The sequence below is a fragment of the Cibotium barometz genome, chromosome 6, assembly GCF_041138505.1.
Source record: "Cibotium barometz isolate CiBa-2024 chromosome 6, ASM4113850v1, whole genome shotgun sequence".
Classification (NCBI taxonomy): domain Eukaryota; kingdom Viridiplantae; phylum Streptophyta; class Polypodiopsida; order Cyatheales; family Cibotiaceae; genus Cibotium; species Cibotium barometz.
The window spans coordinates 1,095,375-1,167,463 of record NC_141051.1 but is presented as its reverse complement, the minus strand read 5'-3'; the positions used below and the strand labels follow the sequence as shown (position 1 = coordinate 1,167,463).

General features: G+C 42.6%; 1 protein-coding gene across 1 annotated transcript; it reads right to left on the bottom strand.

Annotated features, from left to right (window-relative positions):
• Positions 1 to 21,154: 21,154 nt before the first annotated feature.
• LOC147637325 (extra-large guanine nucleotide-binding protein 3-like) lies at positions 21,155 to 53,163 on the bottom strand. Its single transcript, XM_086799098.1, has 8 exons — positions 51,506 to 53,163; positions 51,273 to 51,410; positions 51,033 to 51,137; positions 37,585 to 37,752; positions 37,022 to 37,211; positions 22,896 to 23,143; positions 22,087 to 22,253; positions 21,155 to 21,865 (listed from the first exon to the last, which is right to left on the bottom strand). Exons 1-8 carry the CDS (start codon positions 52,592 to 52,594, stop codon positions 21,268 to 21,270), a joined length of 2,703 nt encoding a protein of 900 aa, XP_086655224.1. The 5' UTR covers positions 52,595 to 53,163; the 3' UTR covers positions 21,155 to 21,267.
• Between the last annotated feature and the right edge of the window lie 18,926 nt (positions 53,164 to 72,089).

Genomic DNA, 72,089 nt, shown 5'->3' with positions numbered 1-72,089 from the left:
CCATCATATCTAGGCCTCAAGCAAGTCAGGGATTCCATATAATTGCAGTACTTCCATTTGAAGACCCAATTATCAATTTAGGAATTTTATTCTGAATATCAATTTGTATGAGTTTCATTACACAATTCCAACCTTTTACTGCTACTTCTTAAATTTATGACATTCTTGGCTTCTCGGTTGAACCACTTTAGCCAAATTGCTCTGATACCAGCTGTAAGATCCCTGTCCCCACCGCGCAACGAATTCAGGGGTGCTAGCAGCGGAAGTAGCACTTCTTACGCGGGGCAGGGTCCCACACTCAGGGCCTCGCCCACGAATATCCAGACAAGAGACTAATCAATCGGTTCTTCCAAAACCAAACTCGGAAAAACTTCCCTTACCCTTACGAACATCAACACATGGACTTGTCCCATTCATCCTCATTGTGGTTTTTGCTCAGTTTATCGCTTTTCAACCAAAAATTCAGGAATCATCATTTTTCAATGAGAATCCAATTCAACTCATCAGTTCTCAATCAGAATTTTAAAATCATATCAACCACATTCGAATTCATCATCTCGATAGCATTTTAGCTTATAATTTCAAGATCTTAGATTTACTTATATATACTGCCAGTAAAGAGCTGCAGTTATACCCTCTGTATATACAAGTAGTCACGGTCCTTGGAACTATAAGGTAAATACCATCATATCTAGGCCTCATGCAAGTCAGGGATTCCATATAATTGCAGTACTTCCATCTGAAGACCCAATTATCAATTTAGGAATTTTATTCTGAATATCAATTTGTATGAGTTTCATTACACAATTCCAACCTTTTACTGCTACTTCTTAAATTTATGACATTCTTGGCTTCTCGGTTGAACCACTTTAGCCAAATTGCTCTGATACCAGCTGTAAGATCCCTGTCCCCACCGCGCAACGAATTCAGGGGTGCTAGTAGCGGAAGTAGCACTTCTTACGCGGAAGTAGCACTTCTTACGCGGGCTGATACCAACTGTAAGATCCCTGTCCCCACTGCGCAACGAATTCAGGGGTGCTAGTAACGGAAGTAGCACTTCTTATGCGGGGCAGGGTCCCACACTCAGGGCCCCGCCCACGAATATCCGGACAAGAGACTAATCCATCGGTTCTTCCGAAACCAAACTCGGAAAAACTTCCCTTACCTGGAAAGCACGGGCGATTCGTCCAACATAACTTTTCTCTAATATAGTCAAAAGCCTTATCTAACAGAACTGATCTGACCGAACCCGTAAGTCCCATAGTCAGATCAGGAAAAAGATTGCACTTGGATCATAGAGCCCAATGCTTTTTTCCTCATTGAGAGGCACAGCCGTTGATTCTTTTCCATAGAACAATTTTTGTCCGAGATTTACTTCATCTATCGTACCATAACAAAATTGAGTCTCAATTTAGGGACCCATCAGTCCAGCCTAACCCCATCCAGTCCCATGGATTAGCCAACCGCCCAACCATTGTAGTGATGGGATCCAATTAGGAATTTGGTTAGGTTTTGTCCTTGGTACCAGGGAAAAGAGTTCCTAGGCCCCCTAGCCGGATATTCATGCAAACTTAAACTAGTCACACCACTTACACACACCCAATATGAAATTGCCTTTTTCACATAATTAGTTATCTTTAAAAACAATCATTTAATGAAACCATGGTGTCACTGATCATAATCCTCAAAATCTCTGGTTAAATCCTTATTTCCAGTCATTCCTTCATCGGTGTACCTATGGCATCATTGGCAACCAGAACGCTCACCACCTGTCCACTCAAGGGCCTTTTTGATAGTTCCTAGCTCATAGTAGTAACCGGCAATATATTCATATATCGAAATGGAATCTCCGTTGAAGATCAGCAAGATCAACCAACGGATCCATATAAAAGAGCCATGGACTCATCCGTTTTGAGGACCAGCAAGGTCAACCAACCATGCCCGAATTCAGAAAACAACTCTTACTCCTTATTCAATATCTTCCCCGATGTACTTGTCGGTATCTTTGGCGACCCAGAGCCCGAGCACCGTATGGTCAGCACCCTCTAGGATCCTTCTTGCAGGTCACCTAGCGCTTCACTCATAGGCCGCTTCCTTGGTCCCTCATCCACTGTACCGGAAGCTCACCATTTAAATTGAACCAAGGGTGGTCAAGACCTCGGCCGACCTTGCTATGCGAGACGTCCTCCGTTGACTCTCCGTCAGCTATTGCAATTTTATCAGCTAGGTCTCCACAACCTCATTCACAAGACGGTCAAAATGCTTCCCTAGCATTCTTGACATAAAACGGTCATTTAAAAACAGTTCATAAATACAATTTCTATAACAAACTCTCATCTTTCCACATTAATCAACATTACTTAATCCACATTCATTTCATGTAAATTCCCATTCTCATCCAATCACATCATTTTTCATCTCATCACTTCTTTCCTCAAATATCCTCATCAGATCTCATCCACTCGCATTTACCCATATCCACATCTTATCACATCACATTCATTCACATCTCATCCATTCAGACCACATCACATTCACTCACATCACATCTCATCCATTCAGACCACATCACATTCATTCACATCACATCACATTCAGACCACATCACATTCACTCATGTCACATGTCACATTCAGACCACATCACATTCACTCATGTCACATGTCATTCAGACCACATCACATTCACTCACATCACATCTTATTCAGACCACATCACATTCACTCACATCACATCTCATTCAAACCACATCACATTCATTCACAACACATCTCATTCATACCACATCACATTCATTCATATCTATCCCAATTCACATCCATTCACATCCCATATCATTCATTCACATCCCGATTCACATGACATCCCATACCATTAATTCACATCCCGAATCACAGGCTATCACATTCATTCACATCCCTTATCATTCATTCACATCCTGATTCACACGCTATCACATTCATTCATATCCCTTATCATTTATTCACATCCTGACTCACATGCCATCACATTCATTCACATCCCATATCATTCATTCACATCCCTTATCATTCATATCTATCCAATTTACATCACATCCCATATCATTCACTCACATCCCATATCATTCATTCACATCCCTTATCATTCATATCATTCATATCTATCCAATTTACATCACATCTCATTGCCTCTATTCCGTTCATACTCATCACATTCACATGTACATATATTCTTCCACATACATCCACATCCATACTTATCACATACACATCCACATCTATCCTTTTACCTACATCTCCATCCATCCTTTCACATACATACATCCACATCCATTCTTTCACATACATCCACTTCCATTCTTCACATACATCCACATCCATCCTTTCACATACATCCACATTTACATCTTTCTATGCATAGAAATTAATTCTAATGAAAATAATGCTTTTATAATAAAAATATTTCCAATATGCATCTTTCTATGCATAGAATGAAAAAAAAACTTATTTCCACAAAATTTAAGAAAATTTTGCCATAACCTCCTTTGTATGGCTGACCATTTTTTAATTTTTACACTCTAAATCTACTTAGAATTTACCCCAAGATGAATTTAGCATTCTAATTTAATCAATTCCCTTTTTTTAAGAGAAACAATATGGAAAGTTTAACTCTATTTATTTAATTACACATCTTGGATAAAGAAGGGCTGAATTCAATGAAGAGAAAGGGGAAGCCTTTCCATCAAGGCATACCATCCTATTTCAATTTAAAAAAGAAGCAAGAAATCATAAAACCATAGAATAGAATTAGAAAAAAGTAGAATTTCTAACTTACATGGGTTTTGTGAGCTATCCTTTGGCTTGAGGGATTGAGGGTTCTACTCTTGCTTGGATCAAGAGTGACCACCAATTCTTTGTAGAGGAAATAGTCAAAAACAAGTGAATTATCAATGAATTCAATGTTTTTGGCTCTGGGAGGAGTAGAGTAATAGTGCATAAAACACTATTAACCTTTACAAAGGGGGAGGCTTCTATTTATAGAAAAAAGTGAGCCTCTAACCAAGCAAACTGATTCTAGAATTTTCCAGATTATTTTGGTCACTTTTTGACCATTTTTAGGTCAGTTTAGCTTACTTTTTGGATCTAGTTAAAACAAGAGAGAGGAGAGATGAAAATATTTCATTATTTGTGAGTTTAAAACTCGTCCACACCCAGACATGGAATGATCTCAAAATTTACCTAAGGACGAGGTTCTGTCCTCCTGGCTTTTTGGAAACAAAGATGAACGAATTCTTAGAGTTAACCCAGGGGAGCAGAACTATTGAAGTATATTAGCAAGCATTCGCTCTCCTGCTCAAATACTCGCCACCACTAAATGAAGAACAGCTGATGGCCAGGTTCATTCGAGGATTGAACGAACCTTTGAATATTTTGGTGAAGAACGCCAAGCCAGTTTCCATGGCCGAAGCAGTGCGGATGGTGAAGGATTTCTCCGAGGCCTTTGATGTCAAGGTCCCACCAAAGCCAGCACCATCACCTTTCAAAAGGTTTTTAGTTCCACAAGTTTATTCCAACCTACCTAAGAGATATCAGGGTCAAGCCCAGGATATGGGAAGTTCCAGAATGGAAGAAATGTCCTTTTCTCGAAACTCAATCCCTTGGAATTCAACTACAGAAGTTCCACCCTTGAACAAGGGAGTGAAATGCTATAACTGTCAAAGAATTGGACATCGCAGTATGGATTGTCCAACTCCTTTTGGATCAAGGTTTTCAAGGCAGGGAAATCAGGGATAGGGATTCCAGACTCCAACTCCTTCCTTCCAGAGTAATCAGGTTTCTATCGCCAAAATTAGGGAAATCCCAGAGAGGTAGACTCTCTAACCAACCCGTAGTTTCAAAACAAAGTAATGCAAGACCTCTTCCTCAGAATAGGGGAAGTCAACGAGAGTTGTTCCCAAATTGACCGTCCACTTACAAGGCAGTAACACTGGAAGTGATTAAAGAAGAAGAAGAAAATGAAAGAGATCATACTCCATCTGCGAGATGAGAATATCTCGCATTTTTTAAGTGGGGTAGGATGTAAGATTCCTTCCCTAGCCCCTCAAGATGTCCAATTTCTCCCGCTCTAATCAATCCCCTTTTCAGAATATAACAGATCTTATTTCTATCTGTTTTGGCCTAGAGAGAGAAAATATTCTAGAGAGAGATAATTCAGTTTCTAGATATCTTTGGATGGAAAAATATCCCTTCTTATTAAAATGATTTCCCTTGAAATAGAATTTCAAAAAAAACTTTCCAGTATACAATTGGAATAAATTGAAAATAGGTAAAAAGGACCTTAGCCTGAGGGTCCGGATGTTCTAAAAATTTTGGATTAAGGTTCCTATGGACCAATAAGATTAATCCAAATGTAGGGAGGAGATAAATTGAAGAATAAAAGAAAAATCTCCCAAAAATGAGTAAATACTCACATAAGATGAAGAGTTAACTAAGGACAAGGTTATTAGTTAAAAAAGAAGAGATATTTAGAGGAAATGATGCATTTTTGACACCTCATCAGTGTGGGGAATTCCCCTCATAAAGGAGGCTCCTTTATGCATCTTTCTATGCATAAAATCAAAATTAATGAGAATAACACTTTTGAAATAAAAATAAATTCCTTTATGCATCTTTCTATGCATGAAATCAAAATTAATGAGAATAACTCTTTTAAAATAAAAATAAATTCCTTTATGCATCTTTCTATGCATAAAATCAAAATTAAATGAAAACAACACTTTTATAATAAAAAGAATTTTCAATATGCATCTTTCTATGCATAGAAATTAATTCTAATGAAAATAACGCTTTTACAATAAAAATATTTCCAATATGCATCTTTCTATGCATAGAAATTAATTCTAATGAAAATAACGATTTTACAATAAAAATATTTCCAATAAACATCTTTCTATGCATAGAAATTAATTCTAATAAAAATAACACTTTTACAATAAAAATATTTCCAATATGCATCTTTCTATGAATAGAAATTAATTCTAATGAAAATAATGCTTTTACAATAAAAATATTTCCAATATGCATCTTTCTATGCATAGAATGAAAATAACACTTTTAGAATACTCAAACGGAGGGGATTACTCTTTTTGAATAACATAAAGATAAAACTTATTTCCATAAAATTTAAGAAAACTTTGCCATAACCTCCTTTGTATGGCTGACCATTTTTCAATTTTTACACTCTAAATCTACTTAGAATTTACCCCAAGATGAATTTAGCATTCTAATTTAATCAGCAAACTAATTCTAGAATTTTCCAGATTAGTTTGGTCACTTTTTTATCATTTTTAGGTCAGTTTAGCTTACTTTTTTAATAGTACTCCATGGGGGATTTCAATTTTATAGATTTTTAATTTGCCATCCCTTAACTTGATCCACTGGGTCAAGAGTTAACAGTAGCAATCTGTCAGCACAATCCACTAATCTCATAGTGATTTGCTGAAGTCATTATCATCATTCCAGTTTTACGAACATCAATACAGGGACTCATCCCATTCATCCTCATTGTGGTTTTTGCTCAGTTTATCGCTTTTCAACCGAAAATTCAAGAATTATCATTTTTCAATCAGAATCCAATTCAACTCATCAGTTCTCAATCAGAATTTTAAAATCATATCAACCACATTCGAATTCATCATCTGGATAGCATTTTAGCTTATAATTTCAAGATCTTAGATTTACTCGTATATATTGCCAATAAAGAGCTGCAGTTATACCCTCGGTATATACAAGTAGTCACGGTCCTTGGAACTATAAGGTAAATACCATCATCTAGGCCTCAAGCAAGTCAGGGATTCCATATAATTGCAGTACTTCCATCTGAAGACCCAATTATCAATTTAAAAATTTCATTCTGAATATCAATTTGTATGAGTTTCATTACACAATTCCAAACTTTTACTGCTATAGGGAGGAGATAAATTGAAGAAATAAAGAAAAACCCCCCAAAAAATGAGTAAATACTCACATAAGATGAAGAGTGGACTAAGGACTAAAGAAAATAGTTTAAAAACTAATTATTGATACCCCAGAGAGTGGGGATTCTCCCTCATGAAGGAGGTGCCTTTTTTCTCATCATTGCTTCCCATTTTAAATCAATAAAATATGATATTTTATCTCTCCTCTCTCCTATTTCAAGTCTAGTTCCAAAAAGTAAGCTAAACTGACCCAAAAATAGTCAAAAATTGACCAAACTGATCTAGAAAATTCTAGAATCAGTTTGCTTGGTTTGAGGCTCACTTTTTCCTATAAATAGAAGCCTCCCCCTTTGTAAAAGCTTAATAGTGTTTATGAACTATTACTCTACTCCTTCCTTGAGCCAAATACATTGAATTTACTTGATAATTCAATTGTTTTTTACTAAATCCTCTCCAAAAGAATTGGTGGCCACTCTTGATCCAAACAAGAGTAGAACCCTCAATCCCTCAAGCCAAAGGAAATCTCACAAAACTCCATGTAAGCTAAAAATTCTACTTTTTAATTTCTAATCTATGGTTTTCTGATTTCTTTGCTTTTTTAGTTGATTAAAGTGAATCTTGATGTTATGCCTTGATGAAAAGGCCAGCCCCTTCTCTTCCTTAAGAATTCAGCCTTTCTTTATCCTAAAATGAGTAACAAATAAATTTATTTAAACTTATCTTATTGTTTACTCTTTAGAAAGTGAAAATTAAGTAGATTAGAGTACTTTACTTCAAATTTCGATGCCCAATAGAGATAGTGAGCGACCAAGGGAGCCACTTCCTCAATAATGAAGTTATTAAGATGCTAACAGAGCAACATATGATTATACATAAGAAGTCAACATTCTACTACATGCAAGAAAATGGGCAGGCAGAATCCACCAACAAAAGCTTGAAGGGAATTCTGGTCAAGACGGTGAATGAAAACAGGACCGACTAGGACATGAAGGTGCACTCAGCATTGTGGGCTTTCAGAATAGCTTACAAGAATGCAACAGGACTTATGCCTTTCAACATGGTGTATGGAATGGAAGCAGTAGTGTCCATGGAGTTTCTCACACCAAGCCCCAGGATAGCCGTGGCAGAAAGACTCTCTCTAAAAGAGTCTTTCTCACACCAAGCCCCAGGATAGCCGTGGCAGAAAGACTCTCTCTAAAAGAGTCCGAAGTGCACAGAATTGAGCAACTCCTTTGGATGAAAGGAGACTGCATAGTGCATGGACTGCCAAAATTGTATAGAAGAGGAGAAAGCTCTAGGTGGACAAAAACAAAAAGTTTAATATCTTCGAAGAAAAAGATACAGGCCTGATTTTCTCGTAAGAATGGGACCTCACCCAAGGAAACCCAGGGAAGATGAAAATGAGATGGACAGGCCCATTTAGAATTGTCAAAAAAATGGGGAGAGGAACCTTTGAGCTAGCTTGAGCTAGCAAGTCTGGAGATGGTGAAAGGCTAAATAAACTGGTTAACGGATATAGGCTAAAGCCTTATCATGGACGGATGTAAGAACAGGAAGGAACCCTGACAGGAAAAGCATGTCCAAATCTAGAGAAAGTCTGACAAGCAGAATCCGAGTCCAATCGAGATTGGGAATCAGAAGTGGGATAGGATTCTAGAGAGAATAAAAATAGAAAAAATAAAATAAAAACCATGTACTACCTGCCTATGTAAATATGATTGCAGTGTGCTCAGCTAATGAGGAGTCATCTAGCAATAGCATGGAGGTTTGCGGGAAAATTCATGTTGCCACTTGAAAAAGGATACATGGATTGAAAGGGAGACGTGTCACATCACTTGCACCCCTCCTTAATCTGGACATTAATGATCTTGCAACTCGTGTAGTGGGAACTCATGGATAGATTTTGAAAAGAATTAGGGAGAATCATGAAGATATCAGGCAGTTATGGTTGTACCAAGGGGAGGCATGTGCCATGAGAACAGCTGGAAATCATATCACTTTCTCTATCAAAGGCCTAATTTGCATGTCTCTACTGTGTAAAAATTATCTACTACACTACGCTTCCAATACGCTCTATACTAAGCTTTGATGTCACCCCTACTTTCTATCTCTCAAACCTAACTCTCTCACATCTTACAGGATGGAGGAATTCGAGTATCTCTCATCCACCCTATGTACAAGGAGACAAATAAGCATGCTGAATGGTTGGATAGGGTGGGACTAAAGCAATTCACAGAGCTACCCTAGGAGAAACTCCAACACAACTTCAGAGCTACGAAGTAGTTGCTATAGAAAGTTGAATGTGATCACACTACCATCAGGTGAGAAGAAATATAAGTTGCCGAAGTGTTCAATTCGCCAGTTGAGGGAGGTCAAGATCAAGCCAGTTGAAGATGATGACTTGATCAAGGAATTCATCTTGTTGGAGGGTAGGGACAAGGAATTCAAAATTACAGGCACAATAGATGAGGACAAGTAGAAGCATATGCGCTTTGTGGTGGAGATGATCAATCTCATCCATAAACCGTACTGCATGTCCAAAAAGACCTTTGGGAAGGTAAAGTCCACTGAAGCTGGAACGAGAGTGGCCTGGGGGGCAGAAGTCCTATATCACAATTTGAAGGAACAGATAGGGAAGCTCACCCGGCCCAATACAAAAACGAAGATAGGCCCATATCTGACGGCTTTGTTTAATAGGAAGGCACAAGCATGAGCTAGAAAAGATAAGGTGGAATGCCTCAGGACCAGGCAACTTCAGACAGGGCAAGAAGCCTCAAGACCACGTATCATTAGGACTGGGGAAGAAGAGAACATTTGAATTTGGTGAGAAAAAGATGGGCAGCAAGAAGGGGAGAATTGCCAAAGAGAGGGCCAACGAGGCAATGGAGGTGGCAACAGAGCTGAAAGAGAACTTGGTTGATTTTGGCAAGTCACTATTATCCCAAAGGCTGGAGTAGCAATAAGAGGAGGCTACCACCACCTCAAGCTTGCAGCTAGAAACACAACCTACACAGTCAGATCTCTCTGCAACTAGGTCAGCAGGCCTTCGAGATTCCATTGACACAAAGTGGGTATAGGGAGCCCTTAATTATCTTTAACGTTGAATTATTGATGAGCTAAAGAAGATGAAAAAGCTACAATGAGTCATCAAGAAGGATGCTGCCCTTCAAGTGGTGATGAGGAGCCATCAAGAGCCCCTACAACAGGAGTTGTGCATGAGAAGAATGGAAGCAGGCCAGTTGGATGAGATGCAAAAAGAAATCCAGGAGCTCCAGTAGGCCAACAAAGAGATGAAGGTGGAAATGGAGAAAATGAAGGGGTTAATGACCAAGAAAGGACAAGTGACTACACAAATGTAGGAAGAATTGGACAAGGTAAGAGAAAACCAAGCGATAACTAAGGGACAAGTTTCCCTGATTCATGAAAATCACCTCAAAATTATAAAAGAGGTCCAGGATGTGTTGGATGCAAAAGAATTCCCTAAGGTGTACGGGCTTGCAGAAGATGGAACAGTGGGAGGGTCATGCAATAGATGACCTTAAGGAGGTATGGGGAGAGTATCTGGGAAAGTCAATAGCGGTAATGTAATCCCCCACACCTTCCTGCAAACAGTTGGCTCCCCACCAGTCAAGAGGTGGAGATTTGGATAGGGGGTCCAAAAATCCAAATCTGGCCCCAATAGCAATAGGCACCGAGCCAACAAAGGCCTTGGAAGCAGACAGCAACTGGCCAAGTGGGCAAAGAAACTGACAGCAGTGGAGGTGCACATAGAAGAAGAGCTGCAAAAGGAAAACGAGCACTTGTGACAAGAGATAGAGATCTAGAAAAAGAGATTCACAATCTTGAGCAACAGACACAGAGCCAACAAAGGCCTTGGAAGTAGACAACAACTGGCCAAGTGGGCAAAGAAGCTGACAGCAGTGGAGGCGCACATAAAAGAGCTGCAAAAGGAAAATGAGCACTTGTGACAAGAGATATAGATCTAGAAAAAGAGATTCACAATCTTGAAGGGAGATGGAAAGAAGCCAGTCATGCAATCAGAATGGAAAGAGAAAGAGATCGTGTTACAAAAAGGATTAATAATGGATCTCATCCTTGACAATGAATTAAAAGAGCATGCGTGTGCAGCTAAAAAGAAGTTAGAGGAAAAAGAGAACGATGAGGCTACACTCAGAGTCCAGATTGAAGAGCTGGAGGCACTCATCTAAGAATTCAAAGAACATTAGAAACAGGATGGTAAGACAATAAAGGCCCTAAAAATGGAAATGGAGGTAGCTACACCTATAAGGGTAATAAGAGGCAAAGGTGGGAGGATGACAATAAATGAGTTGAACATCACTTTGATGATAGCTAATAATGCTAACCTGAAAAAGAAAGTACATCAAATGGAGGCTATGAGCCAAGGTATGCCCAGGAGCACCCAATCAAGTTTGTTTTAGGGGGCATCGTAACAAAAGCCGAAGCAAAAGACGGATGGGATAGGCCATAAGCATCTGGACTGCAGGATCCAGAGTGTAGAATATCTAGATGCAATTTTTTTTTAGAACAATCATTGTGGGCTTCGCCTGCTGTGGCGCAGCCTCCATTGTGATTGCCAGGTGTTGGCAGCCAACTAGATCATTTTCTTATCGCCCAAATTGCCACCCGGACTGACCCGTTGTACAACAAACTATTATGGGTTGAGCCTTCTTGGTTGTAACAAACTTGTAAAGATTTCTTGGAAACGAGTAGTACCCAGATGGATGTAAGCTACAAAGGTGGATTTTTCATATATGTGTGGATTAGAGGATAAGGAATAGAGGGAATAGTTTTGTGTTGGTTCAAGCTAATACTGAAGAATGTTGCTGGGGTTGGTCTCTAACTTATCTCTATTCTCCTTTGCCTAGTTCTATCTAGTTTACATCATTCCATGTTAAGTGCATTCATGTCTAGACGCAAACTCCTATACGAAATCATGACAAGCCTAGGAACGAACCTGCATGCACACGATTAACTCCCCTAGATTAAGCAGACGGGTAGCTCAATGTGCCAGCATTGGCTTATCACATTGGGCACAGTTGCATTAGTTGTTGCTCTTCAAGATCCAACTAGGCGATCTAGAACCACGCAAGTGCTGGGTCTTGACTAGATACCGACAAGATGGGGTGTTCAGAAGGATGTTGCTATCATGTCTTCAAATGTAATGTGCATATATCTTGGTAAAAGCACTAAAGATAATGATAATAGTACGAAATATATTGCTCCTCTTTGGACCCCTGATCATCTCGAAGCACAAGATCTCCTTATCAAATTTTTTAATTGCTTCCTCTTCTAATCAAGTTATACCATGATCAGCTTCATAAAATGGCATGATGATGTAGCAATCATTGAATCTAGTATTTTTTGCTATGCTTTGATCCAGAAAAGGAGACATTATCTTTGACTCTCTAAGCAGGAAAAATCAGTTGGTTCAAACAATGGAAAGTTATAACATGCATGAGAGTCCTTTCTTTGTTGAATTGTGAATTCGGTTGGGGTAAACCTCCTTTTAATCGGTATAAATAGAGGATCCACCCACTATGTTGGTAAAGCCCATATGTAATTCTATCCATATTGTCTCTATTTGCAAATATCCTCCCCTTGTATGCACTAGATTTCTCCATTCTTTTTATCTTGGGGTTTGCCTCATTTGTCTTTATTAATAAATATCCTCCCCAATGTATGCACTAGATCCTCTTTCTTCCACCTCCTATAGCTATATCTACATTCATATATAATTGACCATCCAAATCTTGAGCATATCCTATAATTGTGAATTTGCGAGCTTTATGTTAATTTGCCACATTTTCACGTAGTGTTCCTTCTCCTACCGTTGGCACCATCGTTCCATTCTAGAATTGGTGCCCTTATTGGATATGACATGTAGGGGAGTTTGTAGGGAGCTATATTATATGCCTTTGGATATAACTTAGTTATTGGGTTAAATGGTGTCACCTGCAGTAACACCTTTGAGAATAGCATAGGCTGCAATGATAGCCATTCTTGTCCTCTGTGCCAAGCCAGCAACCATGTTCCCCCCATGGTGAGCTCATTTACATTTCCTTCCAACATTTCATTTTCTTCTTGCCAACGTTGAGTTGACTTTCTTGTACCAAAAGCCTCTCTTGTTTCTCCATGAGCTAATGACAATAATTCTTCTAACATGGATACAAACCCACTTGCATCATTTACAAAATTCACTTTACTACCAAGAACTTGATATTCATGCCAAATAAATGGAACTGTTATCTAAAATGAACCATTTTTTAGATCTTCAATGAGTGTTTCCTGTTCTATACAAAAAACCTTGCCACCACGTTTCACTATCTTTCTTCTCAATATTGAATTGACACTGAAAGTTGTATCCATGAAGTTGCACAAATGAAGAGAAGCTTAAGCGTCTCTTTGTTGCAAAATGTCTAAAATCAGAAGTCTCTTTGATAATTTCTACTTATAGTTGAGGAACATATGCTTCCTTGAGAACATAGCAAATTTGTGGAAGATCAAATGCACTTTTCTTTGCTAGTTTTATTGAAAACCTATTAAGAATAGAGAAAAACTAAAAGAAAAATCTTGAGTCCCATTTTTTGTGTTTTTTGAAAAAATTCATCCCAAAGGATAGGTTGTGGTCTTCTCTTATGTATTCTCAAATACAAGAAGTTATGTTGTGGAAGGAGATGGTCTTTTAGAATACAAAACGCACTTAAAAATCAAAGAAAGAAGGGGGAAATCTAGGTTTAAAAGGATAAGAACATAGAGGAGAAGAAGAGGCACAAGAAGCATGGGAGGAGTAGGAGCACAAGTGAGGTACTCTGAATGCAAGGATGCAGTGCACACACGCAGAGGCAAGGCACATATTCTAGGATGCAATTAGGTAAGTCTCGGTTCCAAAGCGACACACCAAAAGAAAGTACGCTTCTGCCAATCACATAAGAGCTCCTGAGAAAAATGATGGATTAAATAAATTCATTGAAGATATAGCTTGCTTAAAAAAGAGAAGCCCAAAGAAGGACTCTCAGATCTAGCAAAAATGTTCTTCAATCTGGAGGAACAAAGAAGAAAAGATGAAGAAAGATGTGAATAAGCAAGAAGAAAAGTTGAAGAAAAGTATTCTAGGATACAGATATGTAAGTCTCTCTTCCAAAGCAACACACCAAAAGAAAGTACGCTTCCACCAAGAACAGAAGAGCTCTTGAGAACAATGATGGATTAAATAAATTCATTGAAGATATAGCTTTCTTTAAAAAAGAGAAACCCAAAGAAGGCCTCTAAGATCTGGCAAAAATGTTGTTCAATCTAGAGGAACAAAGAAGAAAAGACAAAGAAAGACATGAAGAAGTAAGAAGAAAAGTTGAAGAAGATAAAAATAAATCAAAACAGAGACGTGCAAAGGAACAAACGGATAAGGAAGCTACACTCAAGTATGAAGAAGTCGAGCATCGTCCGACAAGAAGCTACTACTAAGAGTCTCAACAAAGACTCAACTGGGAGGCTATGCAAATCTAGCATCAGTAGCAGCAATGGTTGGAATCCCTCCCCCAGATGACTCAGAATACCTCGTCCTCCACTTCTCCTACCACCACCGTCATATGAACCTCTCCAAACTTTTGTAAGTATGATGGTAAGTGTGATCATGTTGTTGTTACTCAATTCGTTCATCAATTTGAAGCACATTTTCCATTAGCTAAAATTACAAATCCACAAGATACAGTCCATGTGGCAGCACCCCAACTCACTGGGGAAGCTGTTACTTGGTGGCCACATTGGTCACAACTTCACACATAACCCCTTATAGGCCAATTTCAATTTCACTAGGCTACTTTTGTGGGCTAACCTCAAAGACCGTTTCTTCCACCGCAGTATATGGAAAATCTTGAGGGAGAGTTTTACTAACTCACTCAAGGAGGTTCCCCTGTTTTGACCTATTCCAACAAGGTCATTACCATGGCCCAATAGTTGGGTATATGGGAAGAAACAAGCTAAAATAGTTCATTCGAGGTTTAGACACAAACATTAGGTACCCAGTTAGAAATTTTGAGCCTCAGACTTATGCACGGGCACTAATCCTTGCTCAAAATTAGGAATTGAAGCTAAACAGAGGTAGTCTCAAGCAAGTATAGTCTAATCCTAAGCCCCAAAAACAATCATCTACCGAGCAGTCATCTAGCTAGAGTAAGGGGGGTCAGAATAGCAAGAACCAAAAGGACCAAAAGAAAACTTCTCAAGGTCAATCGAGCAATAAGAAAGATTTTATGGCCAAGAAGACTATTGAGGAAAAAGCTAAGTAGGGCATCACTAGAGGTTACCTCCAACCGAATGAATAGACACGGTATAGGGCAAAGAATCGTTGTTTCTTTTGCCACATTATAGCATGGGAAAAAATAATGCACTAAGTTTCAGGCTAAAAAGTTCACCAAGGCATCCACTTTCATAGTGGCAATCGTAGTAGTCCCATCCACACCTCCACCATCAGCCTCTAATGTCGTTTAGCTATTTCTCACTTTGAATTCAATGCCACCAATGGTATTTGATGATAATAAGGAGGGTGAGGGTGAGGGACAGAAGAAGGCTCTTATCCGTGTCTAATGGCACTGCAAGGGGACAACAGTTGATTGTCCTCTTCAACATGGGCAGTTCTAAGGATTCCATCGCTCTGCATAGTTAGCAAGCAACCTTATCTCTTAGATGTGGATGGGTTTACACCTAGTCTATGTACACACATCTCTCATAAAGCTCAGCAGTCTGAGTTTTAGAGGTCAGTCTACTCCTCTTAACCCACTTGGAGAATTCATCAAATAGGGCATGTAAATCCATAGCATAAGTTGCATGTAGTTGCATTGATAGGTCTATGGGCCCGCCAAAGGCCAGGCCATAGCATGGTCAGCCCATAAGGGGAAATATCCAGGCCATAAGAGGCACAAGTAGCCAGGCAGCTTGTTGATGCCCAATCCTACAGTCGGCCAGCACTAGCTGCCTACACCTATGGGCATCAGTTAGCCAACATGGCAAGGGGCAACAGCATGTTAACAGCCAGCCAGAAGCATAAGAGTGGCAAAACATTTAATGGGTAGCATTTGTTTTATGCGCTAGCATTTATGCGAGAATTAGCATTTTTTATCCAAATTATAACTGGAAAGCATGCTCTGGGGCCGACCAGTACCCCAGTATCATATATAAGCAAGCATTGGAGTTCGGTCATAAATCATCCCACAATTCAACAAAGTCTCAAGTAGATTTCAGCAGTAAATCAGTAGATAAATCTCCTTCCTCTCCAGGCTATCATTGAAGCTTCTCTTCCATTCTCAGCCAGCATATGTGCAATCCTACAACAATTTGACTTGCATGAGTGGCCCCGAAGAGTCTTATTCGGAGCCCTTGGATTGGTGGATACTCAGTCACAACGTACGGTCCTCCTCGTCCTTACGTTAGGCAGTCATTGTTCTCATTGTACAACAGTTCTCCAAAAAAGTAATATAAGCGAATTCTCATGCTTGTAGGGGGGGGGGGGCGTTCAGTGGTAATTGGGACCCAATATTGTGCCATCTACTTCTCTTCTATTCCCTTCTCTCTCTCTACTCTGTGAATTGGATGTTAAATATCTCACCACATAAAGGTATAAAGAAGGCCCTGTTGTGTGTTACCACGATCAACCTCAGTGCATGTAACATTGGTATCAGAGCATCAGGTTGTGACCCGACTTGGCTACCTAAAGAAGTGAGAGCATTTGGTGGATGGTAATACTGCAGTCCAGAAAAAACACCCAAGCCTCCACCATGTCAAGAGAGACATTGCATCAAGAAGAAAGCTAGCAAGAAGTTATGGAGGTGCAAAGCTTCCAAAGCGACACACCAAAAGAAAGTTTCTCACATGTTTTATGATTTTTTTGTTTTATTATTATTATTATTATTTCTAGACTCATGTATCTAGGTTCACATGTGTTGACTGGCATCTGTTGACTCACGCATCTAGACTAACGTCTCTAGGCTCACGTGTGTTGACTTACACCTATGATTCACGTATGTAGGCTCACGCCTATTTTATATGAACTAGGCTCACGAATTTGACTTAGGGGGATTTTAGTGAGAGGAAACTCTATTTTTTTCCCGTGAATAGAGTTTTCCACTTTGCTAGATACTCTTAAATTAGCCCTGTATTCCATAGGATCATCTCCTCCCATGGCATGCATTATATTGATGGGTGGGGTTTTCAACATTCTTTATGGCCTTTGTTGAAGAAGTTTGCCAAATACGCTAATTTTTTTGAATGGACGCTAAATCCCATTATGATCTAAATGGGAGATAAATTGGTTATTTTTGTCATACTTTATTCTCTACATTGTTGTACTGCACACAAAAACAAGAGTGGCCCTTGTACAAAGTTATAGTCTCTAGCTACTTGTATTAAATCAATGGTTTTATTTCTCATGAACCAATATTATGTGTGAGAGGTAAGCATTATGGGTACTAAGACTTGTCTATAGATGTATACTTTAATGCCCCAATAATTGCAAAGGACAAGAACTTTCCTTAGAAATTGTAGCTAGTATAAATTGTATGATAATAAAATCTTTAAAGGACATGAGTAGGTATGTCTTTAAGGCAGTATTAATTGGTTGGTACAACCACGCCTCGTTGACTCATGTCTCCAAACTCACAGCTTTTGTGCCCGCACTCACGGATCATGTCTCTAGGCTCATAGCTCATGTCTCAAGCTCGCGGCTCACGTCTCTAGGCCCATAGTTCATGTCATCAGGCTCGCGGCTCGCGTCTCGCAACTTACATCTCCATGCCTACGTGTTTGAATCACGTGTTTTTTCATGGAACTGTGGGGTTGCATCTCTCAACCCGAGAGCTTGTTTGGCCTGGTTTTTGGATTTTTTGAGGTTTTTTGGACTTGATAGGAAGTAATTAAAGTCCTAATTCTAGTAAATGGTAGTTATACTTGTGTTTAAGTATTTTATTTTATTTTATGGCTAAATTTGTATGCTTTTACACTATCAATTCAAATAATTCATGAAAAAATATACAAAAAATAAAATGCATGAATAAAAATTACATCTCTCACTCTAATCCACACCTAATGGAACTTAATGATGATATTTTTCGAGTGGATTACACACCTAATCACAATTGCTAAGCTATTCCTTGGCTCAATGCAATAAGATCAAAGCCTTATGGGCTTCAAAATCATGCAAATCACTAAGGAACCAAGTTTTTCCTTTCCAAGATATGAAATAGAATGCCCTAATGTGAATAAATTTCAAATCAAAATCAAAAGCAACAAAACGAACACATCCAAGTCTCCAAAACTGTATGTTTTCTTGGAGTGTGACCTCCTAATCAAGGCCAAGTAATATTGGGTGATCCTAATAGCTTGGAATGGACCAATGTGAATGGAGCTAAGACCTAGGCTAGTCCGCGATAGCGGCAAATATGTTCAAGTCAAGAGCAAACCTTAGCCTTGTTAAAGCATGTGTCACATGGCCTTGGCTTTTTGCCGCATTTACAACTTCTTTATGTGGGTGCGCTAGCTCATCCTCACTCCATTGTCACACCCGAATACTCCTTGCTAATGGGGTGAAGGGAGAGCTCTTTTCGTCTAGATGGAGGCAAATGTGTTCAAGTGAAGAGCTTACCTTAGCCTTGCTAAAGCATGTGTCATTGGGCCTTGCCTTAGGAGCCGCAACTCCAACTTCCCTATGTGGGTGCACTAGCTCGTCCGCATCCTCACTCCATCTCGCCACACCCGAATGCTCCTTGCCGATGGGGTGAAGGGAGAGCTCCCTTCGCCTAGATGGTGCATCTATAAGTACCATAAGCCCTCAATGAATCCATCCTCTGTGTAAGTCTCAAAAAATGCTCTCTATAAAACTTAGTTTCATGGTGATGAGTCCTAATGGGACACCCTAGTCCAACTCATGTGGAGCCCCAGTAAGTACCAAATGAGATGGTCGATCTCTTATAGTTAAAGGATCCAAATATGAAGAATCCAAGTTCTATTGGAAGGGAGGAAGGCATTCCATCTGGAGGCCGTGCCCATCAAACCCATCAACCACATGAAAAGAGTACCATACAAGTAATGGTCTAAAAGAGGGCATAGATCTATGACCAAAGGGGCGGCTCCAAACTCCACTGCCACAAATGTATGTGGCACAAATGTCTGGCTTCTAATCATAGTGAGAACGTCACTACCACAATGTTATGTGGCACAAATGGCTAGCTTCTGATCATAGTGAGAACATCATCACATGTAATCTCTATGCTCTTCTACGTTACCTCATTAAGACCTAGAAGGGGGTGGCCACATGCATGGGCGTGCGCACCAAGGTATCATTTATCGTGGGGGCCTAGAAAATTGCTTCTCTAGGTGGGCTAGGGATGCATATCCTTTCACCAAACGTGCATCGATAACTAGTCTCATGGAGAAGATTTATCTCGTAAAAGTAACCCCGAGGTACACATAAGATGAAACATTCTCTGTTTAGGCTCCCTTATCTGAGAAAGATAGGCTAGCTGTGACCCCATATGATGTGTTGAAGACCATGACCTTGGTTTTGCCAAGATTGATCATGAGGCCTCTCTCATCACAAAACCTCTGGGGTGTGTATCCAAATGTCTCTACAATCCCTCTACAGAGGATGAGATCAAGACAATGGCGTTTTATATAATAGAATGGGCACCACTGCTTGAGCCAGTCATGAGCTTGCACCTGCAAATCTATCCACAAAGAGAGATCTCATCAATATACAAACAAGATAGTATTAGAGAGAGTGGGCAGCCCTGTTTGACCGCAATTATCCACAAAGAGCCCCCTTGGTGATTATCGTAGTGTGCCACTCACTACCTCGTATAAAGCCACCATGCCCTATATCAGTCTGATCGAAACTAGAGCTCCTATGATCATCCCAACAAGCTAGATCAAGTCATAGAATCAAAGGCTTTTTAAAAAATCCACAAAGAAACAATATGCATGATGTTTTTGTGCCCTCACTCCTCTATGATGGCCCATAGAGTAAAGATGTGATCTAAGTGTGGAGTAATCCTGAAGCCTGCTTGTCCCATAGTTCTGTGTCCCCAAGCCTGTCTACTAGGAAGCTGATCTCCGACTCTAATTCTGCCCCATAAATCTTGGCCCGTGTTCATGCAAGATCAACCCGTGTTCTTCTTTGCATTTCACATGACAAGATCAGCCCGTGTTCTCTTTCCCGCATGAGTTGAAGTCGTGCGTTCATGCATTCGTCATCATACCATCCATTTTTTGGCTGTGATCTTGCAATAGGTTTGGCAGTCGGGCAGTTGAAGTCATGTGTTCCTGCATTGTCATCATATCATCCATTTTGTGCCTGTGATCCTGCGGATGCGAGCATAAACAGAGTCCTGGATGGTGGAGAAGAGTTGTGATTAATTGAGATTATGGGCAATGTAAGATCAAGTGCTGAAGTGCGGCAGAACATGTGACCTTCATAGGTGGAGTCAAGATCATGATGGAAATGGATGCCGGGGAAGTGGAAAATGGGGGGGGTCCGGAGTGTGGGGAGAGAGAGAGAGAGAGAGAGAGAGAGGGGGTGGGGGGGTGTCGCAAAGCCTGCAATGCTGAGAGAACAAAAGGTCAAGAGAGAGACAGAGACAGACCTTCCAATCGTAGAGGTAGAAACTGCCAAAAATTATTTTACCGAGGACCCAGTATAGAAAAGTGAGGGAGATGAGGGTGTTTACAGACCAAATGCTTACACCCATTGTGACATTCCATATCAGCAAATGGGAGCTTGTAGGCTTTCCTTTCAAGCTACTAGCTCTCACCCATCTGAGTGTTTCTTGACTTGGTCACAGTAGGCCTCAACTGATTTTCACCACATAGGCAATGGAACACAATATGGAGGCTGTGTATGCGGATGATAGGTTGGGAGCAGGCCGCCCAATGCAAGGATGGATTAGAGGTGATCTACAGCTACAGGGAGGCCATTTCCCCGGTGAAGGGCGACCAGTGGAGCTCTTGCTTATGCAAAAATGTGAGTTTTCGTGAACCTGCTATCTAGTCTTCAATTTTGTTTATGGCAATTTAACTTCAGCTTCATTCCTTTTAATACAATCAACCCTTCTACAAAAGGAAACTTACATTTAGACCATCCTCAGGAGCATCATGAGAGAGCTCAGCACATTCAATAGGGAGGATACTATGAAAGAACTCCGCATGTTTAATAAGAGAATGTTTACATGATTGTAAAACTCTGCAGGCAGAAAACTTGCAAATACATTACAGCAACTAGCTGATGTGAGCATTTTGACCTCCTCTCAATGTCCATTAGATGGCACAAGTGGTGAGAAAGAGCTCATGTCCGTACTGTACAATAAGTCTTCTTGCATGTTGGACATATTGGCTGTTTTCATCTCTTCCCACTTGAGAATCTCTTTCACATATTGGAAGGCAGCATTGACAGTAGATCGCTCCCGGGCCTTCAACTGAAAAGTGAAAAGCTTGCGGCCAGTTGGATTGATCATTTCAAAATGCTTTTTGAACTTGTGAGCAATATATGTGTAGGCTTGTTGTGCCAACTGTTGAGGAGTATAGTGAGAGGCCCGGACAGGATCGAAATCTGAAAACCATTCACACTTGGTAAGAGGGACTATGTGGACCTTTTCTTCAAAGGAGTCATACTTGTTCAAGAGTAGGACAACAGGTTTGTCTTGAAAGTAGGGATATTTGAGGATGCTCTCAAACAACTCTCGACTCAGTAACATCTTGTTTTGAAGAGGAGCCTTTCCATTGGACCACATTTGGTCGTATGCATCCAAAGCTACACAAAATATGACAGCATGTACGTCCTCGAACATTTCCAACCATTTACACCCATCAGCCATGCCGTCGCCATTTATTCTGATAAGATGATACCTGCATAGAGGCCATTCAGGAAACAACACCAATAACAGTGTCACACACACAGCCCGCATCTTTCGTGTACTTTAAACCGCACCGCAGGTCTCAAGGCTGGGAGAGGATCGAAGGTAGATCTCTAGTCTTTGAGACATGCAAGCACACCATAAATGGGGACTACCAGTAAGAACTTGAGGCAAAACATTCACTGATACAGGAAAGCAATCAATCTGTTTCACCTGACTGCTGCAAAAGGCTGATCAAAGTTTTCAGTGTATGCCGATGTTGCACCATTTTCACCCAAGCAAAACTCAATCTCTGAAAGGCCGGAGCCATGTGTGACTCCTTCAGCGTATAGAATGTCACGATCTGACGGTTCGTAATCATTTGATGATATCTCAACCACCTGTAAGAACATGCAGACTTATTATTCTGTACACTTTTCAGCTAGAATTTCACCAAAAAAGACTAACAAAAACACAAAATCCAAAAGAACTACTGAAAAGAAACCTTCATAGCATGTCATGCTAAGGTATACAACTTAGTAATATCTTCTTATGTAAACCCCATTTCTAGGGTCTAGCTATTAAGATCCTATTTGAGGTTCATCCTTTGGATCCTCAGACACAAATGGTACGGGCTTTTCTCATCACAACCTAGGATGTCCTACACTAGGGCATATGTCCTACACTGGGGCATATAACCTAAGGCACCTGCCTCAAGACACATTTTAACAACAATCAGAAGCATTCAGTAACCAAAGACACCTTAGGCTTGTGTGATACGCTTGTGTGATGTTGTCAACTGAACAAATAGACAATAATACAACATCGTGGACCAGCCAAAGGAAGCCTTCATTCAATTCCTCGGTCTTTTTCCGTGGCTTCTTCTGATAACATCCAGGACTATACACTAGGAGGGTGAAAAAACCAAGCAGAAACTCACGTTTCATATAGCATGCACTACGGATATAGCACACTTTTCTAAAGTCTTCTAGACTTCAAAGATTGTAAATGATCTGTAAAAAACCAGAAGGAAAGAAGCAAACCCTATCAAGAAAATGCTCGGCAATATTAGGTAGCATATGCAATTCAGCCCTTCTTTTATATGTAGCTTGAATTGCAGGATCTTTCCACATTTCTTCAACTAGCGGCGCATACTCCCGAGTGGCTGCAGGAAAATATGCATCAAGGTGTCCATTTGCCATTATATCTAGAAACCAATCAGCTTTATCTTTCAACCTGGCATTGATAGTATAAGTATTCCTTGTGTCTGATTGAACTTCTTGTCCAACACCTGTAATTTGCATCAACAGAAGAATATATATATATATATATATATGAATGACCTGCCTTCATTCTGGGATCATAAAAGAGGGAGGGGCAAGAAGAAAGAGAGAGAGAAAAAAAAGAAAGAAAGAAAGATTTTATTGATGCCTTCAAAAGACCCAAAGGGTCTTTGAGACCAAACAATAGTACAAAAACTCCATGAGAAATACCGAGTCATGTAAAAAAAAAACTGTAAAAGAAACTAGCTACCTATGCTAAAAACATGTACCAATGAATACAATATAGGTAGCCATGTAGCTGATACATTTGTGAAAGGCCAAAATAGCTAAGGACCCTCTCTCTCTCTCTCTCTCTCTCTCTCTCTCTCTCTCTCTCTCTCATGCTGGCTGTTCTGCCGGCAACGCGTCGGGCGTTGAGACTATCGGAAGGAGGGTCACGCTGCCGGATCTGCTGTATGCCAAACTCGCCGAACTAGATCTGCACTGAGAGATGCACAGTCCCCATCTGCTTCCACGTGACAGATCATTGCTGTTGGAAGAAGATGTGGGTGTCGGAAATGTAGCCGCGCAGCATGCTGGGCATCTATGCCGCATATGACATCCCTGCCTGTGTCTGGCCTTGCTTGCCTTAGTCATAGAAGATGCTAGAAAAGCAATGTGCAGCACTAGTGAGTTCTGGCCAAATACTCCTATGGTAAGGCTGCAAGCTTACTCTCTGTAAAAACAAAGGGATTGAGATTACAAAGGCAGTGCGAATAAGCTCACCTTTCAAGGGAGATTAAGTTGGTTTAAGAAAATATAATGGAGGAAACTCATTGTATACTTGAGGAAAGGATCAATTACGTCTCCATAGGCTTCGCCAACTTCTAATGGCACAAGAAGGATAGCTCTATTTGTCTTTGCATTGTAACATGCATTACAGGAAAACGTATAATGAATAATAAGTACTCAATGCCTCAGGTTGATGAGCTCTATGATAAGATGCAGTGGTTGCTCTAAACTAGATTGAAGATCAGGGTATCATCAACCACGTATAAGATCAAGTGAAAGACTCCAAACTGCATTTCAAAATCGCAATGGACACTTCAAATTTGAAGTGATTTACCAACATTCCAACCAGTTTCATGGTAAAGATGAATGGTGTTTTTGAGGCCATTGCTAGAAATTTTTTTATTAATGTTTACAGTTGTCGGGAATATTCACATTCACGGTAGTGAAAATGTGTAATAGATTAAGAAATAAAAAGGTGCTAGGTGGTTGTGTAAACTAGCACTTGTTTGTGTGTAAACTAGGGCTTTAAAAAAGCAGTTCTAGTGTGTGTGAACGAGCACTAGTGTGTAGGTTCATTTATGTGTGGAAACAGCCCCCTAGAAGGATTTTATGTAAGTATAAAGGTGACACCTCCTAGTAGGGACACTTAGCATCATGCCTTGGCATGTGGCATGTGTGGTGGCAACATGTGCAAACACCTTGTAAAGGGGGCTCTCTTATAAAAAGGACCAATATCATAATGACACCTCTTAGGGACACTTGGCATCATGCCTTGACATGTGGCATGTGTGGTGGCAACATGTGCACACACCTTGTAAAGGGGGCTCTCTCCTATAAAAAGGACCAATATCATAATACAAGTATGCTTCCCACGACACTCGTGTCTCCCCCCTAATCCCCTCATTAATCCTTGTTAATCCTCTGTTATCATGCTGATTATCTCACTGGTCATCAACTTCAGTTGCTCTCCTCTTAGTCGTGCTCTTGCTCATCCCACCAAGGACCAAGACCTTCATGATAGAGATGAATGGTGTTTTGAGGCCATGACTAGGAAAGTTCGTATTGATGCTGACATCATGATATTAAGCATCTTTTTAAAAAAAATGTTTTTCTTGCTGAGGAATCATTCTCTTTTTGCAAAGGAATCTATATGTGCTTTCTTTGCAAAACAAGTGAAGCATATTATTTCTGAAAGGAATTCCTATGGATCCAAATAAGTGGAGATTAAGTTTAAAGGACCGCATGCAAAGGAACTACAAACCCTAATTGTATCAAAATGCCATACATACCAAAAGCAACCATATGAAAATGTCAGACTTCTATAAAAAATTGGGTCCAAAGTTTTGAGATATGACTTGGACAACTCTGAATTGTGGTCTGGATTGTCAATGTTAGGTGATTATACTGGCTACAAAGGATTCTAAAGGTTGATTTTCTGAATAGTAGCCTATGTCTATTAAACGATGAATGTTGGCTTACTCTCAATAACACATATTGAACGTTAAATGTTTATGATGTGGAAATGTTCAATGATACTAAAAGATAAATGAAACAATGCGGAAAATTGAGATGAGTGTTGAGAGAGTAAACAAGAACTTAGTATTAGGTCCCAACTGACCCTCTCAAGGGCCCCCACCGACGGTGGGTCACATAAACAAGAGAAAGCAAGTAGAGAAGAGCAGTCCACTCTATCGGCACAAAGGGGAATTGTGTCTTTCATTATGAGAAAAGTGACTTATATACAACTGGCCTTTATTCACACTTGGGCGCCCAAAACTTAAAAAGCTACTAAAAAGCCTGGACACTAGCCAATTGTTCTGATAATATTACATCGATTTATAGTGCCCTTTCATGAGACTTATTGTGCTACACTCTAATGAGGTGGAGAGTGCCTAGATAACCCAAAATGGGATTAACATCCCCCCTACCTGATGGCGACTGCTCGGAATCTTTCTGATCTTGAAAGCCTTTTCTTCCATTGCATGGCGATAATGATTGCGGCGTTCCTATAGTCTTCTAAGAGTGTGCTTGAAGTATGGGTGTGGCGTCCCCACAACCCCATATCTTCAAAAGTTGTGCATATAAGAGGGAAGGCATCTTAACCTGTGGTAGTAATACATCATTACGTGTTCTATTAAGCCCTTGTTCATGTCAAAAGTGAGAACGTCTACATGAAAGTTTTCACAACCTGAGGTGCATTTGCTGTCCCAATAGGCTGCCCTGTTATGACCTGATCTGGCCGCCCTTACTCAGGTGTGTAAGCCCACAAAGATGCTGGTCTGAAGGGCGTTTTGATGCCTCTGCTCTAGCTACATTTTGAGCTACAAATGGGCGCCCTTTGCATGTGCATTTTGCTTCAGATGGTCGCCTTTTCCCAGCTGGTCTGGCCGCCCTCCTTGAGATGGAACCTTTCGTCCCTTTGCTTGCCTCTTGGCTGAGAGGGATGCTCTCCTTGCTTGCCTTGGGCTGAGAGTGATGCTCCTCAAGTAGATGGCTATGGCTAGATGCCTCAGACCGGCCCTTTATATCGGCCCTAATCTTGGCTAGCGTTGGTTAAGGAAGTGCAAAGCCATGAAAAGGTGTGCCAATATGCACATCCACATGCCCTTGCCTCTCCTCACATGGGTGACCTCTTTTGCCACCCTTGGCCAGACAATGCCCATCCCCCTTTTTAGGTCCTTTCACACTTGGGTGCCCATGGGTCTGTCCACAGCTCCATGGCCCCCTGAATTGCACATTGCTAGTCACCATAAGACTTTATGGTTTCACACATGGCATGACACATTTGCCCAGGACTTGGACAAAGACTTGACACAAGACTTAGCTCTCCCACACACTCGACCATGGGTCTAATAAGTGTCCAATTGAGCTTGTACAACCATTACATCTTGCAAAGAGGTTACATTAACCCTGTTGGGTAGGAGGGTAGCTAGCCTGCACACACACACACACACACACACTCAACCTCAAGCACAGAGAAACGTGAGTGTTGGAAAAGATGTACTCAATAATGACATGAAATGAAAGTACAAGTGAGTACTAAAAGGCCTAGGGCTAAGCCCAACACACATAAGTGTGTTCACACGGGGAAAAAACTTGTGTCCAGTCTCACAGGGAAAAAGTGCCCGTGAGTAAGCTGGGTTCACACCTAAACTAGTCGGAAGTGGACATGACCAACAAACCCCCCTCAAGTGAATGGTGTGAACGGGTAGCAGCAGGGTGATAAAGCTGTGAATGCTGCCCTGCACTATGCTCCACAGTAAGAGTGAACTACAGTGCCAATGGAAAAAGCAAGCACTATATGACGGGGAAAAGGAGAATCCCCAATGTCATAGCGCTAATGCTAGAGCACAGTAGTACATAAATGCATCACCAGAAATGCATGGCAAAGTATGTGGACATCAACTGCATCAAATAAAAAGGCATAGCATAATACCCCCTGGAGGCAAGTACCAAATGCCAAGCTGAACTGCATGTAATCCACATCAATGCTCAGTAACTGCACCAGTGATAAGCATAAGAAGAGGTAGCAGATATACGCATGTGTAAAGGCAACAGGATCCAAAAGTCATGCCTGTGAGACATGCAATGTAAGCTGCAAGAGTGAAACTCATCAATGGAGGATCCAATAAGGAAAAATCAGCAATGGTAGGGCTGATAAAGGTAAAAATTCAGCAATGGAAAAAGCTGAAAATGGGGAGAAAAAATGGGGGCTCGAGGCGGGCATCAGCCAATGCTATGAGAGGATAGGTAAACTCTCAGCGATGCCATGATCAGTGGCATGTATGGCAAGTGAAAAGATACATAATCCCACAATGAATAATATACATGTGACATGTCAAAACCATGAGAGCAAGCCAACACTGGCCAAGTGTGTAAAAGGCACTCCCAGTAAACATCACATGTGAGAAAGTGACAATGTCAACTCTGTAGAAACAATCCCGCTGCAAGGGAAAACGGCATAAAAGGCATCTCCAGTAGACATCACATAAGAGAAAGCGTCTAGCATAGACCAGCATAAGGGTCAACAAGCATAAGTGACCATGAGGCATCACCAACTGCATGTGGGCAAGTAAAATCCCCCGCCAAAATGCATCTGCCAGACAATGCATACCATGGAGTACAGACTATAGAGCATAGTCATCAAAAGCAACGGCATCAAAAGGCATCTCTGCAAACGATAAAGATGTAAGGGTCAAGGCTGACACGTGTAGCCAAATTGGCCTGATATGCACCTGTGGAAGAAGATACCAGCTGCTTCTTTTTTTCAATCTCAATACGCTTCCTACATTCCTCTATGGTGTGCCCTGTTTTCCTGCAATAGTTAGGGAATGCCGATCACATACAGAAACAATAGAGTGGAGGTGACTAGTTCTTATGTCTACATTGGGGTTACCTTCGCCAGTACGGGGGGGACGTTTCTCCATGCGGCACGCCTCCCAGGATAGATTGACTAGAGGATATGCAGCACTAGCCCTCCTAGAGCGCCAGTACCATCAGTCTCACTTTTAGGAAACTTGGACGAAGGAGTGGCTCTTTGACACCTTGGTCACTCCAGCGATGATGTAAGCAGCCCCCTTTTGGACACCGGGATTATCCTCAGCAAGCTAGCAGCGGATTGAGCAGCCCCTGATCCTCATGCCATCACGGATGATTCGCAGCAAACCATTTGTCCCACATTATATCATTCGAGCGGAGTTTGTTGCATCCCATGGTAATAACACTCTTCCAGAGAGTTACCTATATACGGAGAATGAGAAAGATGGACCCCACATTGTTAGCACATTCATCCCCAGTTTCTGCCTAGTTTTGGTGTCCTTTTGGTCCCTTTTGCATGGCTCTTGGTTGTGGGCTGGCCACCCCTTATTTACATATTTTTCTGGGATTTTTCCCAGCCTGGATGTATTTTCCAAGTCGGCCAGCTTTATCATGTCCAGTTGGCCAGTAGTAGCATGTCCAGTCGGCCAGCCCTTCCTACCTATAAATAGGTGGGCTGGCCTCTCACTTTTCCATCTTGCCTAGTCTTTCTTTTGCTCCCTCACTTATGAGGCTATTTCTGTCTCTTGCTTGGGACTGTATCACTTCAGTATATTCAGCATAGTTGCTCCATATCTCTCTCTCTCTCTCTCTTGCACTCTCTACTCAGCACACTCTAGTGCTTATTTGTTTCCGCTCTATGCACTCTTTCATGGTATCATTGCTCCCGGTTCAGCAATTCCCTCTGCTGCCCCAGATTCAGCCCTATCTACAGCCCCTTCACCTCTGTGTTTTTCTCAGATTTGCAGCCCTCTGGATGCTGCGTTTTCTGGACAGCTGCTGCTGACTGCTTTCCCTTCACTTTGGCTTCATCGCTTACAGCCTGAAGGTAATTTCTCATTAGCGTTTTCTTCTACTTGGAGTTTGGATCTAGGCGGTGGCCTGTTTTTTCAGGACAGCAGCCCCTCTTTGGCTGCGTTTTCGTGTCCAGTGGACATTCCCTTTTGCAGAGGGGGTATTGTGGTGGTTTGGGCTTTGGTGGCAACCTTGGTACCTGTGGTGGACACTCCTTCCGAGATTGTGCATATTTCTGAGATTGAGCCCAAGCTTTTGTGATGGCTGCCCCAACTACACTTCATATGTTCTCTGAGTCTGCAAAGTTGGATGGTTCCAACTACACTTTGTGGAAGGTGAAGGTGAAATCAACCTTGCGTGGCGTGGATTTCTGGGATTGGCTTGTTACACCTGCCAATCCACCCCTCCCACCCTTGCTTCCGGTGGTGGTGACTCAAGCACAGATTGATATTTGGCAGGCGAATGATCGTCGTGTTTTCTCCTTTCTGATGTTGAACTGTCAGGATTCTGTTCTCTCTCATGTGCGTACAGCAAATGCTGCACATGAAGTTTGGAAGGCATTTGCTGATCTCTACGAGATTAAGTCTCCGGGTCGGATTTTGGCATTGGAAAAGCAGCTTTTGAACTTATCAGTTTCTGCCTTTCCATCTTTATCTGCCTTTCCATCTCGAAGATGAAAGATCTCCAGGACAAGCTTGCTGTTTGTGGCAAGGATATCTCTACAGAAGATATGGCTATTCGGCTTCTCTCCAAGCTTCCAGAGAGGTTTGATGCTTATTTTCAGTCTCTTGTTTCTTCTCCTCATCCTATTCCAGTTACTTGGGAGGAAGTTCTCCCCTCCATTATGCAGATTGAGTCTCGCTTTGAGGAGCGGACTGGCACCTCTGGTGGTTCTGATGCAAGGATAACGACAAGGATAAAGACAAAAGCAAATCTTCTAAAAACAAGGACATTGAGTGTCATTATTGTGGCAAGAATGGTCATAAATCGCCCCAATGTCACAAGAAGAAGCGGGATGAAGAAGCAAAGAACTCTTCCTCTACAACGGTGTCTCAAACCAACAAGGATGATGGTATTCTTCTATTAGTAGATACTCGTCATATACTTGCTCTTGTGACTTCTCAGTCACGGTCGTGGATTGTGGATAGCGGTGCTACTGCTCACATGACACCCCATCGAGATTGGTTTGAGGACTTCACTGCCAGGTCAGGCGAGATCACTTTGGGTGATTCTTCTTCCGTGCCAGTGCATGGACATGGCACCATCCCCATCTTCCGCTCTTCCGAGAACAAGAGATACTTCTCTGACATTCTGTACATTCTAGATTTGGCATTTAACCTTTTGTCAGTGAGTGCTCTTACAGCTCAGGATGCAGAGGTGATCTTCTCTCGTTATGAGATTACCATTCATGATAAGGAGACTCGTAGCATCTTGGCTCAGGGAGTCCAAGATAGTGGTCTGTACAAGTTGACCTATTAGTCGTATCATGGATTATCTAGACCATGCACAGAGTGTGTGTGTGTGTCATGTATAATGTGAGGGGGAGAGGGGGGCTGCCTTGGGCCCTTAAAGCCCCCCATAAAGTCATCTAGAGACTCAAACAAGCAAAAAACAAGTAGAAACAGGAAAAAACGAGCCCCAAAAGAAAAACCAATTGTGCACGCCTCGAACAACTCAAACGCATGAAACACCTCTAACGGTTCGAGGCATGCCTCGTAACAACTATGGTGTGGAGGACTTCTTATATGCACTGGAGAGCCCGTCTATCAGTTGGAGACTGCCTATATTCATGTTGGAAACCCTTGACAAGATTGGTAGAAGGTAAGGGAGAGCTTAAGACCGTTTTAGGACTTGTAGGCTGATCCACTTGGCTTGGGGATACTCGAGAATGCTAGGGTTGTCTACATAAATCTACCAACCAAACCTTTGGAGAACCACCATACACCGGGAGAAAGTCCCTCACTTTAAGGATACGTTTGAGATACACTTGAGAAGAAACAAGGTATAAGGTGGTCCATCCGTTTGAGACAGAGCTTCAGGATAGCCAAAATATTCCCAAGAGGTAGTCCCTCCATTAACCTATACACCTTAAATAAGAGTTTGTAGAGAGCCACAGTATTCCAGGAGGGTCACGCATACGCCTATGATGTGCGACATTGACACCGTTATTTAATCTTGATTTAATCATTATGTTGTTTTGGAAATTTGGTGGTCTATTCACCAAAAAATTTAATGGATGCTACTTTGCTTGTGCCACAATATGGCGGACAGCTGATAGTTTGTGGGACATTGCATGTACGAAACCAGTTATGCTTATTCAATCATGTGATGGCAGCTGCCACTAGCCAGAAAGAGCCTAGATAGAGATGCTGAAACCGATCCCGTCAAGTGGGAATAGACTCTGTTGGACACCCACACGCGTAATAGCACAACTTAAATTTCACAATATAAAAGAACAACTCAATAACAACTGAAAACTGAAATGAAATGAAATGTTGATCAATGGACACCAGCACTGGGGCCGGAACGGGCCGACCCCCCCTCAATATATGATATATTATTGGGAGTATTTAAAAAATACAATGCTCCATGGGTTCAATGAACCAGATGATGTCCATATACAACTGAGATGAATATAGTAAACAAACAAGAGACTTGAAGTAGACGTTCGAAGGAGAGCGATCCACTTAAAGAAGTCTAGTCTCTACGGTCCTGTGCCTTCACTGGAATCCGCAGAGAGCGCCCCACTGGTGTTCCAAGACCACGCACAAACAGGCGCTCCCGTACTAACGCCTGGCTCTCCCGATCTCGGCACCCATGGACTGTGGTTCTCCAGAAGCTTGGACTACCCGGCAGCGATCGGGTGTTAGCAGCAGAGAGTATCCCTGGGCGCAACAGCCTGCTGGCAAAAGAGAGGAGTTCTGAGCGCAGCCGCCTACTAGGAGGAGAGGAGTCTGAGCACAGCCGCCTGCAGAGTGGAGAGGTATATGGGCGCAGCCGCCTGTGTCTAGGCGCAGCCGCCTGCAGAGTGAAGAGGTATATGGGCGCAGTCGCCTTGGTCTGGGCGCAACCGCCTGCAGAGTGGAGAGGAGTCTCAACGCAGCCGCCTGCTGTCCAGAAAGGTGAGGTCTTGCACACAGTCGAATGCCCCCAAGCTGATGAAGTGGTCGCCTATATGTAAGTGTTGGAGAGGGCACACGTCCAACAGCTGGCCGGCCCCCCTAGCTTGCATGAAGGCGGCCAGTTCCAAGGTGGGGGGTGGGTAGGTGGCCATGCACCCACCCCCACACACGAGGGGTTCCCTTTACCCTCCATGACCCCAACGTGGGTGCCCACCCTACCAAGGACACCAAGTAATATTTGGGGAGGGTGTCCACTCATTAATGAGTGTGAACCTGCAACCTTATAAAAACAAAGGTTAAAAACAATGCTATAAAATAAACAAGTGCAATACACTTACCACCTGTTCACACGCAACAAAACTCGTCAGAAGACAGAGCAAACTTCACGACTCACTGGCAGGCGTCCCCGCTCAGTAAGTGGCACGTCAAACAGGCAAACACAAGAATACAAGACATGCAAAAACAGTTCCAAACATGCAAAACATGAATGCATGTGCAAACAGTATCATGGACATATCTCCCGTTCATGGAACAAGTACTAAACATTTCTGTCCGGCACAATGATGGCACGACAGAAAACATAAATCCCGGTCTTCCTATGGAGTGACAGTCCCATAGGTAAGACACATATCCAGGCACGAGCCTCCCTATGGAGTGACAATCCCATAGGCAAGACACGGCACAAATACTGGCTCTTCCATGGCGTGACAATCCCATGGATAGAACACAATCCAGGTCATACATGGGTGGCACTAGTCTGTGGCTGCAGTTTCAGTGGCCTCTCATGGAGACTTATCTGCTATGTGAGATTTGTATCATTTGGATGCTGATTTCTGTCATATATGGACTGATTTGATGGCTGGTCACTCACATGCCTCTTATGTGATCAAAGAGGGTTATCTTATGAAGGATAACTCCTTATGTGTGGTGAAGGATATGTGTCCAAAGGTTATGGACGAATGTCACGCTCCACCTTATGCTGGTCATAGAGGTATCATGCCTACTACACGCATGATTGAGAGATATTTCTTTTGGCCAAGCATGCTTAAAGACATTCAGGCATATGTACGTGCATGTATTACTTGCCAAAAAGTGAAATTTGACAGGCAAAAACCTCCAGGTTTGCTTCAGCCATTACCTATTTCCTCGCAGCCATGGGAAAGTATTACTATGGATTTTATTATGGACTTGCCTAGATCCCAGCATGGGAATGATGCTATTTGGACCATTGTGGACAGGTTTAGCAAGCAAGCTCATTTCTTGCCCGTCAAGAAAACCATTAAAGTTGATCATATGGTGAAGCTTTTTCTTGCAAATATTTTCAAGCATCATGGTATGCCTAAATCCATTGTTGGGGATAGAGATTCCAGGACTACGAGCCTTTTTTGGAGGGCTTTATTTGATAACATGGGCACTAAACTTGAGTTTTCATCAGCTTATCATCCCCAAACGGATGGCCAAAGTGAAGCTGCAAATTCAGCCACAATACGATTCATGCCTCCACGGGAAAGGCCCCGTTTGAGATTATTTATGGCAGAGTGGTCTTGCCACCCATCCTTCGTACAAAGGATGAGATTTTTGCAGCTAATGAGTATGTTCGTAACTTGGATGTAGCCTTTGCTCAGGTACGGACAGCCATTGCAAGGTCACAAGATAAGCATAAAATGGCTGCTGACAAGCATAGAAGGGACATGCAACTCAAAGAAAGTGATTGGGTTTTGCTGAAATTTGAGAAAGCTAGGCTTCAGAAGAGGACAAGACGAGAAGGATCATATCCTAAGCTTTCTCCTTGCTTTTATGGACCCTTCAAGGTGATTCAAAAGATCAATGAAGTGTCATACAGGCTTGCTTTACCTAGTCATTGGAAGATTCACAATGCATTTCATGTGAGTCTTTTGCGGAAGTATGTTGGGCTAGATCCTGAAGAGCTTGTCACAGAAGATCTGCCAGAGATTGATGAGCTTGAGGAGATCCTCCAGTCAGAACAAATTGTCTTTCACAAGGAGAGGAAGCTACCTGCAGGAAAGCTTTCCAGGAGATACCTTGTGAAGTTCAAGAATTATTTGCCCATTGATGCAAAGTGGGTGAACGAGGATTATTTTGTTGATTATCCACAACTGTTGCAGGCATATCTTGAGGCTTTTCAGTTGAGGACAACTCTTTAGAAGCCCGGGGGGATGTCACCAATTGGCCGACCATTTGGTCCATCTCCAGATTTGTCTCGTTCACTTGAGGCCAGGCCGGTGTAGAGCTCTTTTCTTTGATTCCTCCTAAGCTTGGATAATTTTCTTTTCTTGTCCTAATTTTTCTTGTTCAAGACAGTTGTCCCTTTGAGTCACTATCATTCACCCTCTCAAGGGGCTTGTGCCTTCCCTGTAAAGCATCAGAACCACGCGAGGCACTTGATGGGCCCCTCGAATTAGGTACTTCCAAAGGGTTGCCTTGGCTGTCCATTGTGTTAAGTGTGCTAGAAGCAGAGTGTCCAATACACAGGTTCGTTTCCCCACTAAGAAGAGGGAAATAACCATGCTCTGATACCAATGAAACCGATCCCGTCAAGTGGGAATAGACTCCGTTGGACACCCACACACGTAATAGCACAACTTAAATTTCACAATATAAAAGAACAACTCAATAACAACTGAAAATTGAAATGAAATGAAATGTTGATCAATGGACACCAGCACTGGGGCCGGAACGGGCCGACCCCCCCTCAATATATGATATATTATTGGGAGTATTTAAAAAATACAATGCTCCATGGGTTCAATGAACCAGATGATGTCCATGTACAACTGAGATGAATACAATTACCAAACAAGAGACTTGAAGTAGACGTTCAAAGGAGAGCGATCCACTTGAAGAAGTCTAGTCTCTACGGTCCTGTGCCTTCACTGGAATCCGCAGAGAGCAGTGTTCCAGGACCACGCACAAACAGGCGCTCCAGTACTAACGCCTGGCTCTCCCGATCTCGGCACCCATGGACCGTGGTTCCCCAGAAGCTTGGACTACCCGGCACCGAACGGGTGTTAGCAGCAGAGAGAATCCCTGGGCGCAGCAGCCTGCTGGCAAGAGAGAGGAGTTCTGAGCGCAGCCGCCTGCTAGGAGGAGAGGAGTCTGAGCGCAGCCGCCTGCTGTTTGGGCGCAACCGCCTATAGAGTGGAGAGGTATATGGACGCAGCCGCCTGTGTCTGGGCACAGCCGCCTATTTCTGGGCGTAGCCGCCTGCAGAGTGGAGAGGTATATGGGCGCAGCCCCCTGTTTCTGGGCGTAGCCGCCTGCAGAGTGGAGAGGAGTCTCAACGCAGCCGCCTGCTGTCCAGAAAGATGAGGTCCTGCACACAATCGAATGTCCCCAAGCTGATAAAGTGGTCGCCTATATGTAAGTGTTGGAGAGGGCACACATCCAATAGTTGGCCGGCCCCCCTAGCTTACATGAAGGCGGCCAGTTCCAAGGTGGGGGGTGGGTAGGTGGCCATGCACCCACCCCCACACACGAGGGGTTCCCTTTACCCTCCATGATCCCAACGTGGGTGCCCAAAATGGGTGTCCACCCTACCAAGGACACCAAGTAATATTTGGGAAGGGTGTCCACTCATTAATGAGTGTGAACCTGCAACCTTATAAAAACAAAGGTTAAAAAGAATGCTATAAAATAAACAAGTGCAATACACTTACCACCTGTTCACACGCAACAAAACTCGTCACAAGACAGAGCAAACTTCACGATTCACTGGCAGGCATCCTCGCTCAGTAAGTGGCATGTCAAACAGGCAAACACAAGAATACAAGACATGCAAAAACAGTTCCAAACATGCAAAAACAGTATCATGGACATATCTCCCGTTCATGGAACAAGTACTAAACATTTCTGTCCGGCACAATGATGGCGCGACAGAAAACATAAATCCCGGTCTTCCTATGGAGTGACAGTCCCATAGGTAAGACACAGATCCACGCACGAGCCTCCCTATGGAGTGACAATCCCATAGGCAAGACACAGCACAAATACTGGCTCTTCCATGGCGTGACAATCCCATGGATAGAACACAATCCAGGTCATACATGGGTGGCACCACGTCCATGTTTATGCAAAAATACTCGCCCCTTTCACATGAGACATCGGCCTGGCCTCAAGTGAACGAGACACAAATCTGTAGATGGACCAAATGGTCGGCCAATTGGTGACAGATGCTAGTTCCAAGCAAGAGAAAGCCTGCATGCAAGTGCAAGTAGATGATAATTCTTGGGCAAATGAAACTTGTTCCGTGTAAAATAATGCAAAAGCGTGGCATGAACACTGGTGCGAGGATTAATTTTATGCAATGCCTGTGATTGGCTAGCGGCGAGTGGTGCAGCTACTAGATTTTGTGGACCATTTTATTTTTGAAATGCCTTGGCAATGTGTGCACAAACAATCGACAACAACGAAACATCATGTGGAATCATGAAAAGCGGATGACGACAACTCATAGCTTTGATAGCAGTAGTATTGGAGAAGAAAAAGTTTCCAGCACCTAAAAGTTTTCTCGAGGATATGAACCACATCATTATGGAAAGCTCAAGATAGAGTAATAAATTATGCAACTAATATCAAAAGCACACCTAACACTCTGAGGACTTAAATAATATTCAAGAGAGCCATGTGGAAGCCACTAGCTACCTGGTTCCAATGGTGCCGATGTTGACGGTGTAATCTCGTCCAAACTCATTTTTGTTGCCTTTTCCTCATCCTCAAAGCGCTCACGTGCTTCCAAGAGTATGGTGATATATTTATAGATGTTACTTTGTATCATGGACTTTAGATTCTGCAACTCTTTTGAAGTAAAGTGTGCTTCATACAAGAACTTGGCCTGTTCACAGTTTACCCACCCCAAAAAAAGGCAAAACAAAACACAGCAGCAGCTTAAGCACCTCCACATTGTATTCAAATGTATTAAAGAGCACACAATAAAGGGTCACATCCCCACCCTCCCCCACCCCACCCCACCCCCAAGAATGATCAACTTTGCTGTCTCAGATGTCAGCTCTTCAATCACATCAGAGCTGCCTGCTAAACCTAAACGCCCAGCCTGTATTTGTTACATACACAAATACAAACAGCTTTCTTCAAATCTTGCTGCAAAGACTTCCCCACCTTGATTATGTTACATAAACAAATAGAAACAGCTTGCAGAAATCCCTGGTTGAGAAGCCAAAAAGTCGATAACTTTTTAATGTAATTACCTGCTTGAAAATGGTACTAGTCCCACAACCAGCATGCCCTAGCAGTAGAATTTTGTCAATTTTCTTTTGCTCAAGGTATACAGGTACCGATTTGCACACTTCAGGTCCAACAGTGTTGGAGTTCAGCGTTGGCAATGAAAATAAAGGATATAAAAACCTTGCTGTGGCCTGCCAAAGAAGCACCACAAGGTTAATACACAAACCCAATCCATCTCTCCCCCATGATCACTCCAAAAGAATTTTGTATCCAGTATGTAAGGGTTTATTGTAGCAAATTAACAGGCCAAATAAATGTTACAACCTTGCATCGGTCAAGCAGGGGCTAGGGTTATTGCTCTTATGGGTCATGTAAGGCGAAGCATGGGTTAGCAATTGCAAAAGCAAGCCCTGTGGTGTGCACATAACTACAGTGTTGAGCAAACAGTGTGTGGGTTGGGATCTAGTGTAGCCCTAACAGTGGATAGTGAGTGGGCTGCCAAACTCCCTGGTGAATGCCACATGGCATGAGTAGTCCTATGCAGACAAGGTGATCTATGGTCTTGGGAGGTCTCCTATCCAACATATGTGAAGTAGGAGCTTTCAAGACGAAATGCTACTCACCAACACAAGCAAATGTCACATGCATCCGTCCTCAAGCGCATGTGCTATGACAATTGAGGACACTTGTACAAGGTTGTAAGTGTATGCGTGTGTGCAATTAGGGTAAGCATCACTAGTAATCTGTATGGTGTAGAAATGTGCAGATTTGGGACAGTTCTGGATTATTTTTGGGCAGCCTAACCATGTGTAAACTAGCCTAGCCAAGGGAGCAAGGGTTGGGCACCTTTTTAGCCCAATATGAACCTGTCTAGTGAATTTTATGACATGATTTTTGGCCTTGGAAAAGGCTGGCCCACTGGAGTTACTGGACAAATATTTTTCCTATAAAAGGGATCCATAAATCCCCATTCTACAATATCTTCTTCAAGACTTTTTGGAGCAGCCCACACACACACACACACACACAGGATCCACATAAGAAAGTAGCAGAATTCCGTCCACCTGAGTAAACACACCTAAGGTGTCTAGATCTAGCAACTATCATTGTAAAAATTTCGCTTTCAGTCAATCGGCTAATATGTGCAGGAGTTTGGGTTGAGAAAGCAAGTCTTCACTGTAATCTCTCTTCTTCTCTTCCTATTCTCTCTATATGTTTGCTTTGTGGTCTAAAATAGCACACTTTGATAGTGTACATCTGACATTGGTATCAGAGCATCGGTGCTAGAGTCTCTATTTACCATTGGTAATAGTAAAATCTTAGCCAAAAAAAATTCTCTCGTAGGAAACATCGACTTCGTAGCATGTTGGTACCAATGAAAACATGAGATCCTGGAGGAGTAATACCATCAAGACCGAAGAACACAAATTCCATTACCGTTAGGAACAGTTGGAATGGGGAGAACGCAAAGCTCACTCCAGGCAGGAAAACGCAGGATGTCATGCAGAGACTGTAACTTGCGACGCCCGGGGGACTAGGGCCTTTGACACACTTGTTGGGTTTTATGCTGTGTATGCACCCAGAGGAGTGCTAGTGATCATCAGTAGATTACTGGAGCACTTTTTACTTCAGCTAGTGGAGGTTTCTTCCCCCAGTTTAGCTTAGTTTCACTTATAAACAGTTTATAAGTGTTTTGGTCCACCCGGCACATTTTATGGCCGGACATGTGAACACATCTTTTAGGTCACTTTATTATGTGGCTATTGTACTTCACATTATCAACTGGATTCACAACAAGAGTCGTGTTCTCTCTCTGCTTCCCCACGTTTGTGTTTGCAGTACCTCCAAACCCTAACCCTAACAGCTGAAAGCCTTCATTTGGTATCAGAGCTACCAGGTTGGCCTGCCCTTGCCCTGCCCGTACTGTTCAACACCACCATCCGTACTGTTCATTAGCTTCGCCTGTACCCTTCAGCTGCTCGTACAACTTCACCGACAGCTACAAAGCACCGTACAGGCTACAGTACCTGTGCCGTACACTGTGCCTGCAACGTGCTGGTCCACGCCATCACCTGAAGCTGTACCTGCTCATTCCGCCATAACCTGCAGCAATACTGTCCTGCGCAGACAGCCGTATAGGCGACCTGCTGTGTACCTGTTCATTCCGTACAGGCGACCTGTGGTTGTACTCGTTCAGTACCACGACTGTACCTGCTGCGCACATCTGAAGTCAACAGTCGACTGCAGTTTCGCTTCCTACTTCTGTACTGTACCTGCTCGCCCTGCTTCCGTACCTGCTTCCGTACAATACCACGACTGTACCTGCTGTGTACCTGCACAGTACAGTCAACTGTACTTGTTCATTACAAATACAATTTTGGTAAGCATTACAAGTTTTGAATTTTGGGTATTTTTCTCTGTGAAAATCTTCTGTTAGATACAGGCAGACTTTCTTGCAAAGAAATCTCTACAGGTTTCTTGCAAGGTTTTGGGTGCAGTAACTTTGGGCAATTTTTGAACATTTTGGCACTGTGTAAGCCATTTTTGCTGCTCTACTCAGTCAGTGGTGCATTGTGTTGCACATTCAGAGGATTGAGAGTGCAGGCATATTTGGGTTAACTGTATTCAGTGGAGTACAGTTGCTTTTAGGGTTCTTGCTATTGGGTTTTTTGATACACAGGTACAACATTGTGCATTGGCATAATGGCAAATCAACAGCAGAGTGATGTATTCACGTATTTGTCTAAGGAAGACAAATTGGACGGCACGAACTACTACTTGTGGAGTTTTATGCTGAAAAATGTGCTCGTGGCAAAAGGTCTTTGGGATTTTGTTAGTGGTGATGAACCACGTCCAGGTCCACTGGCTCCAGAGACTCCTCCCCAAGGGGGTGCTCGTGGACGAGGACAACAGGTACAAGCTCCAGGTCAGCCATTGCCTGTTCAAAGAATAAATGCTCAGAAGACATGGGATGCCAGAGATGCACAAGCCTTGTCACTCATTGCATTGTCAGTACAGAGGTCTATTATACCTCATATTCGTTCAGCTGGCTCTTCACAGAATGCATGGGTGACTTTGGAGCAGATGTATGCTGCAGCTGGAAAATCAGAAAATGCATGAAGGAGATGATATGTCTAGCCACTTAAACAAGCTGCAGGATTTGAGAGAGCAACTCATCAATGTGGATGAGATTATTCCTGAGACACAGCTTGTATCCACCATCTTGCACTCTTTGCCAAGATCTTACTTGGCTTTTCATACCTCTTTGAACCTCAACATGAGGAATGCTGTTGAACCCCTCAAGTATCAGGAACTTGTTGCTCTCTTGCTACAAGAAGAGCAAATGAGGAAGAATATGAATATGAACACAAGTGCTGAACAAGCATTTACTACAGGTCAAAAGGGGAAAGGCAAATCTCAGCCAAAGAGTAAGAATTCAGGTGATGGTGGTTCATCTCAGGATACCAAGAAAAGTGATGGACAGCCCAAGAAGAAGGGCAAATGTCATTACTGTAAGAAGCCACGTCACTACATCACAGAGTGTAGAAAGAGGATTGCCAAAGAGAAGGCAAAGGAATCTGGGATGTCTGTAAATGATGCCTCTAAAGTTCCTCCAGAGACCGCTTCTTTTGTTGAGGACATGGATTACTGTTTCTATACATGCAGCTATGATGCCTCTTGGTCTTCACAGGCACTCAGTATGAGAGAGCATGCATGTACTTGGTATTTTGATAGTCGTGCTTCACAGCATATCACATCTCGCAGGGATTTGTTTTGTCATGTAAGCCCTGCCCCTGTTGGCAAAACTGTTCAGTGTGCCAACAATGCTTCATATCCAGTTCGTGGCATTGGGGAGATTCAGCTCACAGCCATTGATGGCTCTATTCTTCGCCTTACAGATGCCTTATATGTACCAGGGATAAAGAAGAATTTGTTGTCCATTTCTTCTTTAGCACATTGTGGTATGCAAGTCCACTTTGATGATGACAAATGCATGGTCAGAGACAAAGCTAATGCTTTGACCTCGATGCTTACTGGTACATTATGTCATGGACTTTATCAGTTGGATGCATTTCAGCCAGTGGATCAGTCTGCTTACAATGCATTCACTCTTACTCCAGCTATGGTTGATGCGGAGTTATGGCATGCTCGCATGGGGCATGTAAATTTTGGTAGTCTTATGCTTATGCAGCGACATAACATGTTTACAGACCTACCTCTCATGAAGAGGCCTCCAGATCACATTTGTGAAGGATGTATTTTGAAAAAAATGCATAGGTTTTCCTTCTCACTGATCAGGCTCTACGAGCAACTGCAAAGTTACAGCTTATACACAGTGATCTTTGTGGTCCCATGCAGACGAAGTCAATAGGAGGTTGCTTCTATTTTGCTACATTTATTGATGACTTCTCTCGTATATGCTCGGTCTATCCTTTGACACAGAAATCACAGGTATATGATGCATTTTTGGCCTTTGTAGCACTTGCTGAAACAGAGTCAGGATGCAAGGTTAAGACTCTCCGTTCTGACCGAGGGGGGGAATATATGTCACACATGTTGAATTCCTTTCTTGAGAGGAGAGGTATAAAACATCAGTATACTACTCCTTATACTCCACAGCAGAATGGGGTTGCAGAAAGGAAGAATCGGTCACTCATGGAGATGGCCAGATGTATGCTAAAGGCAAAGAAGCTACCACATATCTTTTGGGTGGAAGCTGTCATGTGTGCTTGTCATATTTTGAATCGATGTCCCATAAAGGCATTGGTTTCCATTACTCCTTTTGAGGCTTGGCATGGCCGCAAGCCTTCGGTATCACATTTTCGTATTTTTGGGTGTCTTGCATATGCACACATACCCAAAGAGTTGAGGAGGAAGTTGGATGATAAAGCCACAAAATGCATTTTTGTTGGGTATAGCCGTGAGAGCAAGGGCTACCGGTTATATGACCCACTATCCAGGAAGATATTCACTAGTCGGGATGTGATTTTTGATGAAAAATCAAAAATATCCATGGCTGGTTATGATGCAAATCAGGCTGAAAATGATGTGTTTGAAGGTCTACTACCTATGGAATTTCATTCCACAGTTGGTGATCCAACTCATGAGAGTACAGGACAGCCAGCAAATCATGAAGGTGGTGCAAAAATTCAGCAGCAAATTGAGCCAGAAGCTGAACCAAATATGGGACAGCAGGCACCACAGGTCAGACACATACCTAGATGGTATTTGAGGACATTACAAGACAGCCATCTAGAGGGTCCTCTTGCTGGTCGTACTCGTAGGGAGACACGGACCAATGAGCATGCACACATCATGGATTTGAATATGGTTATGGCAGCCAGTTTACAGGATGATGATGAGCCTGATTCATTTGTGGATGCACGAGACAATGTGCATTGGAACAAAGCCATGCAGGATGAGCTTGATTCTATTAAAAGGAATCAAACATGGGATTTGGTTGATCTGCCCAAAGGCAAGAAAGCAATTGGTACTAAGTGGGTCTATAAGTTGAAAAGACATGGAGATGGATCCATTGACAGGTACAAAGCCCGTCTAGTTGCAAAGGGCTATGCACAAAAGAAGGGCATTGATTATGAGGAGACATTTGCTCCTACATCCCGTATGTCAACACTTAGGTGTGTCATTGCATTGGCTGCACATCGTGGTTGGGTTGTTCACAAGTTGGACACAAAGACTGCTTTCCTACATGGGGACCTCAAGGAGGAAGTTTATGTATATCAGCCCATAGGCTTTGCAGAACATGGTCATGAAGGGAAAGTATGCAGGCTGAAAAAGGCCTTGTATGGTTTGAAACAAGCTCCACGAGCTTGGTATGCAAAGATAGATGCTTTCCTACTCACTCAAGGTTTTGTGAACAATCCATCAGAAGCCACCTTGTATGTAAAGAAAGAAGAGAAAGATCTGCTGGTCATCAATCTTTATGTAGATGATCTCTTGCTCATGGGATCAAATGATGACAAAATTGCAACTTTTAAAGAGATACTGCAACAGACATTTGACATGTCTGATTTGGGGCTTGTACACTACTATTTGGGCATACAGTTTGTACAGGATAACAGAGGCATTGGGTTGTTGCAATCTTGGTATGTTGCTAAACTTCTGGAGAAGTTTAAATTTCAGGATTGCAAGCCTATTAGCACTCCTATGGAGCCTGGGATGAAACTGTCACTACAAGATGACAGTATTTCCTTTGATGCCACTACATATGCTCAGGCTGTTGGGTGCCTTATTTATTTGTGTACTACACGGCTAGATATTCAATATGCCGTATCTCAGTTGAGCAGATTCATGCACAGCCCGCGGTTGTCACATTGGCAAGCTGTGAAGCGTGTATTCCGGTATTTGCAGGGTACCTTGTCTCTTGGATTGCTTTATCCTAAGGGGGGTGACATGCAGTTATACGCTTACAGTGATTCAGATTGGGCTGGTGATTTTGATACCAGACATTCCACTAGTGGAAATTGTTTCTTTCTTGGCTCTTCATGCATTTCTTGGCTAAGCAAGAAACAGACCACAGTGGCCACTTCGTCTTGTGAGGCAGAGTACAGAGCAACCTACACTACTACTGTAGAGTGTGTTCGGCTGCGTCGTCTCATGATTGATATGGATATTTCAGTGGAGGAGCCTACACCTATCTATACTTATAGTCAGAGTGCCATTGCTGTGGCCAGGACTCCTATGTTTCATGCTCGCACGAAACACATTGAGATTCACTATCATTTTGTTCGGGAGAGACTCCACGCAAGTGATATCAGTCTGATCTATTGTCCTACAGATCAGAATGTGGCAGACATCTTCACCAAGGCATTACCACGTCCGAAATTTGAAGCATTCCGCACTGCTTTGAATTTGTTTCCTTTTGGTGGATGATGTACAGTGATCACATATCACTCCAGGGAGGTTTGTTGGGTTTTATGCTGTGTATGCACCCAGAGGAGTGCTAGTGATCATCAGTAGATTACTGGGACACTTTTTACTTCAACTAGTGGAGGTTTTTTCCCCCAGTTTAGCTTAGTTTCACTTATAAACAGTTTATAAGTGTTTTGGTCCACCCGGCACATTTTATGGCCGGACATGTGAACACATCTTTTAGGTCACTTTATTATGTGGCTATTGTACTTCACATTATCAACTGAATACACAACAAGAGTCGTGTTCTCTCTCTGCTTCCCCACGTTTGTGTTTGCAGTACCTCCAAACCCTAACCCTAACAGCTGAAAGCCTTCAACACTTGTTGATACCATCAATGCATATTAAAACACTTAAACATGGCCACAGCCTTAACACATATCCATCATCACTTTGCATAAAAGCTGGACAAAACATCCACAAATGCTGAAAATGGAGCTTGCACATGTGACACCACATAGAGGCCGGAATGGGCCGACCCCCCCCTTGGAGTATTTTATTACCCAAGGAGAATAATATCATGTACAAGCTTTGAGGGCTTACTCTCCCCACGGGAGATCCCGGATTATCCATATACAAGTGCCATAACACAGCCCAACACAAAGCTACCAAGCCGGAAGATAGGCTGTTGAAATACCGGGCCAATAATATAATCCATATACCTCCGTGTGGGTACTGATTCTTCCCCAAAAACCATGGATCTTCATGCAATAGAGTTGGTACAACAAGTACAACGCTCCATTCAGCCGGTACAACCGGTACAGTGGTTGGTACAACAAGTACAAGTACAAATGCTATACAATAGGTACAATGACTGTGCAACAGGTACAGTGGTTGGTACAGCAAGTACAAAAGTTAGTACAGTCGATACAATGGCTGGTATAGCAAGTACAACAAGTACAAGGACTGGTACAACCAATACAATGGCTGGTACAACAGGTACAAGAACTGGTACAACAAGTACAAATGCTAGAAATCATAATAAATGATCAAATACCCTTGCCTTCAGTATTTCTTCGCGATGGAAGCCTCCAAAACAGTCCCCAACAGCCGGTATTCTTCATGGGCAGCCTTCAAGAGAGAGAGAAAGAGAGTAGCCATCATTAGGGAAGCCTATAACGGTGGTAGAGGCTAGTGTGTAGCAAGAGAGCCTCTATTAATGAAGAGAGAGGGCTCCAATTTATAGATTTGGGCCTCCCATGAGCTAAAATGGCAAGAGAAGGCTACAATGACAAGTGGAGAGCCACACAATAGCTGGAGTGACAAGTGTGAGGTCACTTGTCTCACTTTGATCAACTTTCTGACAAGTGTGAGGCCACTTGTCTCACTTTGATCCACTTTCTTGCCACATGTCCCAATCTGAGAGATGGGTTCTCCCATAATCTTTACCTCTAAAAATATTCCAACCAGTAGACATTCTGTCATAGGCACTTTGCTAACTCTTGGTATCTGCACAATTCTAGATGTAATGACGCGAATAGAATTTCCATCAGAGTCGGGCCAAAAATAGCACCTCTCCTAAATTTTAGGAGTATGGTCCTTTGTATTCTAGGATAATCCCCCATTTCCAAAGATTGTACTTTCCAAATATTTAGACATCCTCGAGTCCACCAAACCCCTTTCATACTGGGAAATGTCCAGGCTAGTGACTGAGACACAGACAAATGCAACTTTTTAGAGAATGATTCAATGCAATGAAGCAGCATTGGCGTACTGAAAAACCACAGGACCATGGCTAGGGTTCTTCGTAGGTATGGCTATGGTGGCTAAAAGGCTAAGGCAGCCATGATGTAGAGAGAGAGAGAGAGAGAGAGAGAGAGAGAGAGAGAGACTATATCAAAGAGAGAGACAACAAAATTGCACGACTCAAATGATTTGCTTCATTGATTGATATTAAATTGAAGTACAAGGCCTTTGCATATATAGCCCTTTCAATATACCAAACCCTTTGACCCTTATTAAATGCGAGCTTATCCCCCTATAAGAGCACACGTGAATACTCTAAAGCCGATTACAACCATTAAGGGGGCTGTTCACACACAGACAAGCTCCGATATATCCCAACAATCCCCCCTTCGGAGCAAAGGTGGTGAGACCCGAAAGCAAAAGAAGTTGCTACTACCTACCCCATCCACCCTACCTCACCATCTACACCTCCCGTGCCATGGTAGTCACGGTAAGACCAAGGTAGTGAGACTAGCACTTAGTCACCCCCCTTGTTCCTAACTAGGATATAGAGAAAAAGGAAGCCTTTTATAAAACTGAAGGCAAACACACGCAGATACAATCAATTTTAGGGGGACTACCCGAGGCAGAGAACCCTTATTTGATACACATTGATAAAGGCAACTAAAATACCCACTCATCATCTACCTCATCGAGGGAGACTTGGGCCATTGCTACAAATATGTTCTCTTCAGCAGGTTCCTCTTCATCTTCAGCAGCAAGATTTGTGTGGTGTTTCTCTTGCTCTTTCTCCATTTTTTTAAAGCAGTTGGCCTCCTTATGCCCCATTCTCTTGCAGTACCTGCACTGAATCTTCTTGTTGGTCCTCCACTTCTATTCTCCCACAAAAGCTCTGTCATAGTTTACATTGCTGCTTGCTTGACTTTCTTTGTTTCTTCTATCTTTTTCAAGCAGCAAGGCTACCATATCTTCAAATGATGTTGAAGCTATGTGCATGACTTCGATGGTTTGTTGAAACTCGGTAACATCTTGCATACTTTTGGTGAGAACTGCCACCTTGTCCTCATCATCAGGCTCACACTTAAGGCTAGTGAGCTGTTGAACTAGTGAGTAGAACTTGGCAAGATGATCACTTAATTCTTCATTATCTAGCATTTTCAAATCATAGAACTTTAACTTAAAGAAAACCTTAGAATTAGTGATTTTGTTACCAAAAAGAGTCTCCAGTTTGTCCCAAATTTGCTTGGCGGTTTGCGTGAAGTCTATGTGATGAACAAGAGTGTCTGCCAAGCTGAGACCGATTAGTGCAATAGCTCTGTCGTTGCATTGTCGCCACAACTTCTACTTTTCTGGCTCATTGGCTCCTGGGTATTCATCATCTCCGGAGATTATGCTCCAGACGCCCTCCCTCATCAAGAGAAGCTGCATCTTGGTCTGCCAGGTAGGGAACCCAGCACCAGAGAACCTATCGATTGGAGTGGTTGATAGAGTCATAATGCTGTTGTAGGGGGCTGGTTTTTACAATAGACTTAATTTTTTCAGCTATTGCAGGCTTCAATTAGGTCAATTTCTCTGATTTTTAGAGAAACCCCCAATTTTTAGGATTTGTAGAGACTTAAATTTTTACCAATTTTGCTGATCTTGTTGAAAATAAAAAATGCCCCAATTTTCCTTTAAGTGTTCGGCTTCAATTTTTCAACAGAAGCAAAAATGCAGAAATGCCCCAAATTTTTCTTACTGTTGTAAGTGCCAATTGTTGATGTGAGGTACAATGAGTACTGTTGATGTAGACAAAGCTTCTAAATTTGTTGAGGATCTGCTACTGATGGAGAAGTAGGAGCTGTTGTTGATGGATTCGCCAGCTTCTAGGCTATCACGTAAGGCTTTTAGTAAGCCTTATGTAAGGCTTTTAATAAACCTTAGAGTAAGGGTTTAAAGCCTCAAGCCTTACAAGGCTAAAACAAAGGACACTCGGCTGATGCTAGTGGGTGAGCGACAGGCAGCCAGAGGTGGCAGAGTGGGAGCGCGCACGAGGGGGAGAAGAGATCGTGAAGAAGGGAAGGCCACAAGTGGCGGACACAGGTGCGCAGGAGACTATGCCAAGGAAGAGGTAGCAAGGAGTAAGAATGAGAAGGCCGGCAGCCCACAGAAAAGAAGGCTGACAATGAAGGTAACGAGATGGCATAGGAAGCTCTGATACTAATTGAAAGACCACAGGACCATGGCTAGGGGTTCTTCGTAGGTATGGCTATGGTGGCTGAAAGGCTAAGGCAGCCATGATGTAGAGAGAGAGAGAGAGAGAGAGGAGACTATATCAAAGAGAGAGACAACAAAATTGCACGACTCAAATGATTTGCTTCATTGATTGATATTAAAATGAAGTACAAGGCCTTTGCATATATAGCCCTTTCAATATACCAAACCCTTTGACCCTTACTAAATGCGAGCTTATCCACCTATAAGAGGTGGTTCACACGTGAATACTCTAAAGCACACTTACAGCCATTAAAGGGGCTGTTCACACACATACAGGCTCCGATATATCCCAACACGTACAAAGATAAAGTTGAAGAGAGCACAAAAGTGGTGATTTCATGAGGGGTTAAAACTCAACAAGAGGGAGTTACACTCAACAGAGCAAGATCTTCAAAGAGAGACAGTTGTGCAGGAGTTTGGACCATTGAAAGCACAAGAAAAGGTGCTACAAGAGTCGGAACAATTTTTCTCAAGCGCAACAGGATGACTTTTCAGATTCATGGGATTTATCAAGTGGAAATCTGATTGTACCCATTCAACTGGTTGGGGACAAGTGTACAAGTAACATTGATCTTTGTCCAGAAGATTCTGTGAAGATTGAGAAGTTCATTCCAAAATCCATTCCAGAACCAGACAGAAGACTTGAAGATGGGCGTGATCAAGGCATGGATGATCTAGGTAGAACATTGGCGATGATAATTTTTCTTCCTGTTCCAAAATAACCAAGAGAATGCACATGCATCCATCCTCAAATGCATGTGCCATGACAATAAAGAACACTTCCGTACAAAGTAGTTGGTGTATGCTTCTGTGCAATCCAAGTGTTGGGCACCTTTTCAGCCCAGTGTGAACGCTTTCAGTGAATTTTATGGCATGATTTTTTGGCTTGCAAAAGGCTGGCCGACTGAAGTTATTGGACAAGGATTTTTCTTATAAGAACAATCCCAGAATCGAATTATAATATCTTCTCAGTACTTTTTGGCGCAGCCGAGAGAGAGAAGATCCACTCAAGAAAGTACAAAATTTAGTCTAGATTGCCGGCAGAGCTAACACACCTCAAGAATCTAGATCTTGTAGATATCGTTTTTTTTTTTACATTTCAGTCAATCAGTTGATATATGCAGTGGTTTAGGTTGAGAAGGTAAGTCTTCCGCTGGCATCTCTCCTCTTCTCTTCTTATGCTTTGTGTATACGCAGTTTTAGTGGTCTAAAATGGCACGCTTCCATAAGTATACACGCTTACATAAGTATACATCTAACAACAAATGAGGAGTACAAAAAAGTTGGCTAAATATTAAGCCTGGCTCGTGACCTGCCATCCAACTCCAAAGTCATGCCATTTGACTCCATAAGCCTTTGAATGTCCTGCTCTAACGCATATTACATTTCTATACCCATCTTGGGTGAAGCAAGACGTGGCACACCACAAGAAACAGACCTCTCTCCTCGTAATATCCCACGGCTGGCTGCCCGGTGGAAATCCCAGTACCCTCGTGAATCCTGGAATAGATGCACTATGGAGCTCTAGAAAGCTACTCCATGCTTCAAGGCCAATGTTTTTCTCTGGAAGATTCTCCATCGTTAACTCCCTACCCGGGACTGGTTCACCTACAGGCCAGACACCTCAATCTTCTGCCCACTCTATCAGTCGCACAGAGAACATGTTTTCCATCTCTTCTGGGCATGCCCCTATGCTCAATCCCAGTGGAGAAGGCTGCAGCAATGACTTCATGATAAAGGGACTCAGTATCAATTCACATGGAAGAATGCCCTGCTTGGCGACACTAAGAAGCTTGGAATAGATGCACTATGGAGCTCTAGAAAGCTACCCCATGCTTCAAGGCCAATGTTTTTCTCTGGAAGATTCTCCATGATTAACTCCCTGCCTGGGACTGGTTCACCTACAGGCCAGACACCTCAATCTTCTGCCCACTCTATCAGTCGCACAGAGAACATGTTTTCCATCTCTTCTGGGCATGCCCCTATGCTCAATCCCAGTGGAGAAGGCTGCAGCAATGACTTCATGATAAAGGGACTCAGTATCAATTCACATGGAAGAATGCCCTGCTTGGCGACACTAAGAAGCTAAACCCTGCTCTAGCATCCCTCTGACCCTGGGTGCGCTACAACATCCTGAACACTCTAACCCGATGTGTTTCCCCATCGCACTGGATATTCTTAAACCCGATGCTAGGTGCTGCTAAGCCCCAGCTGCTGCGATAGCCGTGATCAGACCTTATCAACTAACCTTTTCTCTTTTGTAACTCAATCATATATATTAATCCAAATCTCACCTTTCCCTCGCAAAAAAAAAAAAGGATGTGGCACCCCAGCTTTTGCTGATCAGCCAATCACACCCATCACTAACCCCTACCTATACTACCTGATCTACCAGACATGTATGTATGCCTTCTAAAGGCCAGAACATATCTGGTTAGAGAATGCGCTTTACATTTAAATCCATAAACACGTTAAAATGCAAAAAAGGAAGTCTTCACATGCATATAAGGTTTCTTGATAAGCACCAAACCTTTTATACATGACACAATTATCAAGAACAAGTGAGCCTGAACCTTCTATAAATATTAACTTTTACCTTTCCCCAAATATTGCCAAGGTAGTTGTTCTGACCCTCTTCCTGATAGGCTCCATCAGGATAGACCCAAAGGAGTGTTCTAGGGGGGCACTGTACACCTGCGAACTAAATATATGAAAAACAGGACTCAGCATTCCTTTTGGGAGAAAAGGGAAGGGGGTTGCGGAGAGAGAGAGAGAGAGAGAGAGAGAGAGAGAGAGAGAGAACCAAATAAACACAAACAGCAGAATAGTAAATAACCTTCAGCATTTTTAACTCTATTTTGGTTATCTCTCGCCCATTTATGTAAACTTCTGTACACCCAGCACTGGCCTTCTCATCTAGCGTACCACCAACACTCAGAGAGGCAGTGATGATATGGTCAGGTTTCTCCCCTTCCTGCAGATAAAAGTAAAGAGGGCTCTTCTATTAGAAACCTTCAGCTGAAATGCTTCGAGCTCTGCACAAGCCATGAGGTAAAAAATAGAACGCACCTTCCCCCAATACCCACACTGATTGTCATACCAATATCTTCCTGGCTTCAACCTGGATGGAGGATTGCTACATCCAAGCAATTCTGCCAACTCTTTGGCATTGAGCTGTTTTCCATTTACATATAGTTGTTCCGGGCGGATTTGATTAGCTAAACATTCTCTTTCCGCCTTCATTATCTGATATACTTCCAGATTGCTTAGAAGCCGGTTAAGGAGTTTTGATGGCTTCCCTAGATATGGCCGTTTGGATTCATCAATGGACTGACCTATACATCTGACACACTTTCTACCTTCTGGCATTGAGCCCATTGCTTTAACTACACAGCTGATGCAATATTTCGCATTGCAAACCAAGCATGTCTCCTTCTCCTGCATTCTGTTTGCTTTCAAGCACTCATGGCATTCGCCCTTTCTCCTTTGCTGGTTGTTCAAGAAATTGAGATCTAGTGTCGTTTGATCCTGCAGTTCTCGTGAAAATCCATTAGCACTGCTGTTACTGGTGCGAAATGAAGACGACTGTGGCCCAGAAAACCTGAAATCTGACTTGGTTGAAATGTGGTCCTCTTGGCCAGGGTATGGCAGGACTTCTACTGTTTCTAGGTGAAAGGAAGAAAAAACGTCAACGTCATTCACTGAGATACCCCTTGCAGACAAAGAAGGTGAATCTACGTCTGCATCCTGCGCTTCTGGAGAAGTCTGGTTTTGAGAAGGGTGTGATGGCTGCTCAGAAACAATAGAACCTCTGGATATGGCTGAATCGGAGATATCAGATGGGAAGCCTTCACGAGCCTCTATGCTTGCGTTCTCTAGAGAAGTGCCAGATGTGCTTCGCTGCGTATCCACAACAAGTTGAGGAGTTAACTTTGAAGAAGAGCTTCTGTGTGAACCAACAGCAACAACCCGAGGAGAGAAGGGCCTGCTGATTAGAGACTCCGCCTTGGGAACATAGGCAGGGCGAGGGCCGCTATAAACAGTTGCAAATGAATAATCGAGAGCTTCTTCATTTGGAACTGGCACTCCAGGAGGAAGCATGCTCTGGCAAGTAGCCCTCCATGCCTGATCTTCGCTGCCGCTGACCACGGTGGCCATGGTGGGGCAACCTCACATTGAAAGGAGCCGCTCTAACCAGAGCTAGAGGTTTGTATCTGACTTTGGAGGCTATGGAAGAGCCGGGGGAAGAAGAGAGAGAGGAAGGGAAGGGGGGAGGGGGGGGCGGGGGCACAGACCTACAGCGGAGAAAGGCGATTGATCTGCTTCAATGGGAGCTAAGGTATGTTTGCTCTTCACGAAAACGAACACAACTTTATCTTGCTCTGATAACAGCAAGGGTTTTTCTCCCTGGCAGCTAACGAAACTCTGGTGTGGCTATGGTGACCCAATGCTCTGATGCAAGCACGGGTTTTTCTCCCTGATAACTGAAGAGAAGAGTTACCTGACCTGGTGTGGCTAGGGCAATGCAACGCAGGGGTGCTCTCTTGTGGGCATACAAGAAGAACACTGGCTATGGAAATCGGTTGCCTGTCAAACAAGATGATTCCGTAAGTAAAGAGACTATCTAACCTTGGTGGTTATGGCGATCTGTACGATCTCGTGTGAGAGTTTAACGACAAGTCTACGCGACTTTTCGACGGTGTTTTTTTTAGCATAACGAGTCACTCATCGGAACAAGTCCATATCCCGATCTATCTCCTATACATAAGCGAGTCACCCGGGGGAGTGACGTGGCACATTGGACTTAGCCTATGGCATAGCATAGTGCTATTCGTGCTACTTAGAGGCTTTAATTTTAGGTTGTGGTGGCAAAGCTTGTAACGTGATGAAGGCAAGCTAGAGTAATTGGGAGGCGTTCAAAGCGGGAATTGCAGTGGGTGTGGTAGCAAGACGCAAAGTTATCCACAATGATGGCTCTCAGACCCCCGTTGCTTTTATCATGTTCTGACATGTCATCTACAAGTGCACATCCCCTGCATGGCTACCCTCTTCCTCGTCGTTTCGTGGATGTCAAAGAATGCCTTCACCTTCCCTCATCATCAAAAAAATTCCCAGCATTAATTGGGCATCCATCAAAAACTCTATGAGAACCAACATCTGGCCGACACAAACGTCAAACATAACACTCCGTCTCATGTAAGCAAGAACGTCTAACGATGTCCCGCCTTATCAACATCCACCCGCAATCAACTTGACAAAGGTAGGTAGACATGAAAGGTGTACTCACCAAGATTGCATCAAACAATCTTGTCTTGTAGCCCAATGGGACCTTGATCATGTTGCCGTGTATAGGGTCGCTAACCCATGTCATGATCGAGCTAGCTTGCCTCATAGCTCTTATTAGGTGTGGTAGCTTCAACCACAACTTTTTAGCTCTCCTCCGCACAATCAATGTTAGCCTACCCAGCTTGTTCTATGGGTTCAATATCTTGCACATATTTACCAACTATATCAGATCCATCTTGTCGCGCACCTACCATAGCAAAACCAGTTTATAACTCAACCTTTGATTAGACTAACTAATTATTATTACATATCTAGTAACTAATCCCGCACCTTCATGCCAAGAAGATTCACAACTCCTCTGGGCACCATTCACCTATTTTCTCTGCTCACCAAAGGCCATATGTGGAATCAAGTATGGTTGGCAAGGGGTAAAGTTGTGCAAATGGGAGTGTCGTTGCCATCAATCTGACCAATTGTGGACTGGTGGCACCTCTGCCTCACTACGGCCTTGCCATCTCTAGGAGATGCGGCTAGGAGGGAACGACTACTATAGCAGCAGGTGGTGGGGCCTCCACCTACTCTGTTCTCAGTTATGGACCTTTCCTCTAACAACCTCACATGCAGCTTCTCGGCATCCGGCATGTTTATTTGCAGTACTCTCACCTACCTCAACCTCTCGCATTTTTTTTGCGGGCTCCTCTCCTCTTTCAGCCTTCTGGGTGATGGCAGTAGCCCCTCGCATTGCTCGACCTCTCTTGCAATAACCTCGTCGGGCTCCTCCCCCCAGACCTCTTCTCTGCTTGCGGGCGGTAGCCTCGTCTAGCTCGATCTCTCCCATGGTAGCCTCTCCAATTTCACCATCCTCCAGCACCTTGACCTCTCCTACGACCTCCTCAACTTCACCTTGCCTGTTGTTGACATCTTCCCTGCCGTCTCTTATACTTCTTCTCGACCAATAAGCTATCTTGACCCCTCCTCGATTGCCTTGCTGGTTAGTTTTTGTAGTGGAATGCCTTCCTCTTCTGTTGTTGAATCTAGCCTTGGGATAAGTTATACCCCTCCCCGATTGCCTTGTTTTGCTAGTTAGTTTTTGTAGTGGAATGGCTTTATCTTGTGTTGTTGCGTCTAGCCTTGGGATAGCTTTAGTGATGGTGTTCTGAGAGGCTTGCAGGGCAAGGCTACCATGTGGTGGCCCCCGCGGCCAAGACCCATCTCCACCTCCTTGAAATCACCTTCAAAACAAATGTATACTCTCCCATCACCTTAATCCAGGCCGTTCCTCCTCACATGGTGTGGCAAGGCAAGGGAAAATTGTCATTAGCCCTTGGTCTGGAGCATACGCTGCATCTAAAGCTCCCATTCATGCCCTCACCGCGACGATTTATGTCACAACTAATTACATCATGCAAATCATCATGGTCATTGAATATCATATTATTTTGCATCAGAAGATGAACATGCAACCTTTGTATATCAGCTTTTTCATCATGCAAATCATAGTAGTATAAGCGCCAACATGTCTCTGCTGATGCAAACACGTACCGTGCATCCAGATATTAACTAACCTCGTCAATAACCCCATCTGTATCTTGCAGACATGTACCGTGCATCCAGATATTGAATAACCTCATCAGTATACCTCTGTTGACACAGACACATACCGTGCATCTAGATATTGACTAACCTTGTCAATAACCCCCTGTGTATCTTGCAACTCTATAGTAGCTCTATCATGTCCTTTGTATACACACTTATTACAAATACTTCACTAATGTAATGGTAGAGTATACTTCTATGTTAATATGGGCTTTGTATCTCATAGAGAGAAAAGGGTTATATGGCACAACCCATGGACTATCCACCCTATGATCCTTTTCTTAGGTGAAACTACCATCGTCTCACCGCATGTAAGTTGGATACCCATTGTCATCCAACAATAGTAGTCTCATAAAACTTTTGAGGACAACAATGTTTGCAACTCTTGTTAACTATGCAAGGAGAGTGCATATTTAGTTCCCCTCATGGTTCGTGGACATTAGAATGGCTGATTATGTTGTGCAACTCAAGAAACATCACCTTATCATCAGGAAGTTCAGCACATACCAACATATCATAGTGAGCAATCTCAATCGATTTACATCCACTTTCCAATATCAATAATATACGTGCATGTGACAAGACTCTTTTATTAAATTCAATAATAGAAACAAATACCACTACTCTTCCAAATAATGCTTTTTTTAACCAATAAGTGCATCATATCCGTATGCTTCTCATAGAAGACCCGTGTCACCAAGTCAGGTCGATCTTGGGCAGCCTGACCCGGCAGTAAAGCATTGCTTATTTCATCCCACTTAGGATTGCAAGTGAAGGTAATAAAGAGGTCAGGTTTACCCATCTTCCTAACAATTTCCATTGAATCCTAATACAATTGATGCATATATTGAGGCCCCCCCAGTATATATAGATAGTAGAACTATCCTGCATCCAGCAATGCCCCCAAAGACTCTATTGACCCCATCGCTTATATTAATCATATCTATCAGCCCTTGGTATGTTTCAGCATGCAATGCTTTCTGGTTATTATGTATCCATACTAATCTTGATTCTTCCATGCAAAAGTTACAAAAAACTAAGGCTTGTTACTTTTATCCGTAAATCAATGAGAATTTATAGCCTATTGGTGCTCCCATGTTCAAAAGGGTGCTTGGGATTAGATTTTTGTTTGAGTACCGCATCCCTTACCTAATATATATACAGAAGCACTCTTTTGTTGTCATTAAATGTCGTGCCAATGTTATATATATACATGCGTGCGTGCGTTTATGCACGCATATATACATGTGCATTTATGCACGTATACATATACATATATCAAACATCACATGCACATACATACATATGTGCATGCATACACTCATACATGATGAATTGTTTCCCCTATGCTGTTATGGGCTTTTGAGATGTGTTAAGGGAACGGCCTTCGCACCTCAACTTTGTTGGATAAATCCTACAATTAGTGCATACTAAGACATAGCATACCAAATATCATTTCCTAATAGCCTCGATTGTACATGGATGAGTCCAATCCAAGAGATCGCATCCCTACTTACACATTTCAAGTAAAAGACTTTAGAGCATCTTGAAAGGCTTCATAGTGAAGGTTACTACACACCCCTACTTACACATTTCAAGTAAAAGACTTTAGAGCATCTTGAAAGGCTTCATAGTGAAGGTTACTACACATGGACAAAGGTCTCATCCTGCATTTGTCCAACTTTACTCTTCAGCAACCCACCTCTAACCATCTCATCACGAAGCCATCCCCTTTACCACTATGCTTCCAAAGCCTTTCACGATGCAAGAAAAGGTCATTGCATGTGGATAGAGGCTTCCTACACTACATCTATTCAAAATAGTTAAATGCTTACTCATCTTGGCTCTGTTAAACATATCTTGTGATTAGTGCACTCCAAGAGGTAGCATCTCAAATGGTTCACTGCATGTCATGATAGGCCTTGGTAAACATATTCTTCAATTAGTGCATCCCAAGGGACAACATCCCAAGAAATAAGTCTCCCCAAGCACTTTCAATGTCTCCAATGGTTAAAATGGATGCACATAAATACACACTTGTATATAAAAACGTCGTCACGTTGGAAGAGAGGCCATAGCGTTGCATATGTCCAAAACAAAACAATGCTTGCTCCCATAAACTCAACTTGGCCTTTCTGCGTACATCCTGCACTTGAAGAAATCTCCTTAAGCACTATTTGCTAGCATTTGCAAAAGAACCAAACTTGACATGCATAATCACCTGAACAGTGCCATTGCAGACTTGTCTAGCACTCATGCTTTGCTATGAGTGCTGCACTTGGCAAACATATCCAAAAGAGCATTACAAAGTAAAAAAGTATTCCCAATAACCCGTGTCGAGTAATCTCATCATGAATTCGTTCCTCCTTATCATTGCTCCTATGTTACCCAAGATTTTAAAATGCAAGGAAATTATTGGAAATGCCCTTTGCACTACATCTTTACTCAGCTTGGCCCTCTTGGCCAAAAATAGTAAATAATGCACACGTCCAAAAGAGAGCTCATGCTTTCCTGAGAGCACCACACTTGGTACATACATACCACTAGAGCAGTGCCAAGAACATCATTTCCAAGCAACCTATGTCTAACAAATCCCATTACAAATTCGTGCCCCCTTGTCAGCTGTGCATATGCTGCCACCATAGGCTGCAGGCTTTGAAGATCCAAGCAAACATGATTGCATCTTGAGAGAGGCTATCGTACTTGTCTGGTACTTGGAGTGCAAGCATTTAAGTCAGCCTAGTGCTTCCTCATCGTGCAACGCATTTGGCATACCTATTATGCACTTATTATGGCAATTTCGTAATGAAAATGTTTTCTCCTTATCAATTGCTCCGACGGGTAGGAGTTGGGCACACGATAAACCATTCAAAAGACAACTGTACAAAGAAGGCATTTTGGCATGCAGTCCTCTCTCTCTCTCTCTCTCTCTCTCTCTCTCTCTCTCTCTGTGCACAATAGTCCTCCCCCTCTCTCTTTCTCTCTCCCCTTCAGCATTGTCACATTCTCTCTCGGAGCTCCATCTCTCCCCCCCCCAACAACACACATATAGCCTCTCTCTCTCTCTCTCTCTCTCTCTCTCTCTCTCTCTCGTAGAAGCACCCCCATCGTATATGTATATATATGTATGTATGTATACACACACATACACACGTGTGTGTGTATATATGTGTGTGTGTATGTATATATGCATGTGTATACACGCACACACACACACACATATGTATGTATACATACATATATACATAAATACGAGATAATATGTATGACATAGGTATTTTAATGTGATACGTGCATGTATACAACAACGTATATATAAACATATGTGAAAAATAAAACATGAAAAATAAAACTTTTTCAATTAAAATTTTGTACATAGGCATAAATTTAGGTTTGAATGCTTATGTTTGACTAAGCATAAGAGCATATAGATTTTCATAACTATCTTTATAGTATGAATAATATATATGTTAAAAAACATAATGCTCTCTTTCACTTATATGCTCAAGTTTTATATGCTCAAGTTGGACAAAATAATGACATGGTGATTTTTATAACTATCTTTATAATATGGAAAATGTATATTTTAAAAAACATTACTCTCTCTCTCTCTCTCTCTCTCTCTCTCTCTCTCTCGGTCTATCTCTTTCCAAAATTAAGTTTATCACACGAGATGCAAACTGACTTGATAGGTTTGTAAAAGGAACTGTATGTACCTCTATAACACCCAACAATGCTCTCGACTGCTTTGTCCCAACCTCATAGATATGCATATGAAAATAGGGTGCTGTCAGCAATCATCCCCCCAACATATAGGAAACCCAAAATGCTCATATACTTTGAGCAAAACTTTACATAGTTTATGTCATGTTTTTAAAGGTTTAGCTAACTCAAATTAAAGTATTCACTCCACATGGATAGTGGAAACATGTGTCTTCAGCCTTGTTGTGTGTGTGTGTGTTTGTGTTTGTGTTGGGGGCAGAGGGTAACAAAATCAGCAGAAGTTATGCAGCAAGCACAATAGAAAAACCCATGCACATAACCCAAGACAGGATTTCGGGGCCACCCGGATCAGATTTTGAACTCTCTTCTCTAAAGGTGTCATGGACTTGAATTTTATCCAGTCATCAAGTATCTCCCTCAAATCATCTAGTTTATTCTATAGACTATATATGCAATTGGCATGCATTGTCATCACTTTTTCTAAGTCATATGAGAGCTAGCAAAAGCCCGAAATGTATTTGGTATCAAAAAACTTCACTCTCAAGCCCATTTCTGCTAGCGTATCATCACGCTTGATCTTGTTCAAGACCTCCTGGTCATGCTTACCAGGAAAGATCTCTCTTGCCATGTAACGATATTTATAGAACTCGATGTTCCTCTCGCTGGCCCGTGCATATACAAAGCCCCCAACAAACACACACACACATATAGAGTCTCTCTCTCTCTCTCTCTCTCTCTCTCTCACACACACACACACACACACACACACACATAAGCACCCCCCATTGTATATGTACGATGAGGGGGGGGATGATGAGGAGTTTAATAATGTTTTTACCAGTGATGCTAGGGAAGCCATGATGAGCATGGAGATGGGGTGTGTATGGCTGCCGGACGGGGTTGAGGGGGAGGGCGGCGTGAAGTTGGTCGTCACCGTCATCACCTCCAAGTCCTGTAAACTCCCATCCCCCAACTAGCCTCCCTCTCGTCAACCTCACATTCAATGGGTTGCTCTACAAAGATTGAGAAGCATAGCATCGACACACCCATGGAGATGCTCTCCAGAGTATTCGATCTACAGTGTGTCAATAACCCGCCTAGCATTGGATGGTTAAGAACCTGCAACTGGGGCGCCTTGCTCTTTCATGGCTTGATGTTTTTCTATAGGTACTGTACCTCTGCCAGGCTTTCCTCAACTCTCGCGCTTCTCTGTGCCCTTTGACCGGCCACAACTAGAGGCCCGACGCTCCCCTGGTGCTCTGTTTTACTCCTTTTTGGCTGTGCACTACTGCCTACTACCTCTCAAATTGTTGGATTTTGTCTTTGTGCCTTTAGTTTAGGCTTTATTGCATATCGTCTCGCCATGGTTCTAGATTCAGTTTTCTCTTAGAGATCTCACAGCAGCAAAAGGTATGCGAGTGGCAAAGAAAGCCTATTATAGAAGCGGATCCTTGCGATGCCAAGACGATAGTAGTTGGATGCAAGTACTAAGAGATTTGGCATTTTAAACTTATGGTTGCATGTGGAAGTTTTGTAGAACCTCCAGCTAAGAGGGCGAAAGTGCATGATAGACTGGTCAACGGTTTGGAGGGGCTGGCTGAAACGCATGGATGAGTACGCCATAGCGGCGGTGGTACAATAGTGTGAAGGACGATGACCGAAGAGGGGCAGTAGTAGGATGAGGAGGAGAGGAGGCTAAGCGTGGAATAGTGTGAAGGACGATGACGAAGAGGAGCAGCAGGTAGGATGAGGAGGAGAGGAGGCACATTGTGTTGTGAGTATATGTGGGTGGAATCGTGAAATGGAGGGCGCTATGAAGGGGAAGACAATGGGTAATGGCTCTCTCATGTATTCAATGTTAGCCTAGCAGCACCAATGATTTCAAATATAGTGATTTTAAATATAGCAATGTCTCTAGCCACCCCCCATTCTTTGATGACATGTGTCACAGAGAGAAGCAAGCCCCTTGATATTATATATATAGATGCATATTAATTAATGCCACTTACTAAGGTAGATACGACCACTTCTCTACTTGCATCTCCATTGCCTACAATGAAGGAAATTCCACCTCCGCCCCAAGTTCTCATCCTCCTCCTCTGCTGAAAACACACAAACAGAGCATACCCTACCTCTCATCTACTCAACTATTCATAGAGACGAGCAAACATAGAGACATGCAAGCAAGAAAGGCTGGTAAAACCTTCGAATCCTCCTTGCATGAAAGAAACATAATGGCAAGAGAGAAAGACCGATAACGATGCTCGTAGGTTTATTGCTCTAGGAAGACATGCCGGAGAGAGAGAGAGAGAGAGAGAGAGAGAGAGAGAGAGAGCAACACGGATGCTCACGCTTAAATGAGAGAGAGTGAGAGGGAAGATGTTGCAATATCCCTTAGCTCAGGTGCCCGAGAGAGTTACAGGGATGCTCATGCTCAAACGAGAGAGATAGTGAGAGTGAGAGAGGGACAATCCATGTGCTCAAAAAAGAGAAAGAAGGGATCATATGAGGAAGAGAGTGAAAGGCAGAGAGGGGAGAGAAAGAGGCACATGTAAATAGCAGGTATTTAAAGAAGGGATCATATGAGGAAGGCAGTGAAAGGCAAAGAGGGGAGAGAAAGAGGCACATGTAAATAGCAGGTATTTAAAGAGAGACATGAAAAAAAAATCTCAAAAAATATTTCTTTTGATTTAGTAGGTTTGAAAGAGCGGCACGAATAAAAAAATACTTCTCTTTTGATTTATTTATCACTAAAAACAAGCATTACTAAAGTCACTGATATTTTTCTTTTTTTGGGGGGGGGGGAAGGTGTCCTTAAACTGGATTTGCAGAGGGAGAAGGCTGCAACTAGACGGAGAGGAGGGGGAGTCCTCCCCTTAAGTCTATTCACAGAAGGGGGGGAGAGCAGCTAAGGACACTCTACCCTCAAGGGTGAGAGGAGGCAAGAAATATTCCGTAGAGGGCTTACTTGGAGATGGGCAAAAATGGTTTGCTTGAAAGCTGTCGGGTATAGTATGATACAGTACCGCACAGAGTGCCGGGTGCAGACGCTAGCAGAATGACAAGTACGGGTAGAGCAGGGTGCTGGGGTGTCTTGACCACGAGGTACTGGGGGGTTTACATAGGTGTAGGTACGGGTACGAGTGCAGGGAAAGGGAGAGCAAAGCGTGGGTGCAAAGGACGGTGTACAGTGAAAGTACACCGGCCTGTGGCCTGCATGAGCCTGGGGAAAGGAGTGGCGCCTGTGCGTGGACAAAAGCTATGGTACACATGTACCTTCCAAGTTAGAGGTAGCATGGACATCCACGTGGCAGTCTATGTGGACCGTACACTAGGGCGGTTGGTCTTTGGTCCTTGTGTGGGTGCTCAAGTGTGTGTACGACATCTTTTTGGAGCGGGGATCCCTAATTTGGGATGCGACCTCGATATGTGTGCCGGAGGTGCTCAGCTGTGTATTTTTTTTCGGAGGGAATGTCCGCGATATCTCCTTGGTCATAGGGGTGCTGATCATTTGTCAATTGGACACCCAGTCGTGCATTTATTAAGGTTTAAGTTTGTCGTATTTTAACTGAAAATAACTAAAAATTTACGTATAGGCTCGATCTGGTGTCCATTTTGGATGTTGTAAAATCCTATATTAGGGTAAAATGACACGTAGATTCTGAATTTGGACTTGGAGTTCTAAGATTCTAAGTGGAAATAGATCTTTTATCAAAATTATTGATTTTTACATGACAAAAGACCATAAATTCATGGGCATGTAGTATTATTAAACATGGTCATGTTATATCCTTTCCCCCTTAAAGAAATCGAGATGTCCTCATCTCGTCATGAATTCAGGGTAATCCTTTAAGAGTGTCGCTTCATCTTCCCAAGTTGCGCGTCTTCTTCAAGGTAATCTTTCCGTTGTACTAGATGTTCTACAAGAGTTCTATTACGGAGTTGCCTTTCTCTAGAATCTATGATCCTACTAGGCTGTAACTCAAGGACTCCCTGAGTTGGGATTACAGCTTGTTCATCATCAATAATATGATCTAGACTAGATACATAAGGCTTTAATAAACTTACATGAAATACATTGTGGACCTTAATATGGGTTGGGAGTTGGAGCTTATAGGCACTTTTACCGAAACACTTGATAACTGTATAGGGCCCACAATACCTTGGGCTGAGTTTCTTATACTTCCCAAGTGGCTGAGAACTACGCTTGGGTCGCACTCATAGAAGAACTTTGTCTCCTTCCTCGAAGATCCTTTCAGACCTCCTTGTGTCAGCATAATGCTTTTGCCGATCTTGAGCAGCTTTAATATCTTTCTGGATCGCCTTGGTCTGTTCCTCCATCTCTTCAAGCATTTTTCTAGATGCCTCAACTCTTATGGTTGGATAAGAGAAATTTGAAGGGGATAAACATTCTTTCCCATAGAGTGCTTTGAATGGTGACATTCCTATGCTCTAATGATAAGATGTATAATAAGGAAATTCTACAAGAGGAAGGTATTGAATCCATCTTCTTGGTTCCCGTCCACAATATGCCCTAAGAATGTCTTCAATTACTTGGTTGACTCTCTCAGTCTGGCCATCGGTCTCTGTGGATGATAAAGCTGTGCTAAAGTAAAGCTGAGTTCCCAAGGCCTAAAATAAGGACTACCATAACTTTGAAGTGAAATCAGAATCCCGATCACTGACTATCCTCTTCGGAAGACCATGAAGCTTGAAGACCTCTTTGATGAATAACCAGGCAACATCAGAAGCTTTGAAGGTATCTTTATTGGTATAAGATGAGCTACTTTGGTAATAAGCAAGTCCACCACCACTAATATGGAATCATATCCTCCTTGTACAGTGGAAAGACTTGTGAAAAAATCCATGCTTATGCATTCCCATTTCATTTGGGGGATATCCAAGGGTTGAAGCTTCCCACGCATCTTGACTCTTTCATCTTTGATCCTTTGACATGAGAGACATTGCTTCAAGTATTGAATGACTTCATTTTTCAAGCCTGCCTAATGATAGCTCCTCCTTACAGCATTCAATGTTTTGCATAGCCTGGATGCCCTGCAGCGGGGCTATCATGAGCTTCATAGAGGATTAGCCTCTTTAGAGCTAGATCCTAGGAATACATAGTCTTTGATTGAAGTAAAGACTCCCATCATGGATAAAGTACCCTTTGATTAGATTTTTCTCTTTCTTTGAAGTTCCTCCTTCTTCTACTAACTTCACCATCCTCTGGTAATCAGGATCACGAGATGAGAGACTTCTTTGACCTTATCTAGTATGGGATCATTTGGCATTGAAATTGTACTCAAGAAGGATTTGCGCAACGGGGCTGAGTTCATCCGCTACCACATTACCTTTCCTAGGGTGGAATTTGATGTCGAAGTTATATTCTTGTAGGATTTCAATCCATCTTCTCTGCCTCATGTTGAGGTTAGGCTAGGTGAAGATCCACTTTAGACTCGTGGTTAGTTACGAGCTAGAATTTGCCTCCCATGAGATAATGTCTCCATAATTTGAGGCAATGAACAACTGCTAAGAGCTCTAAATCATGGGTGGGATAATTCGCTTCATATTTCTTTAGCTTTCAAGAAGTATATGCCACTGGTCTCCCTTCTTGTCCTAAGACACCACTGACTATTGGCATCAGTAACCACCTCAAATTCCTTGGTGAAATCAGGAAGTTTCAGGATTGGCGCTGAGGTAATAATGGCTTTAAGCTTGTCAAAGCTGACTTGATGGATTGGCAACCACACTATTTTGCAATCCTTCTTAAGAAGATCCATCAAGGGTGTAGCTACCGAGGCATAATCTTTGATGAAAATCCTATACCATCCTGTGATTCCTAAAAATCCACGCGGATTGATTTAGGGGGTGGCCACTCCAATATATCCTTGACCTTGGCGGGATCTACCGAGATACCATCTTAGGAGACAATGAATCCAAAATACTCAATCTGATGAGTAAAGAAGGTACATTTTCTCTTCTTGGCATAGAGTTTATGTCTACGCAGCAATTGTAGAACTCTACGCACATGCTCGTCATGCTCTTCAACCAACTTGGAGTATACTAAGATGTCATCAAAGAAAACAAGCACAAATTTATCCAAGTAAGGACGTAATATATCTTGTATTAGGCGGTTGAAGGTTGCAGGAGCATTGGTCAACCTGAATGACATTACAGTAAACTCATAGTGGCCATAATGGGTATTGAAAGTCGTGTTTTGGGTATATCTGCTTCCCTAACTCTAATCTGGTAATAACCATATCTTAAGTTTATTTTTGAGAAAACCTTGGCTCCATCAAGAAGCTCGTCGATGTGTGAGGGATAGGATACTTATTCTTGACAGTGACTTGATTTAACCCTCGATAATCTATGCAGATGGAAGAGTACTGTCCTTCTTTTTTTGGAAAAAAATGAGTGCTCCCCAAGGAGAGCTGCTGGGATGTACAAATCCTTGCTTAATGAGCTGGGAAAATTTCTCTTTAAGTTCAATGGCTCCAGGAAGAGACATTTTATGGGGTGTTTTTGAGACAGGTTGCGGATCACCTCAATTTCATGATCGACTTCTCGAGGAGGTGGCTCGTCAGGAAAGATGTCAGAGAATTCTTGGAGCCAAGAGGGATCTATTTCTTTACTAGGTTCAACAGCTTTGTTAAGTTTAACCAGGTAAACTTGTTGTCCCTTACGTGATCCTTTGAGAAGATGCTTTGCCTTGACTACTCTAGACTTAGGTTTACCTGTCTTTCCTTAAACTGATACTACTTGGCCATGCTCATTTCTAAAAGTGATACTCCCCTAGCTACAGTGAATACTAGCATTGTTTGCACTTAACCAGTCCATTCCAAGGATCCCATCATAAATTCCTAATGGTAGGACTCTAAAATGACCACGAGTTTTCTCACTACCCAATTCAAATTCAAGGTTTCCTACAGAACATTGAGATACTACTTCCTGATAAAAAACAGGAGCAGGATGTAACACACACAAGAGAAGCAAACCCTAATCCATAATCATCAACCATAAAGAAGGAGAGAAGCCATAGTCACCATCTCTCTCACACACACAAAGGAGAACACAACATAGTGTTATGTCCACACTACAAAGTAAACCTAATGTAATGTCCACACACACTATGACCAGCTGGACACGCGGTCATTTATGTCTCACACATGTTCCTACCTAATCTGCCAGCACATAGCATAGCTGGCTCACACTGACATCGAGCTTGAATCTCAACAGCCCCTCTCAAGCTCATGATGTACTGCCGATGAAGATGTAGATGAGCTTGGGATATCAACACTCTCAACACTCCCCCTCAAGCTCATCCCATGTACTCCCAACATAGTCCGGAAGTACTCAAACTTCTCCCTGCTAAGCGGCTTCGTGAAGATATCAGCCACCTGCTCATCAGTCTTCACATAGTGAAGATCAACTGTACCATCCAGCACCTTTTCTCTGACAAAGTGATAATGGACCTCTATGTGTTTGGTCCTCGCATGAAATACTGGATTCTTTGCCAACTGCATACTGCTCATGTTGTCACAATGTATGACAACTTTGCCATCAAGAGGCTCACATAAATCTGCCAAGAGACTCTTTAACCATATAGCCTCACAAGTAGCAATGGCTGCACCTCTGTACTCAGCCTCTGTACTGGATAAAGCAACTGTAGGTTGCTTTTTGCTACTCCAACTCACCACAGCACTGCCAAGTGTAAAAGCATATCCACTAGTAGACCTCCTGTCATATGCGCTACCTGCCCAATCAGCATCTGTGTAGCCATGTATGTCCAAGCTTTTACCACTCTCATAGAATAAACCATAATGTGCTGTGGTTTTCACATATCTCATAATGCGTCTCACTGCATCCAAATGTGGTTTCCTGGGGCTCTGCATAAACTGGCTGACTAGCCCCACTGCATAACTCAAATCTGGGCGTGTGATAGTCATGTATATGAGACTACCAACCATCTTCCTGTACATAGAAGGATCATCCAATTCCTCGCCATAATCAGCCCGCAATTTCACATTTTGCTCCAATGGTGTACTCATAGGCTTACACCCTGTCATGCCATACTTTGCCAACATATCCAAGGCATATTGGCGCTGTACTAACCAAGTACCTCCATGATCTTTCACCACTTCAATGCCAAGGAAGTATCTCAACTCACCAAGATCTTTCATGTCAAATTGCCCACTCAAAGCTTTCTTGACATGCATCACATCTGCACTATGATCACCTGTGATAATCAAGTCATCCACATAGATGACTAGTAAAACAATCCCATGCTGTGTCTTCTTCACATACAGTGAAGAATCTGCTGTAGAAGTCTGAAAACCAAGTGAGATAAGATATCTGCTCATCTTATCACTCCAAGCACGTGGTGCTTGCTTCAGACCATACAATGCCTTTTTCAACCTGCATACGTGAGTGGGATATCTAGGGTGTACATACCCTTCTGGCTGTGCCATGTATACTTCCTCTTGTAAATCTCCATTCAGAAATGCATTCTTAACATCCATCTGATGCATTTCCCAGCCATTAGCTGCAGCCATAGCAATGACTGCTCTCACTGTGCCCATCTTAGCCACTGGGCTAAACGTCTCATCATAATCCAATCCTTGGGTCTGTGCATAACCCTTTGCTACCAATCTTGCCTTATGTCTCTCAATAGACCCATCAGATTTGCACTTCACTTTGTAAACCCATTTACATCCAATAACATTCTTATCCTTTGGTAGTGCAACCAAGTCCCATGTATCATTATGGACCAATGCGTCCATCTCCACATCCATTGCTTTCTGCCATACATGCTCTCCAATAGCCTCTGTATAGCATGTAGGTTCCACATGCTTTACCATAGATGTCATGTATGCATAATGCATAGCAAAATCTCTGTATGTCAACCTGTCAACAGGATATCTGACCCTCTGGGATCTCCGCAATGCATGCGGGTCACTCTGTACACCTGTGACTCTAGCATGTGGTGGCACATATCTGTCCTGTCTAGCACCAGGTGTGCGTAATACAGGTATGCCAAGCTCCTCATCCAAACTTTCAGAACTGGATGACTCATATCCTGTGATTCCAATTCCTTCGACTTTCTTTTTGCCTTTATCCATAGCACTACTGCCAGTGCTTACACTCTCATGCCTCAAACGTCCTGACCATGGACGTACACTGCTACTACTCTCAGCTTCTGCTGCTGGCCCAGACATAGTAGTAGAACTAGAACTTGCTTGTGATGGCAAGTTCACAGGCACATTCGCCTCAAGTGTGTCAATGACTCCCTCATCTTTAGCTTTATACCAACTAGCAAGTTCATCGAATACAACATCTCGTGAGATGACTACTTGTCTAGTTTGAGGGTTATAGCATTTGTAAGCCTTTCGATCCTGTGCATATCCAACAAAGACACATTTCTCTGCTTTAGGATCCAACTTCCGTCTTCTTTCATCAGGCACATGAACATAAGCCACACATCCAAAGACTTTCAGATGTCCAATATCTGGCCTGTAACCTGTAAGCCGCATCTCAGGCGTGCTTCCATGAATGGCTGCTGTAGGTGATTTGTTCAGGATATACACTGCAGTAGCACATGCTTCTGCCCAATAGTAATCTGGCATGCTCTTTTCATTGAGCATTGCCCTTGCCACTTCACATATGACACGATTCTTTCTCTCAGCCACACCATTCTGCTGAGGTGTATACCTGCATGTCAACTGTCTCCTTATCCCATGCTTCCGCAAGAAATGCTCAAATGCTTTTGAGGTGTATTCACCACCTCCATCTGTTCTCAGGCACTTAATCCAACAGCCATACTGCTTTTCTGCAAAAGCTTTGAAATCCATGAATTTTTCCAATACTTCACTCTTCTCCCTGAGAAAGTATATCCATGTCATCCTGCTGAAGTCATCTATAAATGTCACATAGTATAGACTTCCTTTGATAGATGGGTTTTGTGCTGGGCCCCATACATCACTGTGCACTATTTCAAGTGGTCTATTACTCATGTTTCCTTCTCTAGGAAACCTCAACCTTGCCTGCTTCCCAAACTGACAGGCTTCACAAACATGCATATGACCATCATATTTGAATCGAGGCAATCCACTGACAATGCCCCTTGTTTGCATGTTCTTTAATCTCTGTATATTGACATGACCAATCCTCTTGTGCCACATGTCAATATCCTGTACCACATTCCTGCTCTTTGAGAACATGGCTGATTTTAGCTCAGGAATTCCAGCATCCAGCTTAAACAGTCTTCCTTCTTTCTTGCCTTTAGCAATCACTCTACATCCATGTTTAAAGTCTTCAACGAAGCATCCATGCTCATTGAATCTAACCTGTAATCCCTGTTCTACCATTTGACCAACTGAGGCCAAGCTTTTAGTGATCGAAGGCACATACAGCACATCTGACATAGACTTTGTCTGACCATTATGCATGACCAATGGTACACTTCCAACATGTGTAATGACATGCTGGGTATCATCACCTGTTTCCACATAGCCCTTCACATCCATTGGCTTCATGTGCTCAAACCATTCTCCATGACATGTCATATGGTTTGATGCTCCTGAGTCCATGTACCATGTATCATCATTCTCAGCATTTGTTGTCATAGAACCCACAACATGCTTCATGGCAAACAAATGATTTGCAGTTCCATCATTGTTACTTGATGCATAGTTGCCACCATGTTGTGCATAGTTTCCACCATAATGACCACCACGTTGTGCTCTTCCCCCTCTCAAATCATTCTGTTTGCGAAAGCAATCTCTTGCCATATGACCATATTTGCCACAATAATGGCATTCCACATCTTGCATAGAATTTTGTTGGCCTTGCCAACGTCCTCGTCCACGGGGGTTACCTCTGCCTCGCTGAGGTGCATAACCACGACCACCTCGAGCACCATATGAAGGCTGAAAATTCTGCTGTGGAGGCCTATCCTGCCATCCACGACCATTACCACCACGTCCACGTGATGCGAATCTCCCCCTGCCTCGAAAGCCTCTAGATGAGTAAAAAGCTTGATTTCTTGCATGTTCATCATTGCTTGACGAGGATGCACCACCTGTAACACTCATACCTCCAAGGCCAAGCTTCAATTCTTCCACAATGAGCAATGACACAAGCTCATTAAAGTCTGGCATTCCTCCCAACCTTACTGAGATGGAAGTGTCAAAAGATTTGTATTCTTTGCCTAAACCACGCAACGTGAGTGCAACCAAATCATCATCATCCATTGGGGCATGGATTGATGACAAGGAATCAGCATAACCCTTGATTTCCTGAACATACTCATGTATACTCCGATTCCTTCGTGTTACACTGTGAATCTGTTGCTTTAGTTGTATCTTCCTGGCACCAGTGTCTGTCTCATACATTCTGCACAAGATACCCCATGCTTCTTTCGGTGTATCTGCATCTTGGATGTGAATAAGCAAGGCATCAGTTACACATATTGAGAAATAATGCAACACCTTCGAGGACCGCTCTACCCATTGCTTGTGAGCCAGTAACTGAGCATTATTTGGTTGAGGAGGTAGGTATGGCTCCGGGTCTTCCTCCGAGACAAGACTCCACAACCCTTTGCCTTTCAAAAAACTCTTCATTCGAAACTTCCATACTTGAAAGTTAGTGCGATCAAGCTTCTCTCCAACAATCTGTATCGGACCATCTCCCATTGTTGCAAAAAAATAGAGTAGATGTACCCTTTCGATCACAATGTACGAAGTACCTGTAATGCTCCAAATCTCTCCAAATCACATCAAATGCTTGCAAATTGTGTGCATTAACATCCCACAATGGTTCACCAACAATGTACACTCGATCAAAGTTGAAATCAAATGAAACTCCTTCACAAAAAATTTTCTGGTTTTTTTCTCGCCAGTAAATTCTCGCCAATAACCAGTCAAGATTATGCTCTAAATCCTTCAAATCTTGTCCAAATGCAATGATTCAACTTGCATTAGCTTCCCAACACATTGCTCCAACATATCCTAGAAGGGTTTGATCCAATTCTTCAAGGGGAATGAGAACCACCAATTTTTGTAACCTCTGGTTTGAATTTTTCTGCACCTGTCAGGTACCACCTCTCACTAAAATTGCTCTATCTCCTTCAAATCTTCTCCAAATCCAAAACTTTTTGATTCAAAAGTTTAGCAACTCATAGGACTCTACTTGTACCAGAGGAATTTGGCCAATTTGATATAGGCAAAGATTAATGCCTTGATTAAAAATGCTCTGTTTCTGGACAGAATTTCTGTAAACCTGCACACCTCTGATAAATCACTTCAATGAGCTCCTAATCCATGAAATGAGCTGAAACCAAGCATCACAAGGCCTTAGCAATGTATTTGCTAAACTCTCCAAGCTTTAAAGCATTCAATTTGGTGTCCAAATGAGTGAATTAGGATGAAATCTTTGAAAACTGTCCAGAATTCTGCATCTTCATGCACCGCCTACTCCAGAGGGCTGTAGAGAGAGGGGAAATCACAATTGAATAGATAGGCCTCTTAGCAATGACCTAATCTACCTTGGGTATGAAGGGTTTAGCTCAATTTTGCCTCTAGCTCCTGCAATTGATCCTCCACGGGGGGTATGTTTTCTGTTTTTGTGAAAAACCAGAAATTTTTGCATAAACTCACTTTCATTTGATTTTGCTCAAATCTGTATGCATCAATCTGCTTCAAGATTCTGTATGTTGTTTGTGTCCACTTTGTTAATACATTTGCAAGCCCGAATACATGTGCCTTTGTGTATACATTTGCCAAGAGTATACATTCACTTCAAGCTTTCCATGGAAGCTTTGAGAAAAAACCAGAATTTTTCACTTGCTCTATGCACTTCAATCTTCACTGAACTTGCTCTTTGATACCTGCAATCCGCAGAGGGGGTCTTGCTACACTCACCAATGGTCCTTAGCTCTCAGATCTGATGCCGGTGTGTGCTCCACAGCTTTTCCTTTGCTCCAAGCTCCAATGGCTTCCTTCACAGCTTTTTCTTCTTCTTCCCTCTTCTCTCACTCACTCTCACAACACAG

Bases quoted from the DNA above. Each gene is read 5' to 3' on its own strand.
- LOC147637325 (XM_086799098.1), bottom strand. From the start codon at position 52,594: ATGGCCACCGTGGTCAGCGGCAGCGAAGATCAGGCATGGAGGGCTACT. The intron at 37,753-51,032 runs GTAAAAGTTAAT...CTTCTTTGGCAG, and splicing joins TTGGCAATATTTGGGGAAAG to GCCACAGCAAGGTTTTTATA. The intron at 21,866-22,086 runs GTGAAACAGATT...GCCTCTATGCAG, and splicing joins CAGCCTTTTGCAGCAGTCAG to GTATCATCTTATCAGAATAA.